This window comes from Carassius auratus, chromosome 20 (genome assembly GCF_003368295.1).
Source record: "Carassius auratus strain Wakin chromosome 20, ASM336829v1, whole genome shotgun sequence".
NCBI classification, from domain to species: domain Eukaryota; kingdom Metazoa; phylum Chordata; class Actinopteri; order Cypriniformes; family Cyprinidae; genus Carassius; species Carassius auratus.
This window is the reverse complement of record NC_039262.1, coordinates 12,859,600-12,920,547: the sequence shown is the minus strand read 5'-3', so window position 1 is coordinate 12,920,547 and position 60,948 is coordinate 12,859,600. Positions and strand designations below refer to the sequence as shown.

The window sequence follows — 60,948 nt, the reverse complement described above, 5'->3', positions numbered from 1 at the left end:
GAACACTTGACATTTGAATTTAACAGTGGTCTTGAACCGCTTACATAATTTGCATCGTATGTAGAGGCGACAGGGACAATTTGTCACACTTTTTCAATCTTCTAATATTCTAAACGTCTAGTCTATTTGCTTTTAATTTTCTTTAATCTTATTATTTTTACCCTGTTTGTAAAGAAATATGAAAAGATACATAAGTATATATAAAAAAAAACTTCCTGTTGGTTATTTTGATCAACAAAGACAACATTTAATAAATACTGCAGGATAAAATTACATATTTAGTGGATAGGCATTCTTTAAAAAAAAGGTACGTCTTGTCTGAATGCACATTCTGGTTCACATTCTTGGAATTTTGTTTATGCAATATAATTCACTAAATGTTCCTGAGTCTATTTGGGAAGCTGATTGTGCTTTTACTCTTCGAAACAACAGGAAGAAACATAACATAATGATTTCTATTTTAAGCAGTGCTTCTTAACACAACTAAGCACAAATTCTAACGAGCTTTCAATATACATTAACAAATTTCTGTAAGGGGCCAAGCATATTTCGTGTGTGTGCCCCTTTAGGCATGCCCCTGCTCCTGAGTCACATATCTATTATCAGAGCAAGATCTGAAAAAATTAAATAAATAAATAAAAAATTGTATATATAAAAAGTTAAAATCAATCAATCAGTCAACTACAGAGTTCATTAAATCTCATTTATTGAAATATAAATCTTTTCAATGTACATGGTCATAATGCATATTATAGCAAAAGAATAACATCTGATAGAGGGAATAACTAGAATTAAACATATTGTACAATAGTATATACTTCATATCTCTCCATTGTTTCCCCTCTTCCTGCACATGAACATTCACTCTACTGTCTCTTTAGAAAACATTTACCTTATCTTTTCCACACAGACACACTTTGAACTTCTACACACACACACACACACACACACACACACAAAAGCAGAAAAAAAAGAATGCTAGAATAACATTTTTAAAAAGAAGCTTTTCAAAAAGTGCAACATTTTAATATACATCTCCTCTCGACTTGCTCGTGAAACAGACCACAGTAGAGGGTGAAGACGGGGGGGGCAGGGCAGTGATATGCTGAAGTCCTGATATACAATGATACACATTTACAATGAACAGTGATGTATAACATCAAAGTAAAAATCTAAATGACGTGTCCCTAAGATGCTTCAAGACTATAGGATTTGGCTATGAGTAAATCTACACTGCGATTTTCAATTGTTTTGCATTAGGGAGGTCACATAAATCATCACAAACAAACTACTATGTCTGTCAGGGCATGATTATCTCAGTTGTCTTATTTGGTTTAATGCTCATATATAAAATCTAATGCACAGGAAAGTAAAACTTGAGGAGAATCTGAGGAAACAGAAAATGTACCGATTTTCAAACATGAGCAAGTCATTTAACTGAACCGCAAAGTCTTTCCTCATTACTAGACTGGCGTATAAACTTTGAAAACAGTGTGAAACTTCATGAAACAGGTCATTGCATTTGAGTCGACTTTTACAAAAGCATAGCTTTGAATATCAGTAATGCCTCAGATTGACATAATAGTTCAGTAAAAACATTGACATAAAGATGTTGACAAAAAAACGACATAAAGATGTTTTAAATAGTCATATCAGCATCTTATAAAGGTTGAAGTCACAAAAACACATGTGACTCACAGGTCAAAACACAGTTGCCATTTTCTTCATTTAGGACTACATAATTTCTCCCGACCCGACCCAGTATTCACAAATAATATATCCATACTATTCAAACAAAAACTATCCAGTACAAAAATAAATTTCAAACTGCCACACTTATTGAGATATTGATGATATATGATCAGTTACATTAAACCTACTGTATACGTGCTGTTTAGTTGGTGGACTAGATCCTGTAAAATTGTGGGAGTGAGGTGAAAAAATGGGCCTGATCCAAAACAGAGGCCATGTTGACCCAGTTGTACTGTTTTTATTATTATTATTATTTCTATAGTGGTTTTTAGTAGCTCAGATTTATTCATTTAAAATGTAGCAGTTGTGAAACCACTCAGGTCATTGGTATGATTAGAAATGACATGCTTATATTGCTGATCGGAATGCCCGTCAAAATAAAGTTCATATAATCCACTCAAACACAATACAAACATACAGAAATGATATACAAAACAAATATGTCCTCCACTTCCCCTCCTTATTGGTCTTAGCTCCATTAGAGTCATTTAAACAAAGAGGCCCATCAAGAGCGCTCATGGAGTCATTTGGTCCACTGCTCGTTCCTCCAGACCTGTAGAGGGCGATGTCTAATCTAAAAACATCAATGACGTTCACGCAGGCTCCACGAAAGCGAGGTGAGGAAAATAGGGCAGAAGGATGCGAGATCTTTGAACTTGGAATGAATCAGAAGAATGTTTGTCTGTCTCTCTCTCTTCTTTGCTCACAGGAAACTGTCCTCCACCAGGTCTCCTGAGTCCAAGCACATCTCGTCCAGCAAGGTGATGTCCTCCAGGGTCTCTCCCTCACGCTTCGTCATGGAGCTGCTGGAGCCTGTCTCTATTGCGCTTTCCTCCGACGTCTGAGAGCTGTAGTGAACAGCGAAGACAATTCATTAATACAAAGACTCCCTGACCATGACTTTTAAGTATTTATATGGAGTCTGTAAGATTTTGTAATGTGTTTGGAAAAATGTAAATCTATAAATATTTTAAATGGTTGTTATTAAAATTTTTCTATTTTGATATATTTCAAAATGCAGTTTATTCCTGTGATGGTGAAGCTGAATTTTCAGCAGCCAATACTTCAGTGTCACTTGATCCTAATATTTGGTGCTGAAGTAATATTTCTTATTATCAATGTTGAAAACAGTTGTTCTGCTTAATATTTTTGGAGAAACTGTGATACATTTATTTCTGGATTGTTGTAACATTATAAATGTCTTTACTGTCACTTTTGTAGAATGGAATGAATCAGAGGAATGTTATCAATTTACTGCATCCTTGCTAAATAAAAAGATTAATTTCTTGAAAAAAATGTATAAAAAAAGTACCTAAGATTTTGAAATAATATTGTATATGTCCAAAATCCTCTTGAATCATCATCCTAACACAGATTGAGAATGTGATGTATTTGGTGGGCTACCTGTGGCGGTTCCTCTTGCTGTAGTCTTCATGTGACAGCGGGTCGAGGTCCGGCAGAGGAATGATGTATCCGCTGTCAGAGCTGAGTCTCTGTTCATCAAAGCCGCTCTCGCGGTCCTTCATTTTGCCCTGGTTCTTGTAGAGCACACCCATGTACGCATCATCATTGTCAACGCACTGCACCCGAGTCACAGCGGGGTGATCGCTCTTCAGGAAGTCACGATTCACGCGTTCGTAGCACTGCACAAGAGAAACATAAATACAAAATTAAAAGTTATAAATAAATAATATGTAATTAATATTTAATCCAAAAAAAATATAGAAATAAAACATAAAATTATTACAGCACGTGCACTAACAATATATCAAACTAAAATAGATAAAAGAGCTGTAATGTAGCTGTAAATGAAATGTTAATCTCAAATTAAGCTTGCAATTCACTGTTCTAAGTTAACATATTGTACTGAAGGAAATGAGGGAGAAATTGAATCATTTCTGGTAGTTGTAAATAGCACTTCAACACCACCATAAACACTGCTCAACCCGAAGTTCTGCCCCATTTCTGCGAGCCTTCTGTGGTTACTTGAGGGCTTACTGGCCCATTTGCGAACCGCATTTCCCACCACACCCCTGCCCAAGGTGCTATAACAGGAGCTAGTTATTCCCTGGGCCATGTGACTCTGGGAAGCAGTGTTTTGAAGTACCACGTGTGGTGTCAGTTTAATAGAGCAATTAGGGCTAGCTGGTGGATGCTAACTGTCATTAGCACTGCGGGGTTTGCCTTGCTGGGGCGTTAGCCAGCTGGAGCACTGCTGTGCCAATCTCTGTTAGTGGTCTGGCTGTGTTGGCAATGATGACATATACATCCCGAGGCCTCAAAGCACAGATTGACACACAGCATTTAAGCTACAGGAAGTGGGAAGCCATTTCCACCATGCTTTTATCTGGGCCATTTATTAGGGCATGGCGGGATATTTTATTACAGTTTAGAAAATGTTTCATTTTCTATTATAGTTTTCAATTTCAGTTTAGTTGAGTATAAGTAGCATTTATTTGATTTTGTTCTTTTGACAATTCTAAAAGTAAATCTGATTTAAATATAGTTTTATCTATTTAAAATGCATTTGTCCCTACATATTTTTTTTTGTGGTGGTGTCTATTTAAGATTTATTCACCCATAAACATCTCATACAGAAAGCTATGGATAGCTTTAATCCCAAATAAGACTGAAACGATTTGCAAGTGATAAACATAGAAAGAAAGAACAGAGAATCTTGAAATGGTGTGTTCATGTTGCAGGCTTACTCTCTTATATCCTGAAGGCAGCAGAGAGGCCACCGTTTCACTCAGGCTGTGGAAAGACGGTCTCTTCTCTGGTTCACTGTTCCAACACTTCATCATAAGTTCATAGCTGCACATAGACAAGCAATAAGACACTGTTTAGACATCTGCACCAATTAAAGCCAAGCACAGTAACACAGTCACATAGACTTCGAGATGAAACGTACACATCACTGGACGAGTGTTCAGGTTTCGCCATTCGGTATCCACTCTTGATCTTGTTGTAGAAGCTGGAATCCACAACCATACCTGGATAAGGAGTCCCTCCTACAGAAACAACAGAAACATATGGTATTTTTGGTGACTGAAATATGGAATAAATCAAATGTGTTGGAAATAACTTCTAAACAAATTTATGGTGACAAGAAACGTACCAAGAGAGAAGATCTCCCATAATAAGATGCCATAAGACCAGACGTCACTTAGTGTAGTGTATAAGTTATCAAAGATACTCTCAGGGGCCATCCATTTTACTGGAAGGAAAGTCTGTGTGTGAGAGAGAGAAAGAAAGAGAAGTATAAGAGGATGATAGTTCCAGCTCTTCTTTCCAAAGAAGGTCACGTTAAAACACTAAACATATCCATAATCTAAGATGATTAATCAAGAACACCACATTAGGACTAAGACAAGCACTCACACTTCCTTTGGAGACGTAGTTGTTATCATGCATGATGTCTCTGGCCAGTCCAAAGTCACAGATCTTCACTATCTTGCCTTGAGACAGCAGGACATTACGTGCAGCCAAGTCTCTGTGTACACACTGTGAGAAAAAGAGAGAAGAGACACAGAGAGAACTAAACGAGTGAGCATGTGTTACAGAGACATTCAGTTCAGTTTTAGCGGGCTGTATTATACAGAAGGATTATTTATTTGAGATAGCTCTGGATATCTGAAGTGGTAAAACATATTTATTTATCTTTTCTATGTCTTTCCTCCCCATGTAGTCTAACCCAGATTACTTCAAGCCTTTTTTTGTCACTAACCTAATAACCTTAACAAAAAAACTCAAATACTCCATAAACAATGCATAATCAAACAAATGCTAATTTTAAATATTTATACTGTACATAATGTATTTCACTTTATATCATCATTAAAATTTAGACATTTTAAACCACTTAGTAAACCAAGCATCTACACAAATATTTAATAAATATGTTTTTGTTTAGTTTTTTACATTATTTTATTATTAACCTTGTAGAATCTGCTTAAGTAGACCCTGGTTGGGAACCACAGCCTTTCCTCAGCTCAGTCCCACCCTTGATTTTCTTCAAGGGTGGTCTGGAAGTCCACTTTTGTAAGATGAGATTTAGTAAACCCCCTGTTTCCAGATTTTAAACACAAGAAGTCTAATTAATACTTACTATAACATAACATGAAATGATAACATCATTTCCAATGCTTGGCCTCTGTCCTGAGAGGCTTTTTTTTTACCGAGGAAGTTCTGCAAACCCTCAATCATATGAATTTGAACCATATAGCCACAGCGCATACAGGCAATCATTTTCTCAAATATAGTAACCTGCCATCAGATCACCTCCTCCGCAAAGACTTTCAGAATCACGTTAATGTTATGTCTCAGTGTTGTGTCTAAACTGCAGCGCTGTATATATAAGTGAGATCAAAAGTGGTTTATGCAACTGTTTATGGACAAAACCAACAGAGGCAGTTTTCCTGCACAAACAGGATTTAACTTACGTTCTTAGAGGCCAAGAACTCCATCCCACGTGCCACCTGATAGGTGAAACTGAGGAGGTCCATTGTCGTCAGGCCTTCAGTGGTGTCATCTGAGAGAAGGTTCTCAACTTCACTCTCTGTTGTTCACACAGAAATATTCTGAATTAGCACTGAATGCTAAATGTGTGTGTGTGTGTGTGTCTGTGTGTGTGTGTAAAGTCTGAGGAATGGCAGACAGATGTATGCATTAAGACGTTTGTGCTACAATTACCCTTTGTAATTGCAGGGTGCACAGACTACAGTGACATGGGTGGACCTCTGCTATCACTAGCTAAATATCAGTGTGTGTGTGTGTGTGTGTGTGTGTGTGTGTGTGTGTTCTATAACCACCAGCCAAACCAAACCAGACCACAGCATGCCAAACCGACCTGAGTATGTGCAGCATGCTAGGGACAGACCAAAAAATAAAGTGCCGAAGGGAAAAAATCAGGAGGATGAAGAATGAGAGAACAGGAAAAGGAATGAGGTGGAGATGTGATTTAAGGATACTTCACCCCAAAATAAAATATTCTGCCATCATTCCCTTACCTTCTTTTCATTCCAAACCCATTTGACTTTTCTTTTTCCATTAACTATGAGGAGAAAACTGTTTTTCAAGCTCTTTTCAGTGCAATTATAATGAACTTTTGGATTTCAAATCTTGACATTCTTTCCTCTGCTTGACAAGAGTTCATGATTTGGGAATGAATCAGTCTTCAGAATTGGACATTTTCAATGAATCACTTGATCGAACTAATCCTGTAAAATCTGTTCCTCGTTCAAAGCTGTAAGGCTTGCAATACACAGGCTAGTTACAGGCTAGTCTTAATTATACTCTTATGGTGCATTTGCATTAATTTTTAAGGCTTGAAAACCTCTGTCCTTATTTTTAACTGGAAGGAAAAGAGCAACCAGCACATTCTTCAAAATACCTGCTTTTGTTTTTCCACAGAAGAATGAAAGTCATGCAACGACATGAGGATGAGAAAATGATGACTGAATTGTCATTTTTGGGTAATTATCTATTTAAGAGAGATGTCTCACCGTTGAATTGTCTTTGAGAGGGAGGGTGGTCGTAGTCTGATCTCTGGATGGGGGAGTATTTTGAGGCTTCACTCATTTCCAGCATTGGGACGTACTGCACGGTGTCTGCCTGCTTCATGTCCATATAATCACCTTTCCCCTCAAAAGACAGGATGACATAGCTGCACACATGTGAAACAAAAATAGTAAGTCAGTGAGAAAGTAATGCTGTGTAAGGTCACTCTAGCCAAAAAAAAAACTCACACAATCTTACTATCAGTCATGCTAGTACGTCATCAGAAAGATCTAATGTGTAAGTGAAAGTAAAGAGATCAGATCACCAGTCATCTTAATGTTGCTTACTACATAGTAACCACCTGAGTATTCTCTGGAAAGTGGCAAAAGTTTGTTTTGTTTTATAACCTAGCTGGGCAACTTAATTATGCTGCTTCCTAAGAAACACTATATAGCTAAAAGTTTTGGGACACCCCTTTTAAAGAACTGGTTTGACTACTTTAGTAATTTCCATGGGTGCAAATCTTAATGTTTAATCATATAATGATATTCTAGGGAACTGTGTGCTTCAAATTTTATAGCAACAGTTTGAACATGACCCTTTTCTATTCTAACAAGACAGTGCATCTGTGTATAAGGCAAGGTTCAAAAATAAACAATTGATTCAGTCAGTGTGGAAGAACTTGACTGGTCTGTAAAAAGCCAAGTCCTAGTCCCTGCTAAACACCTCTGGTGTGACTTTAAAAGCAGAACCTGAGCCAAAAACTGATCACAAAAAACACATATAACTTGTGCATATGGGTACAGTCATTTTAGACACTTCCAAAACTGTTGCAACAGAGATGGAAATACAATATTTAAATACATGTATTATGTTTCCATCTTTGTTACCACAGTTTTGGAAGTGCTCTTTTCTGTTCTAAAGAAGGGATTGTCCCAATACTGGCAATATAGTGTATGTCATTTTGTATGTCATATATCCTTTTTATAGCAGTCTTGTTATTCATAACTAATACTAAAAATATTAAAAGTGTTATAGTTAACTGAAATAAAGATAGCTGCCTTTATGAAAAGGCAACCTTTGTAGGAAGCTCACCCTCTACCTCTTCACTTGTCTGTTGTCTCTCTCCTCTCATAAATTATTTAACGTACCCAATTAGACTGAAATCCTGACAATATTAATTTTAAATCAGATTAAAGAACAAGATAAACATTTCCTAACATCATATTTTGACGATTTTATGATTCCCCATTTTAATGAATTCCGATTTTTGTGTGTGTGGGTGTGTGTGTTAGCTGACCTCCTGCTACTCTCATCAGCTGGGTTGATGCCAAAGATGTCTAGCTCTTTCTTTCCCTTTTCTGTGTGGCGGCTGAGAAACCCATCTCTGTTCTTATGCAAGTAGTTCACCAGGTCTCCATAGAAACAATACTCCGTGATAATGTAGATTGGTCCTGAGGGACAAAAAGAGAAAGAGTGAGAGCAGTGTTAATAAAACTGGTCTAATCTTATCAGAGACTTGTAAAATGTCTAAAAGCAGGAGGTTAGAGTTCTACGTTGCACTTAACTCTGCCTGTTAAAACGCCACACTATAAACACCCATGAACCAAGTAGACACCACCCTAGAGACCAAGTGTTTGTGTTTGTTATCTGTGCGTTTGTGCATGTTCACCTGATTTGGTGCACGCTCCCAGAAGGTTGACAATGTTTAGATGAGGGCCCAGGTGTGTCATAATTTTCAGCTCTGACATCAAAGCCTGTTTCTCACTGGAGCGCGCTGTCGCTGAGAAAGCAAGCATATTAACCACTTAAATACACTCTTAACAACAACAAAGTGTCTATTTACACTAAGTACAAGTAGCCCGCCTTGTTGGCAGAGGCTATTTACACTAATTCTGCCCATCAACGTTTGATTCGGTTAGTCATCATTACAAAAGACTAGGGATGAGCGATACCTCTTTTTTTTTTTTAGATCCGATAGCAATATTTGCAAGCCCAGTATCATCAATGTCTATATCTCTAAACTAAACTGATCTTTTCAATTATTAAAAGAATAATAAGCCTTGTACCGTCGAGCTAGGTGGGCGTGGTTTTTAGCTCCCGCCTCTTTGCCCATTATCGACTATCCCGGATATTGAAGCGGGAGGTGTTAACTGATACCATGCTCCCCTAGCTTGACGGTGGAGACAGCAGCGGCAATCCACCTGCCACTGAAGTGGCCATGTCCTCAATTATGCAGAAATGTAAGGCTTAATATAATTTAAAGGGATGAGTTATATACAGTTGTCATGATGGGCAAAATTAGCTATATAGACCAAAAAAATAAAAATTAACCAGGCTGTAAACATGTTTATTTCTGCTGTAAATTTGGGCATTTTTTTATGGGATTGATTCTCTTTTGTAGCCAGCCTCTAGCGGTCAGTTGATGAATTACAGTTAAATTAATGGTTAAAAAAATGCATTTCAGAATCAATATTTTTATGTGAGGATCGATCCTTTCGAAACAACATCAGTATCGAAAGTATTGATACTTAAGGATCGATCCACCAATCCCTATAAAAGACTTTACACTCAATAAGTTATTTTTGCATACTGTTTTAAAATGTAGTACAATATTAAGGTGCAGATAATTGCCACTTTTTGCTATTTTAACATGTGTAAATATAATCTATAGCTATTTGCATTTAGTGTAAATAGTATAAATCGCTATTTACACTTAGTGCAAATAGCATCTATAGCTAAGAAATTATATTTTCACTTAGTGTAAATAGCATCTTATTGCTTTTTACACAGTGTAAATAGCATCTACTGCTATGTGCACTAAGTGTAAACAGCCTCTATCACTATCTATAGACGCTGACTAAAAATAAAGCTTCCATAAGGGGGTTTTCAAATAGATGTCAGAAAGGAACCATTTTGGGTTCGTCAAAGAACTTTTCAGTAAGTGGTTCTTAAAAAAAAACTTTTTTTGTTTTTGAAAACATTTGAACAATCAATAGAACCTCAATAGAACCTCAATTAACAATGCATTTTATACATGCAACTACTAGTTCAACTTCTGTTAACTCACGTTTAAGCATTTTCACTGCCACTTTCATCACAGGTTGAGAATGACTAAGTCCATAAGCAGTGCCTTCCACCACTTTCCCAAATGCACCTGAGCCCAGGACACGACCTGCAACACACACACACACACACACACACACACACACATAGACACAAACTTTAACTCATTTGCATAGCCAGAGGATGCCACTGAAATATAACCTAGTCTAAACAAGCATGTAAACTCAAATCGCTTCCTGCAACTTTCAGTATCACCACAGTGGTTTCCTGTTAGTAAAAGATCATTTTGCATGTTTGAGTCAAAAACCTCAATCAGTCTGTACAGTCACCACACAAAGCTCCTTAATAAGATCTGCACACTAGATTGTGATGATGTCATATTAGGACGGCTATCAAGACGACCACAATCCCATCAAGTACATAACCACAACAAAGTGTCACTTAAAGATGGTTGAACCACACTGAATCCACAAGACAGGATCATGGTCGACTGATCCATTATAAATGTTACTCACCCAGTACAAGTGAATCCCGAGAGAACTCCCAGCGAGAGTCATATGGAAGCTGCATGGGGTCCACATAGATGTACTCGTGACCGTCCGGACTGACCGATTCAATCACACGCCATCTGATCTCATAACGTGGTTTCTGTAAAGAGGTGTACAAGGAGAGGGTAATTCTCATGTGGTTAATAACAGAGCTTTCTGTTACAGGAGGACGGTCAGGCTGTTCCAGACTCAGGCTGACAGGGGAGAAGTGTCACTCACTCACAAGCAATATGACAGATGTTCAATTGACAGTCTCATTTCAGCCCTCACAGATGCTAACATGACTGTGCTGATGCATCATGTCTATTTATGCCTCAAATGTGTATGAGTGACTGGAAGGCTGAATGTGAAAGAGTGAATCTGGTGATTTGTGAATGAGTGCGAGTAAGTGAATGACTGAGTAGTTAAGAGAGTGGTAAGTCAGTTAGTGGTTGAGTGAGTAACAGAGTGAATAAGTGAATGAATGCATGAATGAATGGACTGAGTGAGAGGATAAAAAAGTCAATGAGTAAATCTCACACATAGCAAACGTTTGATAAAATTTGTAATCTTTTTAAAACAAGTCTTATGCTTACCAATGCTGTATTTATTTGATCAAAAATACTGTAAAAACAGTATCTAAGATAACTGTTTTCTTATTCCATTCATATTTCAAAATGTGAATTATTTCTGTTACAGCAAAGCTGAATTTTCAGCAGCCACTTCTCCAGTCTTCATTGTCACATGATCCCTCAGAAATCATTTGATGCTCAAGAAACATTTCTTATTACATATCAATATTGAAAACAGTTGTGCTGCTTCATATTTTTTTGAAAGAACAGAACATTTATTTGAAAAAGGAATTTTGTCACATTATAAATGTCTTAACTGTCGCCTTTGATCAATTAAATGAGTCCTTGTCGAATAAAAGTATTCAGTTATTAGAAAAATCTTACTGATAAGTACGGATAAAAGAACAAGTGTTTAAAAGGGTGAGCAAGTTAGTGAGGAGATATGAGTGAAGAAATGGTTGAATGGGTGAGTGAATGAGTGATTAAGTCAGTGGGTTAATATGAATAAATGAGTAAATGGGCAAGAGAATAAGTAAATGAGTGAGAGAATGAATGAGTCAATGTAAATGAGTGAGTAAATGGGAGTAACAGAGTCAATGTGAGTGAGAGAGTGGATGAGTAAATGAGTGAGTACCTGTTTCCAGATAATGACCAGCACAATGAGTGAGATGATGACAATGACCAGCAGCACCAGAACAGCAGCAGCCACAGTCAGCTCCGAGTGCGGACCTGAACACACCAGCAGCAGCAGCAATGAGGAAGAGGAGGGTGGAGATATGGAAAGATATGGTACAAAACTAAACTCTGACAACTGACAAAACAAAAGCTTAATTTACATACCTAATAATGTCATCATAATAGTACAAATATTTTGAACCGCATCACACTCGTATGCTGTATTAATCAAGGTGCCCAGCATGAGCAATTTATTTAAACGGTAACTTAGTGAAGCAAAACCCCTGCCAACAGAAACTAGTGTAAACACATATGGATTTGTTTCTGAGGACCATGGACGGTCCACCTGAGGAATCTATCACAGGAAAAAGACGTGGGGAGCCTGACAAGGCAGGCACGGTTTATAAAATGAGGCAAACAGATGTAAAGACTTCTAAAGTAGTGCTTGCTCAATTCAAAGAACCATGATGAACAGATAAACACACAAACACATAAATACAGAGATGCTTCCTTACAATGACGGAAACTTCAACAAACAAAACCTAGCCTCAGTGCAGATCTACTGCCAGCAATTCACCCCTAAATAAACTGTACACCTGTGATTCAAATTAGTTTCAAATCAGCTTGAAACTTTGTTTACTTTGTCTACCCAAGACAAACAGTGACACAAAAGAGATTCACAGCACTTCAAATCATGGGCTGGACAATAAAATCAGCTCCTAAAATTAAAAAAGAAATCTGTAATGCGACAAACATAGGCCTCTTACCATTTGACACGAGTTTAACCTCTCGTGACACAGCGCCCATGTCATTCCTGGCCAGACAGCGCACAGCAATTGTGCTCTCAAGATGGTGGAAGATGATGTGACTCTCAATGTTGTTGTCCACTTCCATTTGCAGTTTGACTGTGATGCCCGTAGAGTTGATCGGAAGTGGCATCCACTGGGAGGAATCGTTGGCACAGCTGGTGGAAGAAGGAAAAGTGCTCAGTGTGATGTCATTATGGTGACTTGACTTTCATCTCTAGGGATAAGACTGTGTCATCTACTTTGGACTGCTTTTATAGAAGGAAAGGGTGAACAATTAGGACTGAATAAAGGAAAACAGAAATATAGAAACAATACCTGTAGGGTAGCAGAATGAAAAAAAGAGAGGAATGCTTACTGTTTAATGTTTTTACAGATATAAAAGTCCACATCAGGGGCGGGGGAGCCAGCAGCAGTACACACCACTTCCTGACCTGCAGCAGAGCCGTGGTGGATATCCACCAGGTCCACAATCACGGGGGGAACTGGAAGAAGAGAAACTAGTTTTACACTGGCCCTATCCCTTTTTTTTTTCTTCAGCAAGGATGCATTAAATTGATCTTTAGTGACAGTAAAGATATTGAGAATGTTACAAAATGTATATTTTTTTAAATAAATGCTTTGATCTTTTGAACTTTCTATTAATCAAAGAATACTATAATGTTAGGGTTAGGATAATAATAATAAGAAACTTTTCATGATCAAATTAGAATAATTTCTGAAGGATCATGTGACACTGAAGACTGGGGTAATGGACGCTGAACAGCTTTTGCCATAACAGTAACAAATTGCATTTAATTATAAAGTACTTTTTATTGTAATAATATTTCATAGTGGTTCACTGTATTTTGATTAAATAAATGCAACCTTGAGTTTCTTTCATCTATGAAATCATTCTACTGACCCAAACTTTTTGACCAGTAGTATATTTTATAGCCTATGCATCAGAAAAATATTTCCTAAATATTTGAAATATAAAAGTAATTTAATTAAATTAAATTTTAATTAATGTTTTCTTTACAAAAAAAAAAAAAAAAAAAATATATATATATATATATATATATATATATATATATATATATATATATATATATATATATATATATACCACAAATAATTTATTTATTTACAATATAACAATATAATGTAAAATTAAGGCTATGACTTCATATGAACACTTTTGTTACAAAATGATGCCAAACATTATTGATTGATGCTTCATAAAATGTGTCATGTTTTATGAAAGAAGTTATAATTTAATATCTCATGTATTATAGAGCCTTTTTTTTGAGCCTTCAATTGTGTTTCATGCAACAACAAAATATATCTTTATTTTATCAGTCAATGTTTATTTTTTTCATAGTTAAGTACTGAAAACTACCATTTTGAAGAAGTATGCTTTAACTTGTTGTAATTATTTTCAGTATTTTCCACACTCCTGGTTAGGACAAATACAGTACATAGGAAAACCAACACTTATACTGTAAGCACATGTAGCTACACACTGCTTGACAAAGATCCTCCAGTTGACAACAAGAAAAACAAAAACAAATATATGTAAAGAGTGGTTAAGAAAGATATAGAGGTGCACCGAGATAAACAAACATGAAGCAGAGGAAAAAGCAAACACATGCAAATGTAGGTAAACAAAGGTTTGACAAAAACAACCCTCAGCTACAGAAAAAAGAAAAGGTCCCACCTTTAACCTGAAGGTAGAAACTGTTGCTGGCCGTCTGGCTGCCTGTCTCTGCCCTGATGGTATAGTTCCCACTGTCCTCTGCTTTAGCCCTGATCAGGGTCAACATGCCTTGGTAACTGAAAAAAACAAAACAACAGCTTTAACGCAACACTTTTAAAGAGATATTGATGTAATTCATTTTTTCTATTTAAGCATAAATATAAAATGTGATATTGGAAAAACAGTGAATATGTGAAAGCTGAGTTTTTTTAGTCACCTGGTCTCATCGATTTTTAGGAGGCTGGTGGCGATCTCTGCAGCAACATCTCCCAAGACCGATCCGTCCTTTAACCATGTGACTTTGGGGGCAGGGAAAGACTGTATGGCCACCCTGAACTCTCGCACCTCGTCCAGCCTAGTAGTCTCCACTGGACCAGTCATTGGATTTATGTGCACAAACTCTTGACCTGCACACGAAAACCAAAAGGGCATATTAGGACTGCAACTGAATCACTGTGAGAATGTAATCATGTGTTTATTTGCCATATGCATTAAAAATCATCTGTATCTGTGTGAGTGCATGTGATCACTGTACCATAGACTGTAATAGTGAGTTGTTTGGTTTGGCTCTCATTGCTCTTAACATCAGTGATGGAGCAAGCATAGACGCCGCTGTCTTTTAATGAGGCATTAGTCACTGTCAGAGTATAATGGATCTCAAGATCGCGCTTATTCTCCTTTACGGTCTTTACTCCTCGACCCGCCTAAGAGAGAACGACAGAGGAAGATATATTTATTTTTTTAATTTGTTAAATATTGATTTTGAGGATCTTTTTTATTCTGTTTCTGTCTCACCATTTTCCCAGGGTATTTCCAGTGGTCCTCCAGTATCTCACTGTTTCTGGCTACACAGTCAACGGTGATGGTCTCACCCACCAGAAGAGCTTTCTTCTCTGCTCGCAGCTCGACTTCCACATCAGACCCTCCTGAGAGACAATATAAAGATTGCATGTTAACGTGGTTTAATGCATGGGAGGGAAATGCAAGTCTTGGTTAGCTTAATACAGTAGGCTACACATAGCAGGATCATGTCAACAAATAGATAACATATAATTAGAATAGTGAGTGCTAGAGTTAGAGGGTCAAATAAAAATGGAAAAGATCAAATTGAGTTGGGTAGGTCATTCCATCGGGAGGGAACAGTTAATGTAGAAGTCCATGAATTTTTTTAATTTTTAATTTACAGTTAAAACAGAAATTACAGGTAGAAAGGCTATACAAGTGAGTTAAATACATTTAATCAGCCTTGTCATGTTTATTCAGGTAATATATATATATATATATATATATATATATATATATATATATATATATATATATATATATATGTACTGACAAACACAATAATTTCTGCATTGTCACATGCCATCCACACAATCAAATTCATTCTCACCTGTCCAGCCATGAACAATGTACTCTATGCTGTCATGCGTCTGTCCGTTAGTGAGGGCCCTGCAGACATACGTCCCAGAGCTGAAGAGGCCAGTGAATCCTCTCGTGCTGTCATAGACGCTGGGCAGAACCTGATTGGACTCGATGTGAATCAGGGAGACTTCGGCACTGGGGTCCGTCACACGGCAGGGAATCTCCATTTCATCATGACTCGTCAGCACATGGTTTTCAAAAGGGATCATGGACTGCACAAATGGCGTTTCTGGATCTGTTCGTGTTTTTGGAAAGAAATGAAATACCAGTTTGCCATGTACAAAGGGCTTCATATAAACTATCTGGCATATTATGTTTTTCAAACAACGTAGCTGTGTCAATCTGGCTTGTGTGAAAATCAAATCAGTACCTGGCACATAAATATAGATGGAGCTCTCCTCAGTGTTATTGCTGGAGTCATAGTAGCAGATGTATTTTCCTGTATGGGCGGCCGTCGCATTGCCAACAGTCACAGTAGAGATGAAGAGTCCTTTTTTTTCAGAGTCGAACTGATCGTGGAGATAAACAGGGCCGTGCCAGGAGAGCTCGGCCTGACCGCGACACGTGAGTCGGAAAGTGGAGTGGAGAGACACCTCCATGCTGTCCCTCTGGGGCCACATGACAGGAGCCAGCACTGACTGTAGCAGCTCTGGGTACATAGCTGATCACGACATGAACAAGAATTTGAATTTCAATTGCAGCTTGAGATTTGGGAATCTGAATCTTCACGGGCACTTCATACATTTTTGCTGTTTGATATAATAATACCTTCAACAAGCAGTTTGAAAGAAAATCTTGAAGTCATGGAACCAGTGGATGCAACAATCTCATAGACGCCACTGTCTTCCTCTATGGGGTGACGGAGAACCAGAATATTCTCATACCTTTGTAAGAAAAAGACTTTTTCAGTGGTATTATGACACTGACGTATGACTTTCATATAAATATGACCAATAATAACATTTTTTAAGATAAAACAACACTATTTTTACACAGAAAGACTAATATTGGTTTATAAAATCTGAAATTTATATTTCTATTTTAAGAACAGGTTTATGAAATTCTACCTGAGGCCTTGTAGATGAGTGGTCTTGGTGGAGATGTAGCTGTCATCCAGCGGAAGGTCATCTTTAAACCACCTGACCTTTGGCTCAGGGTCAGCATCAATGTAAATAGTGAACTCTTTTTCCTCCAGAAGCGACACAACCTCCACTGGCCCAATGCCATTAGATATTACTTCCACAAAAGAGCTCTCTAAAGGTCAGAAGAAAGAACATTGATTGATTGTCTACTCCACATCTGTTCAGCCCATCTCCATTTACTGGTGTTTTAATGGTGAAAGCAGAGGTGTGTAGAGTCAAGTGAGAAAGAGAAGTGCACACCGTGGACTGTGATTCCCAGGCTGAGAGACTTGGTTTGATCAGTGAGCTGGTTGGTAACAGCACACTCATAGAGTCCAGTGTCCGCCACAGAGGCTTTCGGGATGTTGAGGATGTACTGAACCTTGTCCGGGAAAGTTAACTTCATTGAAACAGCATTTCCGGCCTGAATAGTGTTATAATTAGGAGAGAAAAATAAAGAGCAGAATTACACACATTGTGTTTATTATGGATACACATGTGGAATGATGACAGCATGACAGCGATCAATTGCAGTTTTTCTTCTTTTGAAAACTAAAACTATAACTAACCAACCAACTAACAAACTAACTAGCATCTTTTGATTTGGAATTCATCTTTATAAATGTACAACAACAACAACAGCAACAAAAAAAACTAACTTACAAACATCTTTTGATTTGATAAACCATACAAAAACTACTGTATATCAACCTAAAACCAAAATCAAAAAATCTAAATCAACCTAAATCAACCTACAACTACCTAACAGTCCAACTGACTTACTAAAATATTTTGATTTGAAACTCAATGTTAATCAACCATACAAAACTATATCAGCTAACTATCTATCTACCTAACTATCTACCTAACACCACCACTAGATCAACTAAAATTACCTTATTATCCAACGATCTGACTTACTAATATCTTTCGTTTTGAAACTAATTGTTCATAAATCTTACAATCAGATAGCTATCTACCTAACTAACTATCGACTTAACCCAACCATTACATCAACTAAACGAACTACCTAATGAACAAACAAATTGACTTACTAATATATTTTGATTTCGAATTTACATGAATCATCAAACACACAAAATTTATGTACTAAAACTATCTATCAGGCATGTTTTATTTTGGAAAAACCCTTCATTTAACATGTTAGTACATGCAAACCTCTGCGACCTTGTGAGACCCAAACATGTGGATTCACAAGACCACAGAGGGCTCACAGAGGTGAGAAACGCACATCTGTCTTCAACACTCACAGGACATTCGGGTCATAGGTCAAAGCACATAGCAAATTAGTCTAACTTCTTTCCTTTGAGGTTTCTACCTTAAGTTTTGTACATTTTTGTATTTCTAAAGAACGAGAGAATACTGCCACAGAATATGTCTCTGCATCAAGGCAGGAGTCTTCAGTTATAGATGTCTGAAAAATGAGTTTTGTTTATATTCGTTAAGTACAAAACAGAGAGGGAAAGAGTGAAAGAAAAAACAGATGAGGGTCTTGCCTGTTTTTGGGGATGCAGCCACTGCTGGTGGAAAGCCTTCCCAGGAGACGTCTCACAGGTCAGATTGACAGCATCCCCCTCTTTCACATCCTCCATACTGGCACTCAGCTTTATGTAGAAGCTCTTCTCTTCATCAACATCACCATCATCATCATCATCTTCAATGCAACACAAATCATGCATAAAACATGAACGATGCTGCAATTAAACTCATTTTCCTCACTAGTCTTCTAATTAAAATAAAAACATGTGTGAGTGAAATCAGGGACAGTTGTTTGATGCAAGGACTCAGTCCAAAACCAAAGCAGATACACCAAATCACTCCTTTTCTCTTGCTTTATGTTTAAGCTGTGTCTTCAAACGGCTATAAATGATAAAGTATAAAGTGTGATCCAATATGAAGCAAGTGTGCGTCGGATCTCACACCTGCAGCCCACCCCAACTCAAAATGTCATCACTCTCCAGTAACAAGAATTTGTCATCTCCCTTGGCACTCATGTAATGTCCGAGCTATGACCTAATGTTTCACTTTTCCTTGTCAAAATCCAAAACAATCCATTATACCGTTTGACATTTTGATAACCATCTAAATGGTTAATTATTAGTGTTGCGTTACTTACCCATGTCATTTGTCACGTTATAAACGATGCTCTGCACCGCTTTGCCATTCACACTCGTCTCGCAAACATAGTGACCAGGTGTTATTACACCAAAAAAGCCGAGTTTGTGGTCGTAAAGCACAGAAACTTCAACTCCACTCTGCAGGTTTCGGAGAATCACTTGAGAATGTGGGTTTGTAGCGCGGCAGGGGATAGTTGTGCCCATCTCATCTGTCTCAACAGCAGATTCAGACACGAATGGAACCTCAGGATCTGTTGAACAAGAGGTGGGAGTCCCTTTTACAAATGCAAAATGTACCAATTATTTTATATATATTTAGTAGTCCTGAACAATAATGTACCTTGAACAAAAATGTAGATATCAGTGTCTTTTTCAGGTTGATCCTCATAACTGCAGGTGTAGTATCCTGTGTTAGAGGCATCAGCATCAGCGATCATCAAAGTACTGTGATTAAATCCAGACTGCACTTCACTGTTGGGTGGTAAAGGCTCGACCCATGTCACTGTCCTCTCTCCGGAGCAAGTGATGGTGAACTCAGAATGAGGTGTGAGAATAAATTCCTTTTGATCTGAATTAATTACTGGAAACGGTTTTGAAACATCTGCAGGGAAATATTTAATGTATTTGATTAATTATAGCTTATACCTTTAAATTACAGTGGCACACACACACACACACACACACACATAAGACATTTTCCTTGATTTTTAACTTCCACATACCTAAAAATATCCCTAGTAAGACAATCCCAAAAACGAGATGTGTCTCCACGAACCCCATGTTCACTTAGATCTTGCTCAGCTGAAAGGGGAGAAAATATGAAAATCGATTTTACAAACAGACAGAAATGAAAATAACTAAAAAAAAAAAAAAGGCAACAATGTAAATCAGCCATTTTCTGTGACAGTTCTGAGTTTTACTGTATAGATATTGATCTCTTGTGGTTAATCCAGTATAAAAGATGAACCTCTATTCAGTAATAGCTCAGGTAGCCTAGGGAGACCATTGAATAATCGGCAGCAGAAAGTTTTGGAAAGGTTCAGTGCCAAGACATAAAAGGTCTTTGAGGAGTCTGGACGCGGTTCAGTCAGTAAAATGACGCCAGACTCTGTCGGCGGAGCGCTTGGATAGTTCGCTTCGGCTTTGTTTGAACACCAGGTGGAGACACAGTACACATTTTCCCGAAGAGACGACCGCTGCGAGTACAATCAACGGATACGAGTTTCAATGTTCCACATGTAGAAAAACATGGCATTTTCATGGTACATTCGTACAGCTGTGACATTTTAAATCCTGAATCATATATGTATACAGCAAAATATAAGATATAACAAAAACTCACATGGATCCAAATCAGTAGACCTATTAAGATTACTGCGCCTATCCGTTGACTACTCAGTAATATTAATATCTTGGCCTACAGTATGTAGGGGGCAATATATTTCCTTTATTTTAAATCAGTTTTCGCCGTATAAATTAAATTTTTTAATTAAATTTGGTCAGATGAATTTAAATTGGTATTCAAACTTTTCTGACCTTTGAGACTACACTGCGTAAATTATTTTGATTTCAAAAGTCTCGTCACTGGTTTAAGCGCTTGTTTGGGTAAATGTCTAATCAGACATTCCGCGCGCGTGTTTTGTCTGCGTCTGTCTGATCCTCGGACCCCTGGGTTCCATCAGCGCTTCAGCAGGCAGTCAGTGCCACTTCATTTAAAGTGGTCTCAGTTATCCTGAAGAAATGCACCAATTTAGTCCTCTTCGAAAAAAAAAAAAAAAAAAAAAAAAAAAAAATATATATATATATATATATATATATATATATATATATTAATTACCTTGATTAATTTATATAGTAAATTAATTAAGGTAATTAATTGAAGAAATAATGTCCAGTTATTTTGTAAAATAAGTGGTTTTCTTCAAGGTCTACTTTCAAAGTGATGGAAAAAAACTATTTTTACAGTCCAGAGAAGACTGAAGCTCTGCCGTTTGCTCATGTCAGCCCTCTCAAGCTAATTATCCTTGGTGAATCCGGGGGTGTTGAGTAAGACTGTAATTAGTCGACCCCTTTCTGTGCTGCAATTTGGGAATCCATTGGATTGCCGTGGGAATCAATTGTGGAATGGCAGACGCGTGCGCTTTTGGTACCGCTCATCTGTCCAGCGGTGACGGGAGCGCAAATTTCGGATCGCACCCCCATCGCCAGGCGCCCACACACAGATGCGCAATTGACTGCCAAACACAAACGATCCGCCGCGCTTGACACTTTCGGGCAACAGCTGAGCGAGGGGTGCCCTCCAACACCCAGTAACTTCACGCGTAAAAGCGATTTCCATGGGAATAAAAGAAAGCGTTCTAAAGATAGTCTGTCGAGAAAAAATCGCTGAGTACAGTTGTAGTCGCTGCAGAGATTTTTTTCTTCTTTTTTCATTTCATCCAGTTTCAGCCTTATTTTAGTCAAAGCAAAGCAAAACGGTGTCCTTGATCCTTGGTAAATTATTATCTAAATTGCATTAAGTTAATCCACTGAGAAAAGTTCCCCATTCATGCAGATTCATCATCGACTCGGTCTTCAGCGGAGAAGGCGGCAAAGAAGTTTTCTGAACTCCTCAGTCGTGCTTGGACTCCATCGCCCCGCAATAAACAATTCTCCATTCCGCAGACTAATCCAAAGAATGATATTCCAGCATGGTTATGGGGATCCCAATTACATTTTATTGGGTAAACAAGTCTCCAGATCTAGTCCGAAATGTGGTTGCCATTAGATGCCAGTACTGCTCCTCTCCACGGGCTGAGGCACCCCCAGCTGCGCGCCCTCGGCTCCAACCGAGATCCAGCACAACCAGGCTTTGACTTTACTGGTAATAATGCGATTCATTTGGGAAAAAAGTGCATAATCCTGTTCGATGCAAGAGTGTCAAGAATCAAAATTAAAAAATTTAATTTCTGAGACGAAAACGAATGATTGACGTTTCCATTGTAAGCGTTGATGGAAAACTATTAAAATCCCCGTATCCATTGATACAGAGCCAAATCGTTTTCTTTCCCTTCTTTTTACTTGTCGTCTCAGAAATAGAGAAAACTAATTAAATAAAAAATGCAATTGTTAAAAAATAAATAAATAAACATCTTTAATTAGTCTCATCCTGAATAAGTGCAATTATGCTCAGAGATTCAAGTGTTTTTAAACGTCTGAGGGAAACTTTGTATGAAAGAAAATACAAAAGAAACTAATTAAACTAATTTAAACATACAATACCTTTTTAATCCCTTTTGGTTGTTCCCTTTGATAAAAGAACAGCCAAAATGAATGGCAAAGCTCTTGGTAAAATACTCTAATCAGCCTAAGGGTCCTCAGTTGTAAAGCAGTAGTAGCCTAATCCTCTTCCTTGTGCTGCGCTCCTCCGTCCTGCTCCACAGCCACTCACACAAATGCGCCTCTGCAACAGCAACCTGTAATTGATTCAATGTTACAGTCCATCCTTCCCAGAGAACTAATCATCTAGCTCAAAGTAAATAACTCTCAGGAAACGGCCCCTCCTCTGTCCATCTGCCCCATGATTCCTTTCAAAATAAGAGTCCGTGTTTTCACACTGCAGCTCCAAAGAGGAGTCAGATTTCTCCGCGCTCTGCAGTTCTGAAGGAGGTGCATGAAAAGAGTTTGAGCAGGGAAGAAAAGGACCATATGTTTTTTGTAAGTCCAAGAGGGGCCCTTTTGAAATAAAGGGATCTTTTTGTGGGGACAATGAAGTCAAGTGACCCATTAAAAGTGTTTTTATAGAGGCTTAGGTAGGAAAGAAATCACAGAATTGGGAATGCACAATTACATTCAGTTACTCGATTAACCTTGTCATCACGCTCCATTCTTCACGTTCAGCTTTTAGTTGATTGCGCTTTTCAGTTGTAGTTGTTGCTGCTGCAGGAGCTATGTGCACTTTGTTTTATGCATAGCCAATTCATTTAAGACTACTTTCATTTGTGGCTCTCCTTTCATTTCTGCAAAGACGTTCAATTTTTCAGTTTATTCAGGCTTCATTTCTAATCTTACGCAAATATATATATATAAAACAAAATGTCATTAATATCTGGTATTTTCAGATAAAACATTTAATTTTTTGTGAAGAGTGCAATGTGATTGTGAAATGGATCATTCATTAGAAAAATTGCAAAATTCGGGGTCTACCAAAAGCTCGTGCTGACACATGCAAGGGGGCGCTCTAACATAAGAAACTAATTCAATCGTTCTCGGTCTCTCCCTGTGAATATTCCATTAAGTTTACTTTTAAACAAACTTTCAAAAAAAAAAAAAAAAAAAAAATACATGATAAAATTACCGCTCGTGAAACTTTATATAAGGTTAATTTGTATTCGATATCTGAAAGTTGTGGAAAACTCCCACAAAGACAAAGTTGCCACTACCTCTTCTATTGTTTTTTGCCCTTCATCTTTTCTTTAAGACATACCAGACTGAGATAATAGCTCATTATGAATTAGTTCTCTATGTGTCCCTGCACACGGTGATTCGCCGTTCTCTGTGCAGATGACTGACCCGGTATGTGGTGGGTGAAGCCCCGGGGCAGGCTTGGCCCCCCTCTAGCCCTCTCCGCTCTTCCTGCAGCCGGTCCAGAGGAGCGCGCCTTGCAGCTCACCCTCGCAGAGAAACACACATCTCCAGTTGCTCAGCACAATTATTGCCACATGTTCGTGCTGCCCGGCCGCTCAAAAGAACAGAGTCCCTTGTTCTGGAAACAAAAGAATCGAATCTCTGAGACTAAAACTGAAGCCTTCAGAAACAGCGCAGGATACCTTGATCGGTGCTTTACTTTGGAACCGTTTAAATGCATTGAAGTGAGCAAAAGATTGGCAACAAAAACGTGCAATTATGCGGATCTAATTCGACCGACTGTAGTTCGTTATTATTTGTTTAAGATGAATGCATTGAAATTATTTTAATTTCAGACTTATGCAGACATGTGGAGTTTACCAAATGGAGGTGTTTGGTATGATAATATTCTGAATCACTTTTTATGATCAACACAGCTGAAGCCGATTATATGCACTTTTCAACCAACCGTAAAAACAGCAATAAAAATAATTTAATACATACTGTAATTTGTGTGTAAATTCAGCGATAATTCGGTGAAATCATTTCAGTTCAAAAGAATGTCCAATATGGGACGAATGCGCGAGCGGGAGGGAGAATCTGCCTCAGCTACGGGACACCAGGACTTTATACTCTCCTCTCAATATGTCTGATGCCAAGATGAAGAAATCGTTTTCAGAGGAACATGCACATCCAGCGAGAGTTTTATCTGTAGGTCTGACTGAAGAAACGCGATGAGTTTTAAGTTTAGTCTCTCTTCAGAGAGAAATAACCACACGGTGGCGTATATGTCCATCGGTGGGACAGCCTGCATTCATCTCTCTCCTGTCATTACAGTTCAAAGCTATTAAGTAAGAGAGAGAGAATCGGAGAGAGCGAATTAAAGCCCACTGGGAGTAATACAGATGGAATCGAAGTACAAGCCACATCAAAATAAAGGATTGAACTTTATTAGCACTATAACGACTTATAAAGGAAGAGTGTAATAACAGCAAAGATTTGAGGTTTGACATTTTGACATGCATACGTCGTATCACAGAAAAACAAATTACTACTAGTAATTTTTTTAGCACATCCTGCTTTTACTATGTTACAACGTCGTAAACTGAATTTACACAGTAACCAGCAGTAAGTAAGGTTCAGTTCCAGTTTCCTTAAAGGCAAATTTTGTGTTCAAATTTCAATCTCAGAAACATAAAAAGCTTTAAACGCGAAAATATGCAAAGCTTATGAAGAACAGAAATGCCTTTAGAAAGGATTGATTAGATCAAAATGGCAAGAGAGAGAGAGAGAGAGAGAGAGAGAGAGAGAGAGAGAGAGAGAGAGAGAGAGAGAGAGAGAGAGAGAGATACTTTAAGCATTCCAGCTCCTAAAGAAAAAGCTGTCTCGGTTATCTGTGCTGATATGGAGTCAATCTTTTTAAATGGTCAGTTGTCACTGGCTCTGACGCGCTGTTTTCACACACGCGCTGTCCAGCGTGCTGAAGCTCGCCGGTTTTTTTTTTTTTTTTTGATCGGATACATATTGGTGGGCGTGGGGCCGGGCAGAAACGCTACTCTGTGCGGAGGAAAACTTTATAATGAATGCTGCTGCTTAACCTTGAACGCAAACACCGAGTCAGCAAATGGGCTTAGCACAGGAGCGTGTAAAATGTTAAAGTAAACATTTAGGACACACTTTGTTCAGTGGGTGTTGGTTGTTTAGAAATCTGAAATCTGAAATGTCAAGGCAAAAGTTAAATAATTATTTTACTTTTTTCCCCCCTCAAATTTGTAAGGGTAAATTGTTAGGTTGTGATAATAGCCCTGCTATTTTCTATCATTATGGGCCAATAAAAGTAACCCTCTTGTTTTTGTCCATATTTTCATGGTCAAATGTTAAGAGTTCCAGATCCTCAGCACTGTTTAGTTTCAAATGAAAACTGTGAGCCGAAGTGTTATAGCTGTTGGTCTTTATGCAACTTTGCAACAGGATATTCTAAGGACACGCATCAAATTTCGTATAGGTGTTGCTAAAACCGAAAATGCAAGCTGATTACAGCAACCTTTCGATCGAGGAAGCTGAAATTGTAGCATTTCTTTGCTGCAACTGCAAGTATAGCGTAAGACAGTGAAAAATAGTAAACGTCAGATAATTTGATAAATACCACAAATGACTTCCAACAGCCAATCAAAATTCAGCAGCCGATTATTTAAATTACAAACGACCCATAGAAACTATTAGACAGCAACTTGATATCTTTACCATTTATAATGCCCCTGCTATTCAATTTTCCATATGGCCTCATATTTCATGAAAACGAGTAGTGACTAAGTGTATACTGATTACAACTAATCACTATAAAGTAGTAAGCGCACTATATATTCTTCACATCTATATGCTTTTTAGTATGAAGTTCAGACTGAATCACATCTTTACACTCTAAATCATTTGGCCCAACGTTCATAAAGGACTTTCTGTTTTGATTTTTCACATGTGATATCAGTACGTTGAAACATTACGCAATGTGTTTTTAAATATCATTCATTCGGTGTTATGGCATCAAAGGGGGCCAAATTCGTGTTTTGTACCTCAAAGGTTATCTTATCTTTTCCCTGCAGTTCCAAAAGTCAAGGCCTGTAATTTATGCGCTTTGGCTCCTCTTGTGTTTGTTCTTGTAGAATAAATTCCTTAAAATAGATGTTCAAAGTACTCAATGCTTGTTTACAGAGACAAAATACATCATTTACAACTGATTCCATTGACAGGCATTCATACAATTCTGCATCCATTCTGATAATTTACAGCCCTCAAGTCTGTTTTCCAACCATCAATCAACAGAGAACACTATTCAGAGAAAAAGCAAATACCCTGTATTCTATCTATCTATCTATCTATCTATCTATCTATCTATCTATCTATCTATCTATCTATCTATCTATCTATCTATCTATCTATCTATCTATCTATCTAGCAAGCTAGTTTTAACTCATATCTGTCTAGTTTTAATTCCTATAGCAAGGCCACTAATACCAGACCCTGTTTCCTATTCCGCCTGAATGAGCTGGCCAAAGTAATGAATAATATTCTGTCCTCTAACATTGTGTGACGGATATAATATGATCATATATTATCTCATTCAAAGCTGACCTCTTTTTACAACGGCTATACATTTTAATCCAGCAAAGCCACTAAGCACACTTGATAATATAGTGGGCACGCTCGGGAGCGCAACAATGGGACGCCTTAAAGAGGAGCTGACACGTCTCAGAAAGGGCCCATTCTAGAGAGCCCGACAAAAGCGCTCGGGACATATTGTGTGATGACCGAGTTCCCACTAAATTAAGTCACCATGGACAGCACTGATGGGACACGTGTCTAGAATTCCCAGTTCCATCATCTTTAAAACTATCGGGTTTGGACGGAAAGCCCAAACGACGTCCTCGAGCTCACAAGTTCGCGTAAACGGCGTTTACAGCATTTCACTTCACAGTTTAAACTATTAAAAAAGCGGTTTCCTCGACTGAAGACAAAACAGGTTTGGAGGCATTCATTGCCCGAGTGCCCCACTTCTCTCAAGGCGATAGCAGCTGCAAGTGCTTAAAAGGGGCTTCTATTAATTGCTCTTTGTCATGCGTAATTGCCCATTTTGCGACAGTGCGTAATCTTTTAAAAGCTGAGCCGTACTTTGTTTCCATTTAATATTTGGTTTTAAGCATCGGATTTTCTAATATATCTGGTATTCAACCCCCCCCCCCCCCATTGATTTTACATGCCATAACACCAGAAATAAAGCTTGCTTTTCCTTGCCTCATATCCTGAATGTTAAGCTTAATACTATTTTCTAAAAGAGTATTTTCTAAATAAATAGCTAAAAATAATATATAACCAAGAAGACCTAGATTTGTTTTTAGGTTTGTTTACTTTTTAGTAACTCTGTTAAAATAAACGTGACAATATAAAGTTTTCAAGTTCCAAACTCGAGACTTGGATCTTATATTAATAAAGTGACAAGCATCAGGGGTCAACCGTGTCACGTCTGAAAAACGGGAGTCAGCTCTGAAACGGCTGAAATCTCTTTTGTCGGGGCTCTTTCTCTCTCACACCTGCGAGGGGTGAAGTCTAATTCGATTAATAAGAAATTCAATATATATTCATTAGGTGCCTTCCCTCGATAATATATGATCGTGAAGCGAGACGTGAAAGGAGGCCATTTATTCCCTCTCTGAAAGGACCTGCGTGGGACCAAAATTTCACCTGCTTCCCCTCTCAATTAGGAATGTATCCCAAACTCTGACGGAACACGAGTTAAATTAAGCGTTCACTAATTTCCTATCACCCCTCCCACGTAATCCCTCAATTTTCAGCATGCCCCCTCAATTTGGCCCAAGTTGAAAGGTTCAAATAGTGCCTAATGAAACAGTGACTAAATCGTTTTCTCGCGCGCGGAGGAACCCTGTTGACGTCTCGTGAAAGGCCTTGAGCTCGCCGCCGTCGGGGGTCCGCCGGCTAAATGCGAGTTCCTGGCAGGACAATCTAACCTGTCAAAGCCTTTGGCCAGCTCTGCGTAGCTTTTTTTCCCTCGCTCGTATTGAAGGAATTGCTACATAAGCAACCAACGTGGGACAAAAACTGCAATTAAACTCCTTTCGGATTAATTTAACAGGGGGACAACCGTCTCTTGAAAAGCTCTTGAACAGAACAGGGTCAACGTATAATTGACTATCACCTGGTTCGTGACGTGAGATACAAATTCCCTCTTATAGGCCTTTTGTGGCCTGTGCACTAGTAGGGAATATACAAGAAGAAAACTGGAAAATAAGTGAAAATATCTCATATGTTTAAATACTACTTAAACACCAAGTTAGACTGTGCAGTTAAATTAAATCTCTGAATAAGCACCATTAAGGTAACAATTAACTAATAAATATTCAAAAACAAAAAATAAACTGCATGTAGAAATTCAAATTTGAAATTAAGTTTGTCTCCCAATGTCCTCTTAAAAAACAACAACAATGTAAATAAAAGTTTTAAACACTATCTATCTATCTATCTATCTATCTATCTATCTATCTATCTATCTATCTATCTATCTATCTATCTATCTATCTATCTATCTATCATTTTTATTATGTGGCCACACGAATGTTTATGTATATGTTTTATTTGTGAAATATTTAAACAGGTGCCTTGTTCCAGAAAATGAATACAGAACTCAAATGAATTGCATAAATCACAAGTTTAGTTACAGAAGTAATTTTATTTAAATAAATACAAATATACACTTTTTGTAATATGCACATAAAAATCAGGTGTAAAAAAAAATCCCAGTTTCTCAGTAGTCTAGGACAGGTTGGATTAACAGTCTGCGTATTTTCAATATCACACAGGGAGTGTTTTATCTTCTCTATATATCCAACATTTATTATTCAAACAACAGGGAAGATAGTATGGATTATCCGTGGTCGTTTCAAAGACGTTTTCACTTAAACTGTAAAAACGTAATTTACTTCACTGAACTATTATTTCACAGTTTGTCGTACGGTAAGACAAATACTTGACTTGAGTGTCAGGGTGAAACAATAGTCTACTTTAAGAGGAAAGAGGGAGGAATTGGTAGCTAAACTTCCACCCCGTTCGGGTTATGGAAATATGGAAGACAATGTCCCATAAACTCAGTCGTTTCAACGGATCCGTACGTTTAAATGTGCCATGAAGGGTACCAAACTTAAGTCTATGCTGTTCGCGACGCCCCTAGATAGGTGAAGTCCCCTTCTCCTCTGTTGCTGACACAGGTGACAGAGATTCTTCGTCTTCCGAGCGCGGATAGTGTGAGTGGCTGCCCGAGCATTTGCATCCTGCGTGCGCGCTCCGTTGCGTACCTTTGCCTTCTTTCTTGTGTTTAACGCGGCGGTTTTGGAACCATATTTTCACCTGTTTCTCTGATAGGTTTAAATATGATGCTATTTCGATCCTGCGTAAACGGGAGAGGTACATGTTAGATGAGAATTCGCGCTCCAACTCAAGCAGCTGAGTGCTGGTGAAGGCGGTGCGCATCCGTTTGCCGTTCTGTATGTGGCTGTTGTCAGACGCACCTGCAGGTGAAAAAAATAAATACATTAAAATTAAGTCATTGGCAACCAACTTTGCGAAATAATTCAACGAATGCCATTAATATATAATTCTGTGTATTTGAGAAGTAAACGTGCCAAACATCAACATGATTAATAAAATATAAAGTAGACCAAAAGTCAAATAAAACAAGGTAAAATGCGCAAAGACCGAGTTTTAAACTCTATAAAAGCGTCTCGTCATAAGGAGTAACAGGTGTATAGCTTGCGCGCGCACTCACTCACCTAGAGATAGACAGTGATACCTCCGAGGGTCAGTGACACTGTAGCTCGTGGGCGGGTGTCCGTGTCCCGGGTGTGCTAACGCGGGGCTGTGTTGGTGTGCTACCCTGTGACAGAAAGCCGCGTCACCGGAGAAGCCCTGTCCCTTCAGCAGTGGGATCCCACCGCGGGGAGAGTGGATATGCGAGGTTACGCACAGCGGACAGACACAAAAGGTGCCGGACTTCCGGGACGGGCAAAGGGGCGCAGTGACGCTCATCACTCCGGGAGAATGCATGCCAATGGGGATGAGAAAGTCCTGTCCCGTGTGCTCGCTGAGAGCCGGGCGAGCGGGATCCTTGATAATCAAAGAGTCTACGTAGAAAGACCTAGACATGATCGCTTCTGTCTGCGTGGGATGCTGATGGTGTCAGTAATACCACACTGATGGCGTTGCTCCAAGGACTTGCGCAGTACACAGTGGTCTTAACACTGTTCTAAAGCCTTCGGGAGCTGGCTTATGTTTGTAGTTCAACAAAAGGGACCCCGGAGAGGGCCGGCCCTAACGTCACCCACGTGCACTCACGGCCCAGGGGCTTTAGTACCTCTGGTGTTCCGAGACACGTGATGCCCATGACAGCCTCCAATCAAATCTTTGCCAATACAGTCTTGTTAGCTCGCGGGTATGGCAAAGTGGCACAACAGCTCTGTCAAGTGCGCCTACTGAGATATCAACAATTATCCCTTTATAATCCTGGTCTAATATACTGCATTATTATTTAGATTTCCAAATTATATTGAACGTAGACAGGCCTATCTATTTCTCACATAAACTGAGCTTGTCTGTGTCGACATGAAAGTAACGTTTCCATTTCAGATGGCAAATTACACCTCAGTATAGAAATAACTCGAGATTATTGGCCAAAAGTCATGTCTATAAGAAGTTAACAATCGCCCTTCATCCATGGTTCTCTTATGTACATAGTCTACTGTATTAGGGCTTTCTTGCTCTAACCTTAAGATCATCCATATAGAGGCATCCACATATTTGTATGTTTACAACTAACAATATGCTACATGAACATTTCCCCGTCTATTCAACTGTATTTATTATTTATTTATTACTATTAGGGCTGGAAATGGGGAGGAGGTTGATTTGGTAATTAAAGTGATTTCTATATATATACATTCAAAAGACTACGAAAGCGATCCATAGTTCTGCACATTAACGTAGCGCTGTGTTTATGATTCGTTGCGCAGTGCCGTCTATTGCCATAATACCCACCTGCAGACTGCAGCCAATAGAAATGATTCTCTATCGCTGCGCGTCCTGTTCCTCACTGAACAGATCGTGAAAGCAGACTGCAGTTTGTCATTCATTATAACAAAGTATAGGCTAGGGACAATGTCAATAATAGGTCCAGTGCAGTGTAGAGATCTTTATTAATTAAAATGGAAGTTTATGACATAGCAATTAACTAATGAGGGTAACAGTTTTTAAAGATTAAAAGGAGAGTTTGCAAATGTGAAATTGAATTTTTACAACAATTTTATACATTTTATACAAAAAATAATATTAAGTGACTTACATTTTAGGAACAACTTGTTATCTATTTTCTCTATTTCTTCAACAAAAAAATATAGGTCACAGCTGAGCCGCTGAGCATCAGTCTTTGACACAGCGCTGTTTCATTTATGAATGCATCTTTGCTTTTGAACAAATCTAGTGAGTCAATGATTCAATGACCCATTCATAAAGAGAGTCATTTGCTTCATACCTAAATTAATCAGCCGTTCCCACATGAAAAAATACTATAGTAATTTATAGTAACTACTACAGTTTTTTTTAACCATACAATAGTAAAGTTCTTGAATTAATTTATTGTGGTAATTCTATTGTTGCTGTGGCAATATAACAACTATAGTAATATAAACAAAGTACTTTACCCAATACTGTACTAAGTTTTCTACAACTATAGGGTATATTATGCAATACACTAGTTTACTGCAGTAGAAACTAAAGCATACTACAGTATTTATAACAGTTGATCAGTTCAACATAGTTAGTACTACAGTATGCTGTAGCATTTTTTAACAAAGTGTTGTTAATACAATATGTGCAGTATAATACACTTTACTATATTATGGTTCAAAAACACTATAGTATTTACAATAAATTAATATAAAATAAATTACTTTTTTTATTTGAATGAATCGATTGAATGAATGATTCAGTGACAAAGACAGTGCCTTGCTTACATACATTTAATTAAGTTACTAAAATGGCATGACAAAGGTTAAAAAAAACCTTTAAGGAGTCAAATATCAATGAGAAGGTTAATTTCTGTAATGTGAGAGTAGAGTCTTTAAGAATGCAATAGAAAAACTAACTGCTTACTAACTTATTATAGATTATAAAGTGTTTTATAATTAAATACACCCAAAAGGTCATCTAAATTTAACAATATTACCCCAGCCCCTTTCCAAGATAGAGTCACCACAGTAAATTTTGGCCAATTCCATCACTGATTACTATTATTTATTAACATCATCTAGGCTTAGAATGTGACTCAAAAAAGAAAAAAAAAGAAAAAAACTTCTTGCCAAGTATTTATTGTGATGAAACATCCTTCAGTAACTGAAGAAAAAAAAAAAAAAAAACATTTCCAGCTATAATCTTTGGGTTCAAATCAGTTTGGAAAGATCGCTAGTCGACAATTAAAGATTTATGATTCTCAGTGGAGCCTGGGCACTTTCAATTTGATAGCGATTAGGATTCAATTAGAAAGTGTTTATTGTGGAGTTTTTGGAGTGGATAAACAGCCAGCTATTTCAGAAATGCGTTAATCCCTCATCTTGTGACAATAATTAGCGGGTTTGATCTCTCGGCGGGTCAGCAGCGGGTTGAGCTTCCACTTTCATCTGCGCGCGAACGCCTCTTACTTCCAGACACTGCGCGAGGAGGCCAGTGGCGCGAGCGAGCGTGCTCTGACGAGGTTAAGTCTCCCCAAAACGAAAGGTCTGCCAGTTTTCTACCTCCTACTCTGTCGGGAGAGACTTAACCCCGTCAAATCTTGTCTGAAAGTTAAACAGTGAAAGTAATGCTGTCAATCTATAATCTGTGTATGTAGGCTGCAATTATTTTAGCTCACACTCAATTAAGGGCTGATACCTGAGCTTTTCAACAACATCCAAAACATAGTAAAAATCAGCTCTCATTTGGAGCGGCTTTTATGGAGGTTAAGATAAAACTGAAAGTCTACTAATGATGATCGAGGCCAAAGTTCAAGCTCCGTAATGACGATTTCATATCAGCACCGAGCTAGTATCACCAAGAGGCTTTCATATGCATTTAATTGCTGAAATCAGCGGCGAGTCTCATTCTTAAACGAGGTAGAATATGACTTTAAAATGGGCTGAATTGGGGAGGCGATAAAACAAACACATCTGTCATTCTGGCTGTAATTGTTGTAATGGAGGAAACACGGCGTATGAGACATGAGAGAAGAGAGTGAGAGAGACAGAGATGAATGACAACCCATGCGGAATGATTCGCGGCGCGCGCCCTTCATACCGTCCAGTCTTTAATATTATTTTTTCCCCCTCCATAATTCTTCACGATAAAATTTCATTGTCTATTAAGTAATCCCACAAATGAGAGCCTTTATGAGTCTGTAATGAGCTCTAATTGCCACGACTAGCCGGGCCACGTGGAAGGATTTAAGACTTAAGCCGTCGGGTACTGTGCACAGAGTGTTACCTAGCCATTACTTTCATAATTCAAGGGGAAAATTAGCCCATTTAAGGAAAAAATCCTTTGATTCCTTTCATTCTGCTCCGGGTGATAGGAATACATCTTTGTCTGCTTGGGTTAAGTGGAGAGTCTAACAAACGTGTATAGGGCCTATTTAAAAGAGAAGTGAGTGGTTGAATAACGCAGTTATTGAAGATACGATGTTGTAAATACTCTAATCAGTATTTAAACACCTTTCAGTCGTACTTTATAGTGTTGACCAGCTAGGACCTAGACTGGGGTTTTGCCAAAACACTAAAACTAAACAGCTCTCATAAACACCTGTAATACTTCCACAAACTCTTTTGCATAAATTGAGGTGAATGGATTTGTTGTTATTGTGGTTATGTCACAATGGAGTTTATTTTATGACATTTTTGACTTACGAATTCTGTAAATAAAATAAAGCCTATAAAATAGCGTATATGAGCTATATGAATGGCAAAAAATCGAGAGAAATTGAAAGCGTCTGCTGAACTTTTCCAAAATTCTGTAACATTTCGTTATCATTACTAAATATTTTTTTCCCTGTATGCCAGTACTGGTTGTTCCATAGGAATATAGGCTAATTAGTTTATGTGAGTTAATGTTAATTGGGAGAGACTATAAATGATAAAAAGCCGTTATTATTAGCATTTATATACATCATCAAGTAGCCTATCTCTAATGTGTTGAAAATGAACACAGTTGTCAGCGTATCTCACCTTTAGTTCCGTGCAATATTGCACTATAAGCGGTCCATAACTGCCGTATTGCATAAGTGTCATTAATTTGTGTCAACGCCTCCTCACAAAAGTTGCATTGTGGCGCAAGGGGCCAGCCTGCGGCCCATCCCGACTGATACAGTGGGTGATTCCCCCCATTCCCAGTAACTAAGCAACACACGGTGAATACTGAAAAACTGAAAGGAAACACTCGGGTTTTCAATATAGTCTTCAATAGCAAGGGGAAAATGAACAATGATCCCGCAGACAACATAATGCGGCGCAGTGACTTTTCATTGCCAATTATCTCCTTCATCTGAATAGCAGCTGCAGGGCCTGCTCTTCATTTCATCGTTTTGGGGGCTGAGTGGGGGGCTTAAATTCAATTGCCTGTGTGTGTCAAAATCTAATTTATGTCTTAATGACGGATACGATTTTTATGAAAAGCAGCCAGAGCCACACACAGGAATTTCTATTATAGCAAACTGGAACTGTTGCTATTCCCAACGTTTTTCATTACGTGTGAACGACAATATATACACTTATTAAGAGAGTTTATTTCTCAATAAACACAAAAAAGAATGGTGAGACCGAAGAAGAAGCCACGTAAACAGAGCGCAAGGAAAGGCCAGAAAACAAGATAAATGCCGACAGATGCGGTGATGCTGAACTCAGAAACTCCTCTAACCTCATTAAAAGAATCCTCTCTCTCATCACCTTATTAGAGCGCACAACTCTGCCTAATAGCCAACAGTTCTTTCCGAACGAATAGGCAAACATTCACGACTAAACCACAGGCGAGACACGGGACCAAATAGCCCTTATGCCGATTGCGTTTCACTTGACATGCTGAAATAACATGTAGTAAATAAATAAATGTCTTAATCAAAGGGCCATAGAGGGGTGTAGAGTTATATCCAAACCACTCTTTTAAAATATATTTGTACTTGGGAGGTCCGGTGATATAAATAAGCCACAATAGACGTTTACTGGCCCGAGAAAAATATTATAATAACCAAATGTATTATGTGCTTTTCCAATTTAATTGCCATTTTGTTTTAAATAATTATACATCTAAAAAAAAATTATTTAGCATTTGAATTTATTTATAAATTGTATGTATATATGTATATATATATGAATATATATGTATATATATATATATATATATATATATATATATATATGTATATATATGTGTGTGTGTATATATATATATATATATATATATATATATATATATATATATATATATATATGTGTGTGTGTGTGTGTGTGTGTGTGTATGTATGTATATATTTTTATAATTTAGTTTTATGAATTATATGAAAAAATAATATATTATCATATTTTCAGAATAGGCTACTACTTAACATCCAGCAACATAATATGTGTTTACTGTTTAAAGATTATAAAAGATGGATGCACCTAATAAGTACAATTACCAGTTTACCACAAATCTTAAAAAGGCAGTTTAACTCCATTCAAAGCAAATTCTTTATTTAGCAGAAGCATCTGTAGAATGCAAAGTATTGTTAGTTTAATTTAATTTTAATTCATGTTATGAATACAAAAACTGCAAAAATATGATAAAAAAAAGAAAGCCCAAAAATATCACAAAATTGAAAGGTAAGAAGAATATTCCTGTTCCTTTTGTCAGAAATGAATTAAACTTAACTAGAAAGTTCTCATTTGTGTTTCATTATTCTGATAAAAGTTTTCTCTGTTCACTCTCTTGTGAGCAGATGCACACTTTATTGACTGACTCTATCATGATTGGAGTGTGAGTGTGGTGTTTTTCTGTCATTTACAGTAATACTTATCATGGCTCATTACCATATGTCATTGTTATGCACATTCACACACACACACACACACACACACACACACACACACACACACACACACACACACACACACACACACACCACTCTCCCCATATTGCCTTCTTACTAGGGAACACTAGTTGATTTTAATGACTGCCATCAACCCTTCCCTCTCTCGTATTCTCTTTCCCCCCATCACTTCCTTTCTGGATGAACAGGGCACACATGTTATAAATGATTGTATGCTGCCATTTTCAGATATTATCTGCTGTCTTCTCTTACTGTGTTGTGTTATGTGGATGATTAGCTTGAGAGAAGAGGTCATCAGTGTCACGATATTGCAATAAATTGGGATCAGGCCATCCAGAGCCCATTTGGCCAATGTTGGGAGCATCATTTTGCTTTGTCAATCTCTGTCATTACTTTCTTGCTTGTTTGTGTGTATTTTTGGTAGTGTTATATTATAATTCCCTCTATGTATTGCTAGCACCACCAAAACTTCCTCAATCCTCTTAACAAATGCTTAAGAAAACATACCTCTATTACAGCCACTGACATTCTTGGAATGTACACGCAAAACATATACTTAAGAGATTTTTTTATTTAATAACTCTGCTAAATCTAACCTTAAGCAAATCCCAAAATAAATATCAATTTCCTAATGTACATTATAATGCCTAAATTCTCTTATCGCATTAAAAATGGTTGATTTCAGTTTTATTTTTATTAAGACAAAATAGTACAGATTTTTAATGTAGGTAATTTATCAGTTTTAAGCAATAACAAAATATAAAATGGAATTATTGTCTTATCAGTATAAACCAATTGCAGTATACTGAATTTTAATATTTTACATGTTAAACATGTTAAATTAAAATCCTCCTAATTAACCTAATATCTCTTTGTAATTTGCACACCTATAAGGTGTCAGATATCTTTTCTAATTAACTCTCTCTTATATATCCTCAAGTTCAGATAATGAAAACGTATCTTTTCGCAGCAGTGCAGGGAAGAGAACAGAGTTCTGCTGTTCTACAGAGTTCTACATTTAATTCAGTTCCCAAGGTAAGCCTGGCCTATCGTGCATCAATGGGTTGAACTGCATATTGAGCCATTTGAGGTTCTCTGTGTTTACATAAACATCAGCCTACATTAGTAACCTGTGTGTTCTATAGGCATCGCTTTGAATCCAGGATAAGCAGTTCTGGAATGAATTGAGCTGTGCAGGATAATAAGCCAAATCTAGGGTAAGTTACTGAAGTGCTTGTGTTTTAAGCATGGTGTGTGAAATACAGTAATAATTACTCTACAGCTGCATAGCGACATCTTAATGCTACCTAGATTACAGATTTTATCCTCAAAGCTATTGGTTTATTCATTTGAAGCATTCTTGTTCCTTGATTTTCCAAAACACAGGCTTGCATAAGGTGTACAAATAGGAATAGATGCAAATGTAGAAGATTGTTAGATAGCAGTTACAACTCCAATGGCGCTTATTAAACAACAGAGGCATAACTGGATGAAACACCTGACTTAACCTGATACTGTCAAAGAAAAACAAAGTTTGGGTTGGAATTTTCCTTTGCCTAAAATAGGCTTAATATTAAAGAAATATTGCATTTGGGCTCAGTCAACAGCATTTGCAAATAAATACAGACATACATACACACATAAAATATTTCCCTTTTTTTCTAAAAAAAAAAAAAATAAACAAAATTTTGGGATGCAGTCAGGCACTGACTTCGTAGTCACATAACCTCACAACTCTATTGCCATGACAATATAATGACAAACCCTAAATCAACCTGGAAAAATATGACAACAGTTTTACAGCTCAATAAATATACATTTATAAATAATGAATTGACAAGCTGACTGAGCTGATCTTGAATGAACCCATAGTATTTATTTTTACCTATTTATTTTCTAAATGCATGTCATTGAGTTTATTGTGAGCAATTAATCCATTACATGTTTAATTTTGTTGACAGTTAATTTGATTACCAACTTTCATAACTATTTCATAACTATCTTCCAGGAAAACAACAAACTTTCTCTGGTGATGTATGCCAGACTGTTTAAGCCCCGCCCCTTTCTCCACAAGCTCATGTTTATCTGCCTTCATCTAATCAACAACTGATTAATAAAACCACGTCCCTACCCTAAATTGTTTTTCTTTTTAGATAATGTGTATCACTACATGGAAGAACAAAATTGTCGTCATTGCATCAAAACCAGATTTACAAATGACCGCAACTTGGTTGGATGGTCTTCATTCCAGTGGTAAATTGTTTCCTTTTAAACTTCCCTATAAGGCTAAAACCACCATCAATCTTTTGATCAGTGTATAAACTGTTAGCTAGCATGCATATAGCGCCAAAAGACTAATGTTTAGAGAACACTTTCATCTCCCACTCTATGCTTTTCCAATCCAACATTCACCCACACTAAACCACAACAACACACCAACATGCTATGCTACAAGTACCCATTCAAGCCATGCTAAAATGCATGAAAACAATCTGAATACTCTAATAAAAGTTTTGATTGTTGTGGCAGCCCAATTAATTTGTGTGGGGAAAAGCACTCTACAGTCTGGGTGCACTTCATGTAGCTGGATGAAAAAAGGACTAATTGAATTATCTCAACTCTTTTAGGTCTCAAATACGAGCTTGAGCATAAGGAAGGCTTTTAATTCTGTATGGAAAGCTTCCAGCAGTGTTTCAGCCACCTCAGGATAAGGTGTTTTGCCTGTGTCTCATTAATTGTGGTAGTTCCCTGTGTCATAAATAGCCCAGAGGACCTTAATGTTGTACATGTACAGAGAGGAGTGGGTAGATCTGAAAGGGCTGTGCTGTGCCCCTCTCTCTCGCACTCCATCCTGTTTAACTAGAGCTGAAGAGACTTTCAAGTGTGGCTGCGTCTTTGTGTTGCCTTAGTCCATTAGTGTCTTTCTGTGTGTGAGTGTTTTGGGGGTACGGGCTTGAATTTTGTATTCAAGCAAGCGAGTTGGAATCCCCTTCTTTCCCACTAGGATTTGTATCCTCTCACCTGCTCGCTGCAGTGACTCTAGTTCATGTCAAGCAGACTAATGTGGATGCATGTGCAATGCCTTCGCAGCACCTGCCCGAGTCTCCTCCATCTCGGTCCCTTCCTCTCTTTATCTTTCATTTGCTCTCTCTTTTTAAGGAAACTACCTGGTTCCTCTGGATCTGTTTTCTACTGAAACATAGTTTCAACCTATGTGAGAGTGGAGTGTGTATTAGGTTATGTATGACTCAAATCATTTAATCATTTTTGTTGTATAGAAACAGTTAGAAAATACTTTTCAGCTGTGTGTGTCTGTGTGTGATGTTTTTTTTTTTTACATGTATAATGTAATTTATATAAGATATGTCCTAAAATAACAACAATATTTATTATTCTTATTATTTTTATTATTATGAAAGAAAGAAAGAAAGAAAGAAAGAAAGAAAGAAAGAAAGAAAGAAAGAAACTGAAAGTACAAGAAAAAAACAGACTTAAATTTTATGGGAGATGAACAAAAACAGCAAAATTGGGACTAATGATAATGATAATAAATAATAATAAAAAAAATAATACAATAAGATAAAATGTTGTTTTGCCATTAAACAAATAAATTTAGAAGTACAAGCAATGTCACCCACACAGCCTTTGAATATTTCTGTCTTGAATATTTCAGACATCTATCTATCTATCTATCTATCTATCTATCTATCTATCTATCTATCTATCTATCTATCTATCTATCTATCTATCTATCTATCTATCTATCTATCTATCTATCTATCTATCTATATATATATATATATATATATATACTATACATTTTTTTTTTTTGACTATGCATGCGCCGGAGCCTTTGTGCGTGTAGTTGAAGAGCACTTGATCCAAGCACGGTACTGTTTCTACGTTTGTTTGACCCACGCAGACGCTGAGGTGAAGTTGGAGCACACGCATGAAACGTCTCCAGATTGATGTGGTCATAAAGACGTTCTGCATCTAAATAAATGGACTTGTCAAGTGGTGGCCAACCCTGGCCTTTCCCCTGCGTTAAATGCGTTAAAGGGGTCGTATGATGTGATTTTTTAAGTTTTCCTTTCTCTTTGGAGTGTTACAAGCTGTTTGTGAATAGACAAAATCCCTAAAGTTGCAAAGACTAAAGTCTCAAACCCAAAGAAATATTCTTTATAAAAGTTAAGACTCGTCCACACCCTCCTAAAACACCTCTTTTAAACTTGCCCCCACATGTCTACGTCACGATGTGGGAAGATTTGCATAACGCCGACCAAATGGTCACTGTAACGCTTTACAAACTTCATCACGGGAAGAAGGAGGTGGGAACTGGCGGACACTTAAATTAAACTTTAATAACAAAATAAACACATAACCAGCCCCTCGCGGACAACTGTCGCGCACAAGTAAAAATGAATACACAAAATAAAACCCAGTTCTGGTCCTCTCTCGTCCTTCACTGTCGTCGCTCCTCTTTTGCCTCCTTCCGATCTCCTTCGTGGGATGCGAGACCGGTGAGTGGAGCAGGTGTCACTCATTTCCAATAACTCCACCGGCCTCGCTCCGTTCCCACGGCTCTCTGCCCCGCCCCACTCGTCACAGTCACGGAAAGCGAAGTTACTTTGTATGGCCTTCCAAAAGAGGACACAACTAGAAATCAGTGGTTCAGTTGTATTTACAACACTGTTCCAGACCAGTTCAAACCAAATATTCAGATGTGTGCAGACGGTTTCCTGATCGTTTTTCAAGAATTTGTTACTGACGATTCAAACGTGAGTTTTGAGCAGTGTAGAGTAGCACTTGTTGTTTGTAATTTCTTTCATTCCAACATAAGAAAATGTTTCTGGAATCTGCATCTGAATAGCATTTATTTACACAGATTGTGTATCTCAGAAGTGACATGGATTCATTTAAACTTCAGATACAGATGTATAAAAAGGCTTAATGTTTTGTTTTTAGCATAAAACCAATAGTGACATTTGATTTAATTAAAAACATGTGAAAAAAATGTGAAATTAAAACTGCGATTTTGAGAGAAAAATTGAGATTCAACCGTATTCAAAGGGCTGATTCATTCAACAAAGCATTTGACTGTGTTAATGAGTGAATCACTGAATCATTTATTCAACCGATTCACTCAAAAAGCTAATTCATTCAATAAGTGAACCCCATCCATTGCTAAGAGACGCAGAACAGTGCTGTGATTTTTGTTTGGAACTATTTTTGTTAGCAAAATTGAGTAAAAAAAAGAAAAAGAAAAAAAAGCAATATTATGTCTAAAATGTAAGTCATTTATTGCTTTACTGAACTTGTATAAAATTATTATTAAATGTGTTCATGCATCTGCAGAGAAACGGTACTCTTTGTGTGATATAGATTAAGTTAACTAGGCCTAAAATAAATTATATAAATATAAAAACTTATAGAAGCATTTTTGCCGTCTACAATTTAGACTGCCTGAAATATTGAGTTTTAATAGACTAATAAATCAATGTGCGTGCACTCTGTGTGTGATTCAGTGATATGGCCTACTTGATAACATCAGACTGCACATCATTACAACAACACTTACCATATTATCGCAGACGATGCTGTATATCGCACACCCCAGCCTCGATGCGGTGCACACTTGTTTGCACATGAGCAAGGTGTTTTAGGAGTCTAAACCAACAAACGCCAGACCACTGATTCGTCAAACCTGCTTTCTGCAGTCTGTGTTCTTCTGAGTATTTTGTAGTAAGTAATGAATATACTTAAATGAAATGTATTGGAGTAAAAGTATACATTTTAATTAGTAAATGTAGTGGAGTAAAAGTAAAACAGATACTCGCAAAAAACACTTAAGTACTGTAACCTAGTATTTTTAGTTTGTTACATTACACCACTGTTTTTATGCTTACGCAGCGTGATAAGCAATGCAACATTTATAAAAAAAACAGTATAAGTCATTATAATGAGTAATTATGTCCCCACTTGATGCAACAAAAGGCTAATTTTTAATGGCTTTTATTTTTTTTGTCCTGCTGCACTGGTTTTCTGACCAGGACACGCATCACACAGTCACACACTTGAGGCATTTGGCCAATCACAAAGCACTGGATAGCTGCCCAATCAGAGCACACCTCGCTTTTCAGACCGATGAGCTTTGTAAAAAATGATGCGTTTCAGAAGGCTGGGCATATAGAGGAGAAACAATAACATACAGTATGTGGAAAATAATGTGTTTTTTTAACCTTAAAGTGCATAAACACATTTCATTGCACCAAATACACAAAATAATGTTATTTTTAACAAAATCATATGACCCCTTTAAATATTTTTAACACGTTAAACTTAAAAAAAAATAAATATATATTTGCTTTCATATTTATATATAATGCATATTATTTATAAATATATGAACACATATACATGTATTTATATATACATAAATATACACAGCACACACACATATATTATGTAAACAAACTTTTATTTTGGATGTAATTCATTGATTTGACAGCACTAACTAATAATGACACTACTAATAATACAATTTTCCTATTTATCTATTCTTAGCATGTGATACTTATTTTTGTAATTTATTATAAGCATGTCTATTTTGTGGAGAGGCATAAATAGCATATCTGCTTTGACTCGGGGCATGAAAAATTATTTACTTCTTCTCGTTTGGCCCTACTATTACCATGTGTGAAGTATTCACAGGGGGAAAAAAAGTCAAATTAAATAGAAATTCCGAAAGAGAGCCTCAGGACCACCTTGACCTTTGACCTATGGCTTTTGACTTATGGCCCTCAGTGTTGTGTTAACTATCCTGATGACAGGAGCGGCTGAAAAGCAGAGGGAACATGGACAGATTTATCCTTAAAGGGAGAATCACAGAGCGAGGAGATATTTTTCACCCAATGACAAGTGGATGGAAAGACAGGAGTGAACTATGGATAAATGATGTCACCGACAGGGAGGCAGAGAGTGAAAGAGAGAGTGACAATGGAAGATGGGAATGGGGATATAAAATTTGAGAGACAGACACACAGAAAAGACTGCGAATGCTGAGACGGGACACTGGAGGAGAATACAGAAAGAAGACAAACTTTCAGAGTTAGTGAGCGAGTGTCTATCCGGCCGAATAGGCAGGCATTCAAAGGGGTCAACCCCATTGAGCCTCTAAAACGCTGTCATGATAATCCATGGCATAGATCTTAGCCAGTCTTTTAAACAACCATGGAATTTTTTACGCTTTCTCCACCCTTTTCTTTCCACCCGTTTTTTCTCCCTCCCGCCCCATGTCCATCCTCAAATCTCTCTACCCCAGTATTCACAAAGTCATTAATGAGATATTCAAGGCTTTTTGAATCGGCCAGAGACATTGTGTGTCAAAGAGCGAGAGACAGAGCGAGAGAGCGTGTCAAAGAAAGGAAAAGGGGAGTAGAGAGGGAGAGCAAACAGTGGAGAGGGCCCAAATGTACTCCCAGCTGAAAGCAGTTAGATCATGTTCTTTTCATGGTCCGATTAGAATCAAATCGATCCCTCAGCACCACCACCCCCTCCAACCACACACACACACTTCTTTAAGCCACTCCAAAGAGCTCTTCCAACAAGTACACGCTGCAGCCAGACGTCCACCTGAATGGTAATCAAGCTGCCCCACTGACATGTGATTGTAAATGGGACATGGGTTAGAAAGACAGATACAAAAAGACGGAGACAGACAGAGAGCAAAACAGAAGAGCTGGGAAATGTCTCTACTATCCAAAATGCCACATTTACAATCAGCAAATGATCTGATAATGATTGTTACAGTTTAGTGTAGGGATGCACAATATTTATGCTCTATACAACTGTGTATGTGACGAATCTTGAATCTTGAATATTAATACCATTTAAATGATCAGTCAATATTTATGTTGTTTTTTATGTGTATATTTAATACAGGATATTTCATTGTGCTGTTCATTTCCATTATTTTAACACTCACAATGAATATCCATTTTGATACCATACATTATAATGCTAAATAATGCCTATATTCACTTGTAACATTTAAAAGGATTGACTTTGGTTTTATTTTTTATTTATTCTTAAATATAAATAAAACAATAACAGTTTACACAAGCTCAGACATATAATAATTATACATTGCCTAAATATTAAATAATAATAATAAATCAAATGATTAAAAATAGAGTACAGCAAAGATAAAAAAATAAAAAAATAAAAAAATATGCAAAAGAAAGATAAAATACAGAAACTGTATTTTCCATTTAGTTAATATTGGTATTTTTCCGGTTATTGGTTATAGCAAGAAAATAATTAACTTGCTCATTTATTGTTATTAGCAAAATATTATAATATTGGTGCACCTCTATTTTAATCTTAATTACTTTTCTTAAAGCCATTTGTAAATCTGTTGGCTATATCCAAACACATGCAAACTATACTTAATGTGTGGCTTTATATTTGAAAAAAAAAAAAAAATAAAGAAGAAGAAGAAGAAAAATAAAAACTATGTTGGTACAGACACAATGGATGGCTGGAGCCTATAAGAACATGAAGTTTTATTGTTTAGCTGGTATTTTCTACAGGGTGATTTAGTGGAGTGGGCATTTTAGAAATGCACTGGAAAGATTTCATGCACAAGTGTTTTTGTATCGTGGAAATTTTGTATGCAACTGGCATTGTGGCAGAGATATTTAGTGGGTTAGTAGCGTGCCTGGGGTCTTTTTAATGAATAAGATAGAATTGTGCGAGGGGTATTTAGTGTCATAGTACCAAGTGCTATTAGACTCACTCAACCAATAGATGACACTAACATTCTCTTAGCAGCTGCAGACCCTTCAGCGAGAGCATCTAGAGAGGGAGCATTCACCAAGGTACGTGGGCCGTTGATGAAGTCTGTATGGGTGTAAGAGGACGGGGCACTGCCGATTCGTGACGGTGTTTTTTTTGTTTTTTCAAGCGTTGTTGGTACATGAGGCTGGTTCATGAGGATAGCGTGTAGTGCATGATGACCTTTGTCTCTAATTTCGACACTTGCAGCTGGGCCAATGGCGGGCCGCCCTGCACTTTCATTAATATTTAATGAAATATTCAAAGCTCAATAGAAGCTAAGCATTAGTGACAGCAGTGAGTAATGTTGATTACAACACACACACACACACGCACACACACACACAAGGTTTAAGTATTTTCCTCCTTTTCTTTAAAAACTATGTTACAGTGAGGTATTTTCAATTAAAATTAACAGGGCCAATCCATAAACATTGAAATACTTACTGTTCAATAGTAAAGCCACAAGATGTAAATACTGTGGTGTGAAGAAAAAAAACTCGCTAACCTCTTCTGTGTAAAGTTTTACATCTTTGACAAAGACAAGAAAACACAATAAACCCTAAAACTATAACTTTACAATTATACAACTCAAATAATACAAACATTTCAGGCCAGTTTAACCCAAGAACAATGACTATAATGATAAATATAACGATAAAATATGAAAAATCCAATTCAGTGAGAATAGTTCACACCACAGCTATAAAAATAATGACACAGAGGAATGATATTGTTGGAATCACTTTCAAAATATATATTTTTTTAAACAATATATATATATGGTAACGCTTAAGTATAGGGACCAGTTCTCATTGTTAAGTTGCTTATTAGCAAGCCTATTATTAACATATTGGCTGTTTTTTGTGGTTTATATATATATATATATATATATATATATATATATATATATATATATATATATATATAAATATTAAAAAAAAACCCTTCAAATACTTTAATACTGTGTTTTTTTGTTTTGTGATGGTTGTTCATGAGTCCCTTGTTTGTTCTTAACAGTTAAACTGAGCGCTGTTCTTCCAGGTCCTGCAGATTTTTCAGTTTTCAAGCATCTTTTGCATATTTTAACCATTTCCAGCAGTGACTGTTTGATTTTGAGATCCATCTTTTCACACTGAGGACAATTGAGGGACTCAAACACAACTCTAAAAGAAGGTTCAAACATTCACTGATGCTCCAGAACAAAACATGATGCGTTACGATCCGGGGATCGTAACGCAACTTTTTAAAAGGATGAAAAGATTTACCTTGATCTTCAATTTCAAAAAGTCTTCACCCCCTGGCTCTTAAACGGGTCATATGATGTTGCTAAATACAGTAGAACATTATTTTGTGTATTTGATGTAATGAAATGTGTTTATGCGCTTTATGGTTCAAAAACACATTATTTTCCACATAATGTAAATTATTGTTTCTCATCTTTGCCCTGCTGTTCTGAAATGCATTGTTTTTACAAAGCTCATAGTTCTGAAAAGCAAGCTGTGTTCTGATTGGCCAACTATAAAGTGTGTTGAGACTGGACAAATGTCTCAAGCGTGTGACGCAAATGTTACACCCCTAAGCTTATTGTGTTGACGTGTGTCCCGGCACAACAAGACAAAAACTATAATACCCATTACAAACGAGGAATTTGTTGCATCCAGTGCTTAAATCCATGTCTGCATTTGTGAACGGAGAAACAACAAACAAGCACTACTCTACACCGCTCCAAACTCCTGATTGAATCATCAATGACAAATCCTTTACATATGTAAACTTACATACTGTGAGTCAGAAGAGACAGACTGATCCTGCTAATATGGAATTTGTTAATAAAACATTCGGTGTAGGATTCACAGGAAATAGTTCTCATCCTCCCTAAAATGTGTTGCACACATATTTGGGTTAAACTGTTCCGGAAAAGTGTTGCAAATACAACTTATCCACTGATTTCAAGTTGTGTCCTCTTTTGAAAGACCAAACAAAGTAGTTTCACTTTCACAACAACAACAAAAAAAAAAACATATTTTCCACAACAATATTGCCGGCGTCAACAGCAAGAATAAAAATGACACCTTCTTTCTTTGTGTGAACATTTGCACAGCATTATGTGAATCTTCCCACATTGTGATGTAGACATGTGGAGGCATGTTAGAAAGATCAGTTTTAGGGGGCCGTGGTTGATTCTTAACGTTTATAAAGTGAGACTTTAGAGACTTTTAAGCAACTTTACAGATCTTCTTTATGCACCAAGAGTTTGTAAAACTTGAAATCGCATCATATCATACCCTTCTGGGACATCAGTGAATGTTTTAGCCTTTTTTAATAGCTGTGTTTGAGCCCCTACAGTATATACATACATCCTCAGCACAATCTGACTTTGTTCCAACCTAGAATTAACCATTTCAACATACTATTTTCCTTTTTTAATACTGAAAAGCTGCTTTAACACAATCTGCATTGTAAAAAGGGCTTATAAATAATGGTGACTTCACTTGACTATATATATATATATATATATATATATATATATATATATATATATATATATATATATATATATATATATATATATATATATATATACACAATTATTATTATAATTATGGATTATTAATTATACATTTTGTTGATATATTATAATTAATTATAGAAAATGAATTAATATTTATTATTATCATATATTATTAAACTATAATATATTACAGAAGAAGTATATGCTTCACATTTTTGCTTTTAAATCGTCCAAAAATGGGCCCCGCTCACTTCCATTGTCATTGCCTCACCATAACCTCCGTTTTGGTTTTCCTATAAAGAAAACTAGAGAAGTGTGATTTGTGTAGAAACAAAATGCAAACTGCAAAATACAAAATGCAAAAAAAATAAAAATAATAATAATAATAATAAAAAGCTATTTGAGCTATTTAAAAAAAAAAAAAAAAAAACTGGTAATATTCCTTTTTTTTAATAGATCTAAAGTACAAAGAGTTCGAAATATTGGCAACAAGTTGATCTCTCTGGTTACTGTTTAACTGCAGCTGCTCTGTAAGTGAGTGGTTGGGACCACCCTGCGGTCTGTTACATTGACACCTCTCTCTCCATCTCTCCAGTCTTCCCCTTTTCACCTTACGCTCGCATTCATTCACACTGCAGCTGCATCACCCGACCACTTTCTCTCAGCCGAGCTCTCTCTCTCTGTCTGTATTTGTCTCTTCCAGTCCAGAAGATGGATGGAAGAGGCTCTAAAACAGGCCAACAATAGTCGCTAGCGCAAGGTGAGCTCTTGCAGCTGTGCTAACTGGCTAGCATGAACGTCACAGTATGGCAACAGTATGCTTTTGTTCTGGCTCCCAGCCTGAAAAGGGCCATGGGGGGGTTTGCATGGTGCACTGGCGCTGGGTCATTTTTCTCTCAGTGTGCCAGTGCTATCCTTCGGCCCCTGCCTCTCTCCCTCCCCAGCTGTGTGTGTGCGCTAGCGTTAGCGGGAGGAAATGCGAGGGCATGGGGATGATGGAATACGTGCGTGCGGCGGGCGGTTGGGGCCTGTTTTGGGCGCGTTTCCCCACCGTCCTATTAGAGGCTTGTTTATTGGCCTTGTGATGCCATTGTCCTGCGTGTTCAGGGGCGGCCACACTGCGTAATTGGCCGATTGGCCATGCTCTGCAGCGGTGGAGGTGATTTATAATGTGGCCTGAATGGGGCTGACTTCATAACGTCACAGACTAACGCTGAATAAACGCCAGAGAAACGTTAATGAAAGGATGAAACGTCCACCGAGCCCTTTGTGTCGGTGTGAAATCGGCGATCGGGACAAAGAGAGTCACTGGAGTCCCTTCTTTCTCCCTCAGTTTCTATTTTTCTCCACTTCTGCCTCTGTATTAATCTCTCTTTCGCTCCTTTTCTTCACTGTTTATCTACATCAGTCGCTCTCTTTTCTCCCTCTTTTACATCTTGTCTCTCTCTCGCTGTTTTTCCATCTCTCTCTGTCTTCGCTAACCTCTGGCCCTTTTCTTTCTCCCCTTTTCTCTCCTTTCGCCTTTGTACTGTCTTTGTTAATGCCCCTGTAGATGAAGTTGTCAGCTCTCACTTATTCTCTCCTTCTCATTCAGTCTCCCTTGTTTTATTTTAATCTTTCAGTCTTTAGATGGGCCCTCTGAGCGCAAGATTCCCATTCAACCAGAAAACCTTCACCTGAACGCCATTGCTTTTCCCATTAACCCCAAATTTGGTTGCCCAACTTATAAACATGCACATAATGGTTTATAAACATGCACATAAAGGTTTATAAAGCTTTTTATGCTAAACGTGCAAATTTATTCTTCGTTTTATCCTATTTCAGCTTGCCAGAGAGCATGGGAACACATTTTGCTACAGTAATTTAATACAGCCTAGAAAATAATGGGCCGAATGCTCCAGAAACACTCAGCTGGAAAATATGTGTTTTTCCCTTTTAAAAATATGATTCTAGTTCGACATTTCACTTTGCATGATTCCACTTCATCAATCAATGACATGCTACTTCATCATTTAATAATAGGAATCAAGCGACTGAAGTGAAATAATACCATCAAATTAATCTTCACTTATTGGTATTAGACCTTGATTCTGATCTGTGCAGATGCCGTGAAACGGAAAGATTCCCACACGTTTCTTGATTAAGTTGACTGAACTGGCTCATTATAGCCGTGGGTCAGCTGTGGGTATGTGTGTGGGAAGTTATAAAGCTAATGGCTTGCAGGGGGCAGGTTTTAATGACCTCCTAATTAAGTCTAACCCTCCTACCATTGACCAGATCATGTAGTAGAGGTTAAAGGTCATTTACATAGAGACTGGTAACCAGTGTCCACCACCAAACTAATTGAAATGGGAACACCTACATTTGCTAAATACATCCTTCCTTTTCTTTCCACAGAGTATAGCATTTTGATCAGTCCCCAATCAAAATAATGGATCTACCTTCTGTCTGTCACTCTCTGCCTCTGGTCTCATGGCTTGAGAGATTTTTAAATAACATTTAGTTGGACATTTGCTGAACTGAATTTTGAAATGGAGTTCAAATGTCCTTCCTGAATTAACTGATCTAACTAATACTCAGAATGACTCATTTAATACCAAGCTTTCAGAACTCAGGGCAACCACTGAATTAAGAAGAAATGACAATAACAAAACTGGAAACATTTTTTTTTTTTTTTTTAGAGTTTTTTTTGTCAGTTAACTGCCTGCTTTGAGTTACATAGTCTACACATTAGATGATTCACAATACACACACACACACACACCATGCACCATGCACTGAAATCATTAATATAATATAAATATATTATTTAAGTCAGAGACATTTAAAGTGATTAAAAGTAAGCAAAAATACACATGAAAATACTTGTTAAAATATTAATATAATATAATATAATATAATATAATATAATATAATATAATATAATATAATATAATATAATATAATATAATATAATATAATATAATATAATATAATATAATATAATTTGAAAGCTTAATAAATAAGCTTTAGTTTGTTAGGATAGGACAATATTTGGCTGAGAATCAACTATTTGAAAAAAAAAAAGATAAAATAGCCTTTAAAGTTGTCTAAATGAAGTCCTTATCAATGCATATTACAAACCAAAAAAGATCTTTACTTAATATCCTAATGATTTTTAGCATAGATTTATAGATTTATAATTTTGGCCCATATAATATATTGTCAGACATTGCTACAATGACAGGTATTGTGGATTAAGACTGCTATTGTGATAATTTGTAATACTTTAAAAGTAATAATTTAAATAAGCCAATTTTAATTATATAAATAATTTCTTACCTATAAGACATATTGCAGTATATAAGAAAAAATATGTTATCAGAAAGAAAAAAAAAATGTAAAACACACACACACAATCAATTATTGCTGACTTTCTCTGTTCCCTTGGGAGAGTGTTTTTAGGGGTCTATCCTGTCCTCCCAGCCTCCACTCTTCCCCCCTGCCCCCTAATGGGAGGGTGTTAATATAGTCGCTTTTCCCCTGGTGTTAAATAGGAACAGTTTCTCTTGTGTTAATTCTTCATTTTGTCGCTGTCTGTGTGCAAGACCTCTCAGTGTTCAGTCTCTTATTCGGCTCTAAACGCTCAGCTACCCCCTCCCCTTTCTCTTTTCCCCTTTTCCCCTTTCTTTTCACTCTCCCCTCTCCTTTCGTGAGGCCATCTAGATTATGTTGCTAAGGAGATTTTTTTCGTCCTCTCTCTTTTTGCTTTTTTTCCAGTGTTTTCCATTGATTTGGTGTTAATGCATTTTCAATGCCCCTCGGTGTGTGCTGGGGGAGTGGGGGGCACTGCGAGTGCAGTCTTCACACTCACTAGAGGAATTTTACTCTGAAGGGGTCAATGGAGGGGGGTGGCTCCCCAAAGAGAGCCACTCAAGTGAAAAATTAGGTGATTTTTACCAAGCATGGGAGCTGGCTCATGAAGACACACACACGCTCACCCACACAAACCCAGTAGCACGGTGACCACCCACTCCTCTTGTATTTTCTGTCCTCTCTTCGGAGTATACTCACAGGTGGACTTGCGAGGGCGGCCATTCTCCTCGCTCGTGCCAGTAACACTGTATGTGGAAATAGCCATCACTCTTCAGGAGACCTGTCAGCTCCTCTTACAGGCCTGAAAATAGAAGGAAAGAAAATAACATATTAAAATAATAACAAAGATCATTAACTTTTGTTTCAAGGGGTGTTATTTTCTTTGAGTGAGCACCGATGACAGACAATTTTCAGTTTGATTATTTCTTAGAATTCTGCGATTAACCAAACAAAATCAAGCAATTCAATATTTCTACATATATTGGGTACTAATCTGAATAATTGACTGATTGCATGCAATGTTTTGCTAGTTATAGGTATAATAACCTTCTGCAGTCTTTTTCTTCTCACATAATAAAATAAACACAGAACAAAATACCCATTCATTTATTTGATAAACTGCCATGTAATAAGTTGGATAATGTAAAACCACTGTCACAAAATAAACCCTTCAAAGTGTCATAATGCCCTGTCAAGGCTTATTTTAAAGATTAATGTGCATTAACTCTTAACCCACTTGTGTCTAAGAGTGTTTTGGGGCCCTGGAGAAGTTTTGCCATGCCCTGACATTTGTGGGGGGTTTTCAGTATCTTAAAAAAACACCCGTTAACAGAAAACAATATATTGATTTAACATTTATAAAATATGTTTTGTGATAGAATGCCCTTATCCGAGGGAATGACAATGGCCATGAATATTTAGTGATTCACACATGAGAAACAAAAGGCCTCCCATAATGGGCCATCAATATAAATGTGACTGAGGCAGGTAAGAAAGAGTGTGAGAAGAGTAAAATAATGTGGGTTTTTGATTCTTATTTGTATTTATAAAAACATACACAGTGAAGGTTAAGGACACATGATTGAACATACTGATATGAACACTGAGACTTGAACAGTAACACACCTTTGTGCCAAACTTTCATAGACCCTAATATAGTGTTAACAATACTTATATATATTTTAATATGTTATAAAACATTAAGCACATCTTAGCGTTGTGAGACATTTAGACAATTAAATTAAAACTACACATATTTCAAAATGTTTCACTTGATTTCATACATGTAGTCAGAAATATAGTTTGGGAAAAAACTAGGTAAAATGTGTATACATTATGTCACAATAACACAAAAACAACAGATGCAAGTAATCTTAAAGGCTACGTTCACACTGGAGGCTGAAACGACCCAATTTGCTCCTATGCGACCTGTATCTGATCTTTTCATGACAGTCTGAACGACACAGATCCGATCTTTCCTAATGTGACCCAGGCCACTTGGGTATGTGGTCCTGAATCTGATACGTATCCGATCTTTTGAAATGCGACCTCCGTCTGAATGGGCAGGCCACATGTATCCGACCCGTACGTCACTGATACGCTACAAACATCTAATTCTGCGTTGAAGTGGGCGGGAATGAGAAGAGCCACTCACATCAGTATCCCACCACTCCTGGCTGCGACTCCGCACCCACACATTTCTCTGTACTGACGTTGCTTACACTGCTCCGTGTGATGCATCGTGTTGTGTTCTTCTAAAGTAAATTCTGTTTTTTTTCCGCTTAGTGCATCTTCTTCCAAAAGTGTGATGAACTTATTTCTTTACGCCGAGGTGATTTTGGCGTTTACATGAGCGCTGTCTCACGTGGATGTTTAGAATTTAAAAAAGCGCTATCGGCTCGTGGGCATGACTGCATTATAGATATGAGTTGAGAAGCGAAAAACTTGACATCGCGTTGGTTTCATATGGATTACTTTAACAGAGAATATTTGTTTTGGACATGACATAATTCAAGTAAAAGTAAACATTTCTAGCTTTCTATACATGTATTTCTTATGTATTTGAGGCAAGTATTCACAGAGATTCAGGTTGTTTTATTTACGTGTCTGTGAAGAGATGTGATCGAGACTGAGACAGCACAGAGCACACCGTTTATTTTCTTTATTTTAAAAAAGCACATTGATTTGTTGTAATTATGAGTATACACAAAAAAGTAGACCCTTTGCAGTTTCAAATTATACCTTATTCTTATCTGTACGATAAAAACTGACAGAGTATTTTTAGTTCTTTTCTCGGCCATCAAGAACATATGAGACAGACCGCACCAGTGTGGGCATCGACCCCAGGGGGTAATATGCACCTGGATGTACAAAGTCTTCCCTTTATGCAACTGAATTAGGTCACTAAATTTACCTCAGTGGGATTAGCTGCCAATAAACCATCCACAAATTACAGTTGCATAAAGTGAGTGCAACTTAAAAAAAATGTGCATGATAATTTCATGAAATGCTCCAGGCATTTTTTCACACATATCTCTTCATGTCCTTATTTTTTTCCCTCCATTGTCAGTCACTCTGTAATTTTTGGTTGCAGTTATGGTGTGAATGGTGACCTCAGTGGTTTTCTAGTTTTCCATAATGTCACATATGATTTATGAATGTCTTGTTTGTTTTTTTCTCCATATACTGTACGTTTCTGTCTCTATTCCTTCCTGTCTCCCACAAATACTGCAATGCTCTTCTCTGCCCAGATGCAGAGGATTGTAATCTATTTACCACTCTGTGGATTCTCCAACTTAATCAGCCAATCAGAGAACAGCTAAATCAGGAACTGGCCAGAACTAGTGCTGTCCACACCCACTCCAGCTGCATCCACCCAAAAGTCAGAGGTCATGACATGAATCTGATTTTATATGTATAATGAGTTTCTTCTGTTGCCCCCATGTGTTCATCCACTGCACCTGCAAAATGTCTCTTTTCTGTCTTTCTTTCACAGTTGACATTCATCGCAGTGACTTTGTTTAGAGGGTCCTGATTTATGCATGTCCTCTATAAGTCACCATCAATTCAGATGCGAAAGATTAAAAGTTAAATACATATCACTAACTGTGATCCTGTGCTAAAATGCAGAAAAGAAAAGAAAATGTACTTTATATATTTATTTTGGTTTTATATATGGGTTTTGAAAAACTTAATAAAAATTTTCAATAAAGGTTTTAATTAAATGACTGTAAAATGTCATATAGTTTAACTATCAAGTAAAAAGTAATACTCTTTTTACACCAATTATAAATGAGTAATTCATAATATTTTATAGCGTTTACTTTGCTGTAAACAGGTCAAATGATCTCATACGGTACATATTGGGTGTTGACACAGTCTTGAATAAGTCCTCTTTAGTACACTATGTATGAATGAATATTTGTGCATAATTTAATAGATAGCAGAAAAAATTTGATCAGCTATTCAAAGGTATTCAAAAGACGTCAACCCTGAAATTTAGTTTTCCACCAATTTCTCACATTTTCTGTGCAAACAGTGTCTGAATACTAATGTTTAGTGCATGTAAATATCATTAAACTTTGTTGTTTACATTGCTGAGATAGAGTAAACAGATTTCAGTCTGACTCTTTCTCCTCCTCTCTTTTAACACCATGACTGCGTGTCCAAGTCTGTTCATGTACTCTACTCCGACACATTTCTGATTCAGTCTTTTAGGTTTATAACGAGAGTGTGTTAGAAAAATAGATTAGAGAGAGGCTCAGAGGAGCTGACAAAGCCAACATTAATTATGCAGCTTTCAGAGGGTTTGTTTACTCATATGATTAAGGATAATAACATAGTGAGAATGAGCCAGGAGAAAATGGTAAACACCATATTCACAACTCAACCTGAGAAAATTGGAATTTCCTCAGAGATTGCACACAAACGCACTCACAATGGCTTTTATTATTAATTGTGTTTTACTAATGAAAATGCTGTTGAATCTGTGCAAACCGCTTCAGGGCAGAAGACACGTCACTGTGGGAAATTGACGGAAAAGACATTCATTATTGACATGTAAAGACTCACACCTGTTTACTGTGAATATATTCTGGCAATCACACACAAACACACTTGTATGCACTAACAAACGTTGATGCCTGTGAGAACAAGCTCCTTTTTTTTGATGGACAGAAAAGGGGAATCAGAGACAGTATTCATCGTCCATTTGATCCCTTGTGGGAAAACGTTAATTCTCTGGGACAGAAGAAAAAAAAAAAAAACAGCAAAACTGAGCTAATTTTTCTTTTTGTCCTTTATAGGATGGCCAATTCTTTCTTCTCTCTGCCTTGTACAAATTGGACTACTGTGCACCTTTTCTCCTCGGAGCGAGACGTAGGATGCAGCGAGGCTGGGATCTCAATCGGGCGTTGATGTGAACAAAGTTAATCCCTCATTGGTGCCGATGTGACCCGAAAAAATCGGCTTAAAGTGGCTCCGTTAAACTGGACACAGTTCTGCCATTCAAAGGCGGCACCATTCCCCTTCTCTTTCCTCTCGTCTTCTCTCTCCCTCCTCTCTGCCACCCACACACACCAGCAGTAGTGGAGCATTAAGACAAATACATTCATAACCCTGTTTTATTAAAGACTTGGGGCCTCTGGGTGTTGTGTAGGGACCCTGAGGGGCCACAGCGACAGCGGGGCGATTAGGCTAAGCCTTCCCATGAGGAACGTGAACATGGCACAGCAGCTACTGGGCCCTGAGATGTCCGTTCCCCTCCCACCTCGAAACCTAATCCTCTATTTCATGCACATTAGTGCTGTGTAAACGCTCCCCCAGGCTGCCTTTACAGTGAGCTTCACTTTAGAAGAGAGATGCGCTGTTAAAGATGCTGAGAAGCAGTAATGCTCAGACATATTTATTTCACAGGCACAAGAAAGTGATGGGAAATGTATAAAAACTCCTTTAGACATTTATTGCTCTCAATGAGTATTAGATGACACCAAAAGAAATCGGCATGTTATTAAATATCAGATGATAACCTAATTTATGTGTACCTAATTTAAAGATTTACTTTAGGAGAGCGACAAACGTAAGAACAGGAGGAATGAGAATGCAAAAAAACAAAACAAAAAACAAACACGGACTGAAATGCTGCATATATATAATCATAATAAATGTTTTGAGCATTTGTTCTCACTTTTTATTTTAACAGTCTAGTGGTTAATTTCTTCACTGCTGATTCACATTAAGGGCATGCAGAATGAGGCCTGGTCTTTGTTTTATTTGTGTTCATGCCTCTATATGTCTGTGTAAGAAAGGCCTGTTTCTGATCAGTGTGCTTGAAAGTAATGTGTGGGCTTGTGAGATGTGTCCCCAATCATTAACTGTTTTGGCACATACTGTATGTGTTAGGGAGCTTGGCACTCTATAGTAAGCAGTGACTGTGTGATTCTCAATGTATATGTCAGCATTTAAGTTTTAAATACATGTGTGTGCACTTACTGCTGTTTTGTTGTGGTCTGCAGATGCTCTTGAAGTTCAGGCTTTTGTGCTGTTGCTTTTTGTAGTGTCTGAGGGTTAGAAAAAAGAAATGTTGGAATCACATTTGATGACACAAAAGGCAAACCCTCTTTCAAAGCCACTTTATAGGTGCAAAAAAACAAGAACCACAGTGAAAAGATAAAGTGCACAGTTTCTCTGATTTATGCTTCTCATCACTGCGAGAAGAAACAGTGACAATCAGCACTTTGTGGTATCAGCAGCAAAACCAATGTATACACATACACGTACACTCAAGAAAGGTACAAAGGGCAGTAAAGCTTTAAAAGGTACTAACTAGCCTTTTAAATGTTATTTAAACTCGAAAATGTAAATGACAATTGGAAATGCATGAATTTAACTGCATTAGAAATCCAAACTAAGTAAAAAAAAATTGTAAATGAAAATGCAAGGGAGAAAAAAAAGGAAATAATGAGGTCTGTCTTTGGACTTATACAATATCAATATATATATATATATATATATATAGCAAATGAAAATACACACTTGAAAATGTATGAATTTCAGTGCATTAGAAAACATAATATCAACTGATTGGAATGAATGAACAAATAATAATAATTAAAAAAATACTATGTTGTTGTTGTTTTTTTTTAAATCAAAATATTCTAAAAACACATTCATTTAAATGTTTTGTTAGAAAAGTATGCTTGTGCTATCTTCCCATTCCATTATCTAATTCAATGGCATTCATATATTTTAATGTCCAGATACTTTTGGAGCCACTGTATACCACAAAAGTGTCAACTGTCATTTTTATCTATATGAGTGCAGCCACTGTTATTATGCACGCAGAATTCTCATCTTGAATTCGGTCACTCTGTTCAGCTGAACTGACAGTGATCTGATGCCTGGCCAGCTTCCAGCTGTATGTGTGTATAGCAGCAACAGAAGAAGAATGAGAGATCAGAGAGAAAGTGAATGTGAGAGTGTTCAGCCTGAGGCAGCGTGCCATAAAGTGAGATTAGCTGTCATAATCTGCTGAGGCATGTGTGTGTGTGTGTGTGTGTGTGTGTGTGTGTGTGTGTGTGTGGCAGAGAGGTGAGTTCTATGGCCTCTGCTCACTCACCCAGACAAATGTCAAATCTCAATTTACCCTAGACCAAAAAAACAAACAAACAAACAACAACAACAAAAAACCTGTCTGAACTGCTTTATCCCAGAGAACAGTTCCCCTTTTTCCATGTGCTGTGAAATAAATCATACTCAAAATCCAAAAATGAATTCAATGGCAACAGTGAAGCAAAATACTTGTTCTTATATCACAGACACCAGGCACTTTATGTTTCATGACTGATTGATACCAGCGATGAATGCTGTGTGGGTTGCTGTGTGGGTCTACAGTCAGGGCTTCTATTATATTGAAATTATAGGCCTGTTTATCTAATTACAACAGTACTATACTGTAAATAGGTTCACATCCCATTTATCTCTCAGTTCTCACACTCAGAGATACAATAATTTGCATAAGACTCACAAGAATATAAAAATAAAGAAGGAATCACTTTAGCAAATGCACACAGTCTTCCCAGACAAAATGTAGACACTTGTGCAAAAGACATACTTTGAGAAAGCTGACAACATTAGATTGCTTTAGAGTATATGGGGGCTGGCAAAAAAGACTATAAAGATGAACAGATTAGAAGGTTAAGAGAGAAAGAGAAAGGGAAAGACTCTTGACCCTGACGTGGGGGTGTTAGGAGGGTAATTAAACATAATGAAAAGAAAAAGAGAGACTTAGAAAGCATTAAAGGGAGACAGGCATACAAGTAAAGTATAAGTCCATTAATTATTCCCTTAAGAAGTTTTTTTCCCCTCCACAAAACAATTAAATGCAATGAATAAGTACTTAAATATAGTTCTCTACCCCTAGTAAACATAATGTATTTTTTATTCACTGTATTGTGAACTTTTCACTTAAGGGTTATCTCAAAAGACAGATGACAGTGAAGGGACACAAAGTTATTGCGTGGCACATATTGCCCCCTATCGGTACATATGAGGAATAAATCATGCTAATGAATAAAGTAATGTGGTAACTGGAGAAGCGTCAATTTCTCACACAAGCTAATTGAAATATTTTTATTTTCGCTTTCCCTATCCCATTATAGACACATATACTGAGTTTATCTGGTAGTATTTGTCCAGCTTTATAAAACAGATGACACTTTTTGTTTAATCAAATCAGTTATACTCAACAACATTTTGTTTCAATTAATACATCTCAGTAACAAATAATGATAAATTAGAATAGCCTACTGCATTAAGTAGGCTAATGACAGTAATGAACGTGGTCTATATAACGTTAATCTGCTACAATCTTAAACATCTGTAATTAACCCTTCACACAAAGTTGTATGTTAAGCCAGATATTATGTCGGAAGGATGAGTCGTGCAGGATGTAATCTACAGAGAGGACCTGCCGCGTTCACAACGCAGCTTTTGTCGCCTCAACAATCCTCCTCAGTTTAACCACTAATGAATGCGCTTTGTACATAATATACCTTTGTTTTCGAGTAGCATCTCGAATGAACTGTCTCCAAAGATAGAATAGGCTACTGTTGAATTAGGCAGTTTGAGACCATGATGTTTTGGGGATTAAACAACACAGCATAATATAAAACGCGATGAATGAGAAAGACGCTTCGGCTGAGTGGAACTTCCGGTGTTCTGGAATGCAACTTACGTCTAAAAATGCTGCTTCTTTGTAGTACCTCCCAACCAACCGTAAATTAATGTTTAATTGTGTTTTTAATGGCTGTTTTTTAAAGCTAGCCCTGGCATACATGAATAAGTCTTAATCATAAGGATAAAAAAAAATGCCATCATAAACTGATGGCATAATTGAGAGCAGACAGGAAAAACTTATGTTTGGGTATTTACAAGATTTCTGTGGGAGCTGGTGAATGTACTCTGATGTTGAATGAAGCAACTAAGAGACATTTTCAGTTTATTGTGCTGTCAAGTAGGCCTATTCATGGAAGCCCAGAAAAACAAGGTAGGCTAATTGCAACTTTATATCTTACAACATGACTACCTGCATGTGAATACACACTTCCCTACATAGTAGGTGACAGTGTGTGAAAAGAGTAAGCCAGATTTTACAGCATTCACAAAACAGTAGGTGGATGAACGACCTACTACATCTGCTGAAATTCCAGAGTGTGCATCTGATGGACATTTTACTTCCCTATATGAGGCCATGGGAGAGGAGCTGTGAGTGGCAACGAAGTGATAAGTAACAAGACAAATGTTTTTTCTCATTTGTAAGTTGTTTTGTATAAAATCGCCTGCTAAATGACTAAAATGTAAATGTAGTAAGTCCAGATTGTTTTCACATTCATATGGATTCAATTAGGCCTATATGGAAAACAAAACAAAAAACATGCAATTCTGAATGCAACCCACAATTGATTTGTGACAATGTTTACCTTACCATTGTTAATCTCACAATTACACTTTCATTTTTACTTTTGCCCTTGACTATATAAACTTTATATATTTACTTATAATTCAGTTTTATTGATTATTTTATGATTGTTTCTGAGAGAAGTTTTTCCATCCGTTCCCGGCTAGACTCAAGCATTCCCTCCAAAATATCAGCATTT

At 37.2% G+C, this 60,948-nt stretch overlaps 2 protein-coding genes across 4 annotated transcripts; both read right to left on the bottom strand.

The window, feature by feature from the left end:
* Positions 1 to 689: 689 nt before the first annotated feature.
* LOC113120986 (platelet-derived growth factor receptor alpha) lies at positions 690 to 22,817 on the bottom strand. Of its 3 annotated transcripts, XM_026291162.1 has the most exons (30): positions 22,581 to 22,816; positions 20,042 to 20,120; positions 19,660 to 19,920; positions 19,319 to 19,570; positions 19,282 to 19,284; positions 18,699 to 18,856; positions 17,443 to 17,605; positions 17,128 to 17,314; positions 16,829 to 16,944; positions 16,431 to 16,721; positions 16,029 to 16,295; positions 15,431 to 15,561; positions 15,171 to 15,339; positions 14,853 to 15,042; positions 14,597 to 14,712; positions 13,256 to 13,382; positions 12,859 to 13,055; positions 12,051 to 12,145; positions 10,833 to 10,965; positions 10,322 to 10,426; positions 8,924 to 9,034; positions 8,552 to 8,705; positions 7,257 to 7,417; positions 6,195 to 6,310; positions 5,134 to 5,256; positions 4,871 to 4,982; positions 4,664 to 4,763; positions 4,461 to 4,566; positions 3,157 to 3,395; positions 690 to 2,600 (listed from the first exon to the last, which is right to left on the bottom strand). In XM_026291162.1, the coding sequence occupies exons 2-30, from the start codon at positions 20,097 to 20,099 to the stop codon at positions 2,456 to 2,458; spliced, it is 4,386 nt and encodes a 1,461-aa protein (XP_026146947.1). In that variant the 5' UTR covers positions 20,100 to 20,120; positions 22,581 to 22,816; the 3' UTR covers positions 690 to 2,455. The 3 variants fall into 3 exon arrangements, with proteins under 3 accessions (XP_026146947.1, XP_026146946.1, XP_026146948.1); XM_026291161.1 differs by lacking the exon at positions 19,282 to 19,284 and having other exon boundaries at positions 2,456 to 2,600; positions 18,699 to 18,859; positions 22,581 to 22,817; XM_026291163.1 differs by lacking the exon at positions 19,282 to 19,284 and having other exon boundaries at positions 2,456 to 2,600.
* Positions 22,818 to 29,204: 6,387 nt separating this feature from the next.
* LOC113120985 (GS homeobox 2-like) lies at positions 29,205 to 30,815 on the bottom strand. The gene is made up of 2 exons (XM_026291160.1): positions 30,260 to 30,815; positions 29,205 to 29,998 (listed from the first exon to the last, which is right to left on the bottom strand). Exons 1-2 carry the CDS (start codon positions 30,630 to 30,632, stop codon positions 29,658 to 29,660), a joined length of 714 nt encoding a protein of 237 aa, XP_026146945.1. The 5' UTR covers positions 30,633 to 30,815; the 3' UTR covers positions 29,205 to 29,657.
* Between the last annotated feature and the right edge of the window lie 30,133 nt (positions 30,816 to 60,948).

Coding starts and splice junctions, on each gene's coding strand:
- LOC113120986 (XM_026291161.1), bottom strand. CDS start 20,099: ATGGGGTTCGTGGAGACACATCTCGTTTTTGGGATTGTCTTACTAGGG. Junction 12,146..12,858: donor GGTTAAACTCGTGTCAAATG/GTAAGAGGCCTA, acceptor TGGTGTGTTCAG/GTCCGCACTCGGAGCTGACT. Junction 9,035..10,321: donor GGCAGTGAAAATGCTTAAAC/GTGAGTTAACAG, acceptor TTGCTTTCTCAG/CGACAGCGCGCTCCAGTGAG.
- LOC113120985 (XM_026291160.1), bottom strand. CDS start 30,632: ATGTCTAGGTCTTTCTACGTAGACTCTTTGATTATCAAGGATCCCGCT. Junction 29,999..30,259: donor GTATCACTGTCTATCTCTAG/GTGAGTGAGTGC, acceptor TTTCACCTGCAG/GTGCGTCTGACAACAGCCAC.